General features: G+C 44.3%; 1 protein-coding gene across 1 annotated transcript; it reads right to left on the bottom strand.

Moving 5' to 3' along the window:
- Positions 1 to 2,168: 2,168 nt before the first annotated feature.
- ATAD1 (ATPase family AAA domain containing 1) lies at positions 2,169 to 44,624 on the bottom strand. The gene is made up of 10 exons (XM_082267569.1): positions 44,499 to 44,624; positions 39,679 to 39,843; positions 36,646 to 36,744; positions 31,468 to 31,588; positions 25,650 to 25,850; positions 24,958 to 25,064; positions 8,825 to 8,914; positions 5,296 to 5,346; positions 2,927 to 3,060; positions 2,169 to 2,567 (listed from the first exon to the last, which is right to left on the bottom strand). The coding sequence occupies exons 2-10, from the start codon at positions 39,838 to 39,840 to the stop codon at positions 2,450 to 2,452; spliced, it is 1,083 nt and encodes a 360-aa protein (XP_082123695.1). The 5' UTR covers positions 39,841 to 39,843; positions 44,499 to 44,624; the 3' UTR covers positions 2,169 to 2,449.
- Positions 44,625 to 62,911: the final 18,287 nt, after the last annotated feature.

Here is a 62,911-nt window from a genome sequence, read left to right as displayed (position 1 = left end):
TGGAGACCCCTGGGTTAGATGAACAGTTACTTCATCAGATTTATTTATGCATTATAGGTCACTGCACTGAAAATTTGGCTGTGGACTTTTAAAGAGTCATGGTCATCCTACATATGCAGGTCAAATTGACAATGTGTCTGCAAAGAGCCCCTCAGACACCCTATACTGAACTTATTAGCGATCCCTCACCACTTCTCCACAGCCCAACAATAAATGATTGATGATGGCAATGACCCTGCCCTGGACATGTGATATTGCTTAGATTTAGTGACTTGCTGTTAGACCCAAGTACTGTCACACTAGATATGGATATATACTGGGAAGGAGGAAGGAGCAGTGAGGAAGTTCAGGTAAGGTGATTATACAGGGTTGAAGAGGCCATTTTCAAAGACACTGTCACTTTGTTCTGCATTGGCAAGGCGACATCAGCACTTGAAGCTGGCTACATAAGCAATTTTTGGAGACTGAAAAATGTATTAATTTTCCATGCACTTTTTAAGGTCTGAACTATTTAGGCCTCATGCACACTGGGCCTTTACCCAGCTAAAGCCAAACACTCCCGAAAGTTGGAATGGAGCCATAAGAAGTACAGCTGCGCATTTCTACTGTTTTGTTAGAACAGTTTGTAGATAAGTACCCACTTCAGCTTCGGCAAGTTTTAGAAATGTCCCCCAGAACATTCAGATCACATCACTTTCCTTATGACCAATTAAACCTGAATATCGAATATAAAGGAGATACCATGATGATAATAGGGCGCCCTAACCAAACAATTACCAAGACGGTTATCTCCTAAAGTCCCAATTGGAGACAATACAATCAAATCAGAAATTCAGTGCAACTTTCCTTTTATTTCAGATATGGATTTCAGATGTGCCTACAGAGGAACCTAAAAAGGGAATGCAATCCATCAGAAACATCTGTTACATACAAAGACTTCACTAGGTGGTTTTCTATTTCCTAATCTTACCAGAGTCTGGCCTACATGATAGTCATTATTCCAACAAGCAAGGTCCCATTTACATGTGGCCATTGGGAATTGCTACGTTTCTGCCCGCGACTTCAAAATTGCCTGCCAATCAGTGTAAAACATGCAATGCGCATTTGGGTGCCAAAAGAATCGTGCTGCAATCACATCAAAACGAGATTTTAAAGAGCGTGTGAAGCTTTTCACCCAAAAAGAAGCAGGAGCTTCTTTTGGGAAACAAACACGCATAGGGCAGCATTTAAGTTAATGGGATACCCTTTGTGTGACACCCAGAATTGCGTGAAAATCGCCCATACAAAATTGCGATTGGGAACAGAAGTTCCCACCATGCGAAGTGTGAATTAAGCCTAAGTTATCTCCAATGCTGGAGCTTTAGGCAACCCTTATTTTGTACTGAACAAAACATGAAATTAAATATTCTCACTTTATGTATGTTCCCACAAACTTTGTTTTTTTTGCACTGCTGTTATAAAAATATTTTCTCAGATTAGACCGTCCCAATTAGACCGTCCCTTATTCTGTCATTTGACTAAAATCTGGTAACCATTTCAACGGTTTCCAAAAAATCTGGTCCAGGGATCTGAACCCAAACACTGCTAGCACAATCAATAGGAGTGAAATACCTATAAAAACAGCAACCAATTCTTCCATATTGGTTTAAAATTGTATACAAGTGAACCTCCCAGGTCCACCTATATAAACGAACAGTACAGGTTTTTATCTTCAAATTGGTTCCTTAGTACATGGCTGGACTCTAGGCTTTACACAGGGCCTTGATTTCTCTCAAATCATAGTTAAGATCCACCACAGTCTATACTGGCCGGGTGCCTATACATTAACAGTAATAATAACCTACACATCTTTCACATTTTGGTGGACGTGACCGGATTACAATAAACCTTACTTTTACATTTAAATCCACCTGAGTGTAGTTGGGAAAAAAAAAAAAAAAGAAATACTGCCTGGCTTACATCTTTTACAATAGACCAAATCATGGACTACAGACACTGCATAACAAATTATCATTTAGTATTGAAATATACCAGGGATCCTCAAACTATGGCCCTCCAGATGTTGTGGAACTACAGGTCATAGTTTGAAGATCCCTGAAATATACATTAGGTGCAGATCCCCAAGGCATGCCAAAGTATACAGCAGCCGGGTGTGTTTTTTTTGTCCCTTTGTTGGAATGCCACTAGTCAGTTTGCAGACAGACATGGTAATTTTACAAGGTAAACATGACATACTCATTCAACGCATTTCAGTCGTTAGCCGCTAAACATGACAACCAGAGAGGCACAGTTGCCTCTCTGCAAGGCTCTTTATTTTATAGTGAATAGTTGCTGGAGTCCAGCAGTGGAGGCTGAAGTCCATAAGGATGTTGCTGCTCCCTCCGAGTGCATCATCCATTACATGTACCCTTTCTAGCGAACAGCTTGGGTAATGTCAGGTGACAGGAGTTCAGTCCAAACTAACGTGCATTAAACCTCCGTGGTTCGTTGCAGTCTTTGATTTCTTCATTTTGTCAATAGCTTTCATTAGATCTTGCTGCTGAATAGGCCGAATCTCCTCATTGGGACTGCAGAGGAATGGAGAAACAGATTTCACTAACTGATTTAATGCCTAATGGAGCTAAAATGGATATTGAAAACAGTCAACATGCTATATTTTCATAAATGAACTAATACAGTACAACTGCCAATGTTGAAACAAGACTTCTATTCTGAGCAAATTTAGGTCAGTTAGGTAAAAAAAAAAAATTGAAGAATCCTGCTGGTGAATAAAAACAAAAAAAGTTTATTTGTGTGAGTTAGCTACTCTTGGAAAGAAAAAATGGCTACAAGTCAGATTCCATTTCCAGAGAGCCTTTCTGGGCTCAGCTCACATAAAGTCTAAATAGTCCAGGAGGTGAGCAGTGTACATTCGTATATCACAAACCTTTCCTCTGTGCTGCTGGCGATACACTCCCTGACACACAGCAGAGCAGCATCCCGACACATTTCCTTCAGGTCACTTCCAGAAAAGCCATCGGTACCTCTCGCAACCTGCGTCAAATCCACATTCATGTCCACCTATTAAAGAAAGGCCAGCCGTACAATGAATTCTATCATAAATCTATCAAAAGTATTAAAACATTAATGCGTTATTTAGATGACATTTAATCCAGCATACTCAACTGTACCTTCCCAAAAACGTTTTACTGAGGCTAGTTCACATTGCTCCATGTGAATGTAGCGCAACTGGTAAGGTACATGCATAGGTGTAAATAGACATATACAGTGCATTCAGAAAATATTTACAGAGCTTCACTTTTTTCACATTTTGTTATGTTACAGCCTTATTTCAAAATTGATTACATTTCTTTTTTTTTCTCAAAATTCTACAAACTATTTAATACCTAAGAATGACAACATGAAAGAAGTTTGTTTGAAATCTTTGAAAATGTATTAAAAAATAAAAAAAAATGAAAAAAATTACATGTACTTAAGTATTCACAGCCTTTGCCATGACACCCAAAATTGAGCTCAGGTGCATCCTGTTTCCTCTGATCATCCCCAAGATGTTTCTGCAACCTAGAGTCCACCTGTGATAAATTCAGTTGATTTGACATGATCTGGTAAGGCACACACCTGTCTCTATATAAAGGTCCAACAGTTAAAAGTGCATGTCAGAGCACAAACCAAGCCATAAAGTCCAAGGAATTGTCTGTAGACCACTGAGACAGGATTGTGTACAGGCACAGATCTTGGGAAGGGTACAGAAAATTTTCTACAGCATTGACGGTCCCAATGAGCACAGTGGCCTCCATCATCCGTAAATCAGGGGATCGGGGGAGAAGAGCCTTAGTCAGGAAGGTGACCAAGAACCCGATGGTCACTCTGACAGAGCTCCAGCAGTTCTCTGTGGAGAGAGGAGAAACTTCCAGAAGAACAACCATCTCAACAGTACTCCACCAAACAAGGCCTGTATAGTAGAGTGGCCAGACAGAAGCCACTCCTCAGTAAAAGGCATATGACAGCCCACCGGATGTTTGCCAAAAGGCACCTGAAGGACTCCAAGACCATGAGAAAAATCTGGTCTGATGAAAAAAAAGATTGAACTCTATGGCTTGAATAGCAAGGATCATATCTGGAGAAAACCAGGCACCGCTCATCACCTGGCCAATACCATTCCTACAGTGGAGCATGGTGGTGGTAGCATCATGCTGTGGGGATGTTTTTTAGTGGCAGGAACTGGGATACTAGTCAAGATTGAAGGAAAGATGAATGCAGCAGTGTACAAAGACATCCTGGATGAAAACCTGATCCAGAGTGGACTGGACCTCAGACTAGGTAGGAAGATTCATCTTCCAACAGAAAAGAAACCCTAAGCACACAGCCAAGATAAGGGAGTGGCTATGGGGCAACTCTGTGAATTTCCTTGAGTGGCCCAGCCAGAGCTCACACTTGAACTCGATTGAACATCTCTGGAGAGATCTGAAAATGGCTATGCACTGACACTCACCATCTAACCTGATGGAGCTTGAGAGGTTCTGTAAAGAAGAATGGGAGAAAATGCCCAAAAATAGTTTTGCCAAGCTTGTAGCATCATACTCAAAAAGACTTGAGGCTGTAATTGGTGCCAAAGGTGCTTCAATAAAGTACTGAGCAAAGGCTGTGAATACTTATGTACATGGGATTTTTTTCTTTTTATAAATTTACAAATATTTCAAACAAACTCCTTTCACATTGTCATTATGGGGTAATGTTTGGAGAAAAATAATAATTTAATCCGTTATGAATAAGGCTGTAACATAACAAAATGTGAAAAAAGTTAAGCGCCTTGAATACTTTCCGAACGCACTGTGTAATGGGCCCCTACAGTTTCCCTTTTAGAACATTCTAAACTGAAGCCCACAAATGTGAACCAGCAACATAGCAAAGAATAGGGTTTCTGCTTGAAATGCTTTTTCAGTCTGCAAAATGCATGGTTTTGCTGCAGTAAAATTGACAAGTGTGAACAAACCCTACAGGGAACATGTCAGGAATAAAATATGTGAAATGTTACTGCCCAACCCATTTCTACAGGTGCTAAGTTCTGAGGCTGCCATTATAATCCTTCTTTAATACTTTGCGAGTTATTGAACTGGAACATGCAGGTCAGCAGTCCTGACTTCACTGGCTGCATACTTAGCATCAGAAATCCAACTGGGATATCCTGCTGTTTAGAGAACACAGTCTAACCAAACTGGTCATATCCCACCATTTACCATATAATTCTGCCTATAAACAGGTTTACCAAATAGAACAATTTAGGGAGCTGCTTACATTCTCATTCCTCAGTATGAGATTAAGAATTGCCTCTCGCTGTCTCAAAGCCTGAAAAGGAAAATTGACAAGTTATTAATGCATGGGAAATACAAAAGGCAGGCAGCCAAACTTAAAAATATTTAAATTCCTTAATACAGCTGCAATATGCAAATATGTGCGTGGTATTATATGTCGAAAAATATAAGCAGATCACAGGTGCAATCTCAGGCTCCGGCAGGATGTCTGCCCGTACATCGTATGGGCATGCAATTACTGAATGACAGAAGAATCAATGAGCGCTCATCAGTGCCCTGGTGATTGATTGGGAACAAAGGCTGTCGGTGCTTGTAGTTCATTCATTCACAGAACTCTGTGAATTAATAATAGGGCCGCGTGGGCGGAGCCCCGCGCAGCCGCATTCTTTTCAAATTGTGACAACAGTTGTGTGGAGAAGATCCCCGACCCTCTGTCACAATAAAAAGGGGGATCGGGGAGAGGGTGCATTCGTTGGAACATTTTACATATTCCACCCTAAAAACAAGCGAACATGTAAGATGTAACATGTCCCCAAATGTGAACGTATCCTTTAACATAAGAAACATATATTTTTATTCCAGTTGTTTTTTATGGCACTTTTGATATTATAACATGAGAAAAAAAAAAATTTAAGTTAGGAATATATTATTAGAGTTGCTTTTTTTGTAAAATCAGCCATTAAACTCATGATACAGAAAGTGTCAATACAAAAGCAATCACTGATATTGTAAATTGCATATATATTGCATGGTTGATGCGATAACCATCGATTGTGGAGAGAATTATGAGGAGGTCACATTGAAGACATTAACGGGCACCTGCTGTTTAACTCACATCTCTATTTACTATCTGTAGCATAAGTTTACTTTAAAGCTGATCTTCCCGTTTCATTTATCTTGAAATAGGTCGTTCAGACCATTCTGAGGCTACATAAAGTTTATACAGCGCACGCTGCTGCTGTTAGTGAAGTAAATAGTTTGTTTGGACCAGCTTGGTCCAAATTAACTATTTAATGTTAAATGAAACATGGAGATCAGCTTTAAAGTTGTAAAAGGTAATTTTGCACCAATCTCCCCCTGCTTCTCAGGTTTTATTCAGGAGTCTAGGTATGTCCTAGATTGGTGACCATGTCGCCAGAATGTGATGTATGATCACCACACCTCCCATGAGACATAGCTTAGAGAGAAGAGGAGACAATCCTGAATTTTACCCGACCAAAAATTTTTTTCTTTTTTTAATTTTTCAGAGAATTGACTTGTTCCTGGCACAGTGGGCAGGGGATAATGCAAAACCATTCATATACTGGAGTTAAGCTTTAAGTGCTGGGGTAACATATTCATTTAGGGTCAGGTTAAGATCTAGGGCTTGGGGTGCGGTGAGGACGTGGTAGGTTTGAGAAGTCGTGGGGTTGGGTAATAATTAGGAGGGGGTGTGAGGCACTTTATTTTTTTTAGACTTGTTTTTGGCAATTTAACCCCAATCAATCAGAGAACTACCTGAGAAAAAAACCTGTACTTCTATAAACTTAGTCTTGTCTCCAAACAATTAACTAAACAGTAAGCAGACACTTTAAAGGTCCTGCACATATATTCCTAAGCAACCCTGAAACTCAAGGTGCCTAATTATGCAAATCTAGCATCAATTTGGGAACTCAAACTTTGGTTACTTCAATGTATATGTGGCCTCCTGACCAATGACAAAGTCAACTAAGATTTGCGTAACTGAGCTACCCGGCTTGTGAGGCACAAATCATTGTGAGCAATCAGCTGGCAAAATGGGATTTTGACTTGCTATAAAATCCATTTCTCTGAGTTCAATGATGGACACAGCTCTTCATTATTCAGAACCATAGGGTTATATAGCCCCCCTACAGGAGTAGGATACTAGGCACAAAAAAGACTTGGCTACACCTATGGGCAGTTCTAGGTGGTATACTCCCCCGCTCTGCTATAGGTCTTCAGTTTACTAACAAGCAGTGTCAGTATTACAGCTCCAAAGAGGGGTGGGTGCCCCAGTCCGTTAATGAAATCCCATTTTCTCTTTCGTTCATTAACAGACACAGCTCTTCATTATTCAGAGCCATAGGGACATCCCCAAGCAGTGCCAAACATGAGGGGTGGGACAACAAAAAAAATCCCAAAATTAAAAACACAATAGCCAAGTAGGTAAAAAGGAGCTCAACAAACAACAACTGGATCCCAACCTGAACAATACAATAGGACCCTCTCACCAGCACCCCGCAAAACATTGTGGCCAAAGAAAGCATCCGCAGATGTCAACAATCCTTTTTGTAGAATTTAGTGAAAGTGTGCACCGACAACCAAGTGGTCGCCTAAAATTCTGCACCACTGACGCCTGATCACAGAAGGCCCAAGAAGCACTAAGCACCAGAGTAGAGTGCGTGAGCGAGTTACCGACCGTCTGATCAGTCTGGAAATGGTCGCAGAAAAAGCGGACAGCCCCTTTCTTGGCCCTTCCACGAACACAAACAGTGAGTCTGACCTCCGAAAAGACTCTGTGGCTGCTAAATACACCCGAATCACCCTAACCACATTCAAAGAATGCAAGACAAACTCCCTAGGATGATTGGGTCTGGGACACAGGGAGACAACACAATGTCTTCATGCAAATGAAAATCAGAGACTACCTTAGGAAGGAATGATGGACATGGACGAAGACCCACCCTATCTGTGGACCACCGTAGGGGGCACAAGATAATGCTGCCAGCTCAGACACCCTGTAAACAGAAGTGATAGCCACCAAAAAGGCCACCTTCTGGGACAGTGTAAGCCAGGGAATCTCCCAAATATTTTCAAACGGAGGCTTCTGGCAAGCTGAAAGTACCAGATGACCCACAGGCACAGGGAGCACCAACATTCAGGGGGGAAAGAGGGGGAGGAGGGTAACCCATAGGTACGACCGACCTAGGGAGGGGCCCGTGTCCACCCTAAAACCCTCTAGGAGAGAGGGGTGGGATATCTACTCACAATACCAGGAACTATCGAAATGCGTGGGCTGTCGGCCAGGAGGAACACTGCGACTCATTTAACTCGCAGGCCAGCCCCCGTCCAGTGGAGCTGTTGTCTGCGCGCGCTGGCTGGCAAGACTGGGCTGACCACTGGATCCCGATTACCCAGCCCGTCCCCCGTTCCGGCAGTTGATTGTAGATCTCGCAGGAAAAACCCAGGAGAAAAAAAGCCATTTAAAAAGGAAAAAATTGCCAGGACCAAAGATCCCGGCAGGGATTTAGGTCCTTACTCCTGATTAGGCAGAAAAAGTTGAAGACCTATAGCAGAGAGAGAGGGAGTATACTACCTGTGACTGCCCATAGGTGTAGCCAAGTCTTTTTTCTGCCTAGTGTCCTACTCTTGTAGGGGGCAATATAACCCTATGGTTCTGAATAATGAAGTGCTGTGTCAGTCAATGAACAAAGGGGAAACATATTTTGCCATTTAACATTTCATTTAATAATAAGGAAAGCTGCTTTCATTCATGATGATAATCAACATACTGGCTGATTGATATGAAATCTGGTGGGCATTCTTCTCATAATTGCTGTGTCCAGATCCTGAGGACGATTTGTGGCTCCCATTACAATCACCTGTAAAAATAAAGAAAGAAATATATATAAGTATAAGACGTTCTGTGTCTCAAAGGGCTTTTCTATGCACATTTTCTAAATAAATAAAATACTTACACATGCAAACATGTATACATGGATCTAAAATGACTCCAGGCACAAATAAACAATGACTTATTAAACACTACTCAAGGACCAATGAGTTCTGTCACAAGATTACTGGGAACGTACATCCTTAAAGTGGTTGTAAACCTCATATGCATCATTTCTCCAATACAGTATATACACAATTTTATAGTTTGTTTTGTAAAAATCCAAACCGCTGTATTATTGCCTCTGTATTTTCATCTCTAAGCCTGTCACAGCTCTCTGAAAATCTCTGGCCCATGAGCATGTCTATGAACCAGAGCTCAGGGGGTGGAGTCAAGACATCACTGGCAGAAATCCCCGTTGTGCACTCACACATTAATGCTGGCTTAGCGGCATGCACGGTGCTGGAGGTGTGCACGCACCTCCCTCCCTGCTGGGAGGTGGGGTGTACAGCTGGGAGGTGGGGCCAGTGGTGTCATGACTCCACAGACCAGAGAGCTGTGATAGGCTTAGAGATGAGAATACAGAGGTAATAATACAGTGGTTTGGATTTTTACATAAACTATAAAATGGTGCATGTATTCAAGAAATTATGCATACAAGGTTTACAACCACTTAAAATTAAACGCTCTTTACTCTTTAGGCTGGGGCAGCAGGAGACACGCACCCTTCCCTCATGTTTGTGCATGAGTCTCCACTGCATGTCAGTCAGTCAAAGGAGAGGGGGCATGATGGCACATTTCTTCTTAATGTGTCAGATTTTTTTCCAGTAGCTGAGCAGGGAGGATTACAGAGGACAGGCTGCTCGCATCCCGGTTAGAGAGCTGTGCTGATTTGCTGATCTAGCTAAAATTTTCAGTCTAATTTTTGATATCTGGGTTTACAACCACTTTAAAGCCCAAATTTAACTTCGCCATCTGTATACACAGCTGAAATTCCAGTAAAAGTCTAGCAACAATCACCTATGCCAAAAAAAAGCCTGACCATTAAATTATTGTCAATATAAGGGTCAATTCTGTGTCATATGAAATACATCTAAATCTGAATTTCTAAGGACAAAGCAGTCTGACATATTTGGCACTGGGTTTTTCCAGCCATTATTGACTGCTGATAAAATATTGGTGGGGCTGGTGCTGTGTTCACACAGATCAGTACAAACTTTAATATATATGCACAATTCAAACACTGTCTAACTAAACTTTGTAATAAAAAATTTCCCAACTCTTTTCTAGAGCAAAATAATAAGTAAGGCAGCCATACCTGGCCAATCCAACCAATCCCTGTGGAAGCTGGAACTCCCTGTACACAGGCAGGCACAGCTACTTGGACTGGGCGAGGTGGAGATTGTAATGTCACCACCACCCTTCTCCACCTTGTCTAATCATAGAACACTTTGCATTTATAAAGAAAGTGCAATGTGTTCTCTAAATGGTGCCGGTGCCAAGTGAGTACCTGTGTTCACCAAGCAAGCAGGCATCCACTCCGTACGGGACCTGGAAGATAGTGGCCACTGCCACTACAGTGATTTCCAGCTTCCATAGGAATCAGCCTGATATGGCACATGTATACTTACACTGATGCAAGCAGAATTACAGCTTTAATTACCGTATTTATCGGCGTATAACATGCACTTTTTCCTCCTAAATATGGAGGAAAAAGCAGCTGTGCGTGTTATATGCCGATATGAAAAAAGAAAAAGTCCAGAAAGCAGCGGCGAGAGGTAGAAGGGGGCGGGCGGGGCCGAGGAGAAGGAAGGACGCGCTGTCATCGGAAGTCCCGCCTCCTATGCCGACGTCTATCATAGGCGCCGGGACTTCCGATGACAGCGCGTGCGTCCTTCCTTCTCCTCGGCCCCGCCTGCCCCCTTCTACCTCGGCGCTGCTTCCTGGACGTTTTCAAAAAGTGATCCTAATAGTGCCAATGGCACTGGCGTGGCTGCAACTACTGTCACTGCGCTGGCGAGGCTGAAATTACTGTTACTGCGCTGGCGAGGCTGCAATTACTGTCACTGCGCTGGCGAGGCTGCAACTATGGGCACTGCGCTGGCGAAGCTGCAATCATGGGCACTGCGGTGGCGAAGCTGCAATTATGGGTACTGCGCTGGCGAGGCTGCATGTTTGGGCACTGCGCTGGTGAGGCTACAATGATGGACACTGCGCTGATGAGGAGGCTGCATTCGTGGGCACTGGTGAGACTGCATTTGATTTTAAAAAAATGTTCTGAGCTCAAAACTGTTTATTTTCAATTTCAGCTTTTTTCCTGAAATGTCTCTCCTAAAATTTAGGTGCGTGTTATACGCTGATAAATACGGTAATTTCAGCAAGTCTCGGTTTCTGATGTTTTTTTTATTTCGTATGGTAACTTTCATGGAGGCCTGCTCTCATGACATACTGTTGTATATCACATAAATTAGAGCAAGGCCAAACAATACAGAGATGTGCATTTTACACCCATACTTGTAGGCAACAGAGATATCATTTTTTTTTTTTAAATCTCAGCAAGTTGCATGGGTCACTTTTACTGTCTAGTGTGGATTGCTGAAGACTTTTCAAACCATACCATAAGAAAACCATAGAAGGTCAGGAACTACCAAAAAGGAACTAACGAACACTGCTGTCAAAATCCTTTAGACCCACCATAATGTCTGAAGCAGATAGATGATTGATTTTTGTTTTTTTACTTTGTCTACAAGCAGTCATGTGGCCGCTATTCCTAACAGTTTAACAGGCTTAAGGAGATGGGAGTGGACACTCCATGGATCATATTGCAGCCGCTGTCAGTCAATTCGTGCAGGGTATAGCAGCAGCAGTCCAACTGGAGTACAGGCACACTGTGCCTGTTTAAAAGGCATATGCTGGAAAGGCTTCTGCACACTAGCCCTTCCTTGTGACGAGCTGGGCACTGGGGTGTGGCAGTAGAAGACTTACCACTTGAGAACAAGCATGCTGTGAGTATGCATGATGTCCTGTAGTTCCCAAGTAGAAGGCACGGATGCAAGCTGACCAGACTAGGATGGATGTCCTTCCATGCCCAGTGTGGTCAGATTAAAACAGAAAAGATGGTCACTATATAACATATCAAACTCTATTGATCATTGGGAACTCTCCAAAAAATAGCTACACGCTGGTATTACACACCTTACAAATAGTGTTGAGCGAACACGGACTGTATTATTCGTGTTCGTACCGAATAATTGGATTTTTTGTACCCGAACACGGACACGGACACTTTACTGTATGTTCGGGTAAAAATCCGTGTTCGGTCGTTTTATTTCCGGGTTTTGCATGCTTTGGCGCTCTTTTCATGGCGGGCTTTCAACAGCCAATCAACAATCGTTTAACTGGTGTGCCTTAAGCCATCCCAGCCATGCCTGCAAATGTCTCAGTAGCTGTGATTGGCCGTCTGAAGCATGTGACCAAGTCTTTATAAGTTCGAGGCAGCCGCAGCGGCGTCATTATGCTGCTTAGATTCAGGGACAGAGCACACATCAACGTGCTGGCTGCTGATTAGGGAAAGATAGGCAGGAAAAAACCATTTGTGTCCAGATAGAATTGAGGGACAGGTCGGAGTGTTTAGGCAGGGCGAGTTGTAGGCATTTTAGGGATAGAGTCTGCTGAATTATATAGGGTCAGTGTCTTCTACAAACTACAATCGATATTGCTGTGTGGGGGGTGGGGTCTGCACTCAATCCTGATCTACGATCTCTTCTCAATCCTGTTAGGGACAGAGTCTGCTGAATTTTAGGGAAACTGTGTTCTACAAACTACAATCGATATTGCTGTGTGGTGTGGGATTGGAGATAGGCAGGTGTCAGTGATCCACATCCATTTTTCTGTGTGTGAGCTGCAGTGAACACAATCTTTTTGGGCTGCAGTGAACACAATCTTTTTGGGCTGCAGTGAACACAATCTTTTTGGGCTGCAGTGAACACAATCTTTTTGGGGTGCAGTGAACAAAATCTTTTTGGGGTGCAGTGAACACAATCCTTTTTGGTGTGCAGTGAACACAATCTTTGTGGGGTGCAGTGAACAAAATCCTTTGTGGGGTGCAGTGAACACAATCTTTTTGGGGTGCAGTGAACAAAATCCTTTTTGGGGTGCAGTGAACAACATCCTTTTTGGGGTGCAGTGAACACAATCTTTTTGGGGTGCAGTGAACAAAATCCTTTGTGGGGTGCAGTGAACACAATCTTTTTGGGGTGCAGTGAACACAATCTTTTTGGGGTGGAGTGAACAACATCCTTTTTGGGGTGCAGTGAACAAAATCCTTTTTGGGGTGCAGTGAACAAAATCATTTTTGGGGTGCAGTGAACACAATCTTTTTGGGGTGCAGTGAACACAATCTTTGTGGGGTGCAGTGAACACAATCTTTTTGGGGTGGAGTGAACAACATCCTTTTTGGGGTGCAGTGAACAACATCCTTTTTGGGGTGCAGTGAACACAATCTTTTTGGGGTGCAGTGAACACAATCTTTGTGGGGTACAGTGAACAGAATCTTTGTGGGGTGCAGTGAACACAATCTTTGGGGGGTACAGTGAACACAATCTTTGTGAGGTGCAGTGAACACAATCTTTGTGGGGTGCAGTGAACACAATCATTGTGGGGTGCAGTGAACTCAATCTTTGTGGGGTACAGTGAACACAATCTCATACTGAAGGTTTGAGGGTGCTGCCTGTTCCATACTCCCCCTACTCCTCATCTAGCCTTTTAGGGGTACAAACAATAGTAATTGGGGCCTAGTGTGGTTGTGTACGTGTGATATACATACACTTTTTTGGGATCATATTTTCTATTCCGCTATTTAATCAAAAACCTTTGGGGATCAGTTAAATTGGGGGATAGTCTGTGTTGGTACGTGTGAGAGAGATCCACCTTTCCAAGTTGTTGGGGTTCATCTCATACTTCTGAAGGTTTGAGGGTGCTGCCTGTTCCATACTCCCCCTACTCCTAGCCTTTTAGGGGTACAAACAATAGTAATTGGGGCCTAGTGTGGTTGTGTACGTGTGATATACATACACTTTTTTGGGATCATATTTTCTATTCCGCTATTTAATCAAAAACCTCTGGGGATCAGTTAAATTGGGGGATAGTCTGTGTTGGTACGTGTGAGAGAGATCCACCTTTCCAAGTTGTTGGGGTTCATCTCATACTTCTGAAGGTTTGAGGGTGCTGCCTGTTCCATACTCCCCCTACTCCTAGCCTTTTAGGGGTACAAACAATAGTAATTGGGGCCTAGTGTGGTTGTGTACGTGTGATATACATACACTTTTTTGGGATCATATTTTCTATTCCGCTATTTAATCAAAAACCTCTGGGGATCAGTTAAATTGGGGGATAGTCTGTGTTGGTACGTGTGAGAGAGATCCACCTTTCCAAGTTGTTGGGGTTCATCTCATACTTCTGAAGGTTTGAGGGTGCTGCCTGTTCCATACTCCCCCCTACTCCTAGCCTTTTAGGGGTACAAACAATAGTAATTGGGGCCTAGTGTGGTTGTGTACGTGTGATATACATACACTTTTTTGGGATCATATTTTCTATTCCGCTATTTAATCAAAAACCTTTGGGGATCAGTTAAATTGGGGGATAGTCTGTGTTGGTACGTGTGAGAGAGATCCACCTTTCCAAGTTGTTGAGGTTCATCTCATACTTCTGAAGGTTTGAGGGTGCTGCCTGTTCCATACTCCCCCTACTCCTAGCCTTTTAGGGGTACAAACAATAGTAATTGGGGCCTAGTGTGGTTGTGTACGTGTGATATACATACACTTTTTTGGGATCATATTTTCTATTCCGCTATTTAATCAAAAACCTCTGGGGATCAGTTAAATTGGGGGATAGTCTGTGTTGGTACGTGTGAGAGAGATCCACCTTTCCAAGTTGTTGGGGTTCATCTCATACTTCTGAAGGTTTGAGGGTGCTGCCTGTTCCATACTCCCCCTACTCCTAGCCTTTTAGGGGTACAAACAATAGTAATTGGGGCCTAGTGTGGTTGTGTACGTGTGATATACATACACTTTTTTGGGATCATATTTTCTATTCCGCTATTTAATCAAAAACCTTTGGGGATCAGTTAAATTGGGGGATAGTCTGTGTTGGTACGTGTGAGAGAGATCCACCTTTCCAAGTTGTTGAGGTTCATCTCATACTTCTGAAGGTTTGAGGGTGCTGCCTGTTCCATACTCCCCCTACTCCTAGCCTTTTAGGGGTACAAACAATAGTAATTGGGGCCTAGTGTGGTTGTGTACGTGTGATATACATACACTTTTTTGGGATCATATTTTCTATTCCGCTATTTAATCAAAAACCTTTGGGGATCAGTTAAATTGGGGGATAGTCTGTGTTGGTACGTGTGAGAGAGATCCACCTTTCCAAGTTGTTGGGGTTCATCTCATACTTCTGAAGGTTTGAGGGTGCTGCCTGTTCCATACTCCCCCTACTCCTAGCCTTTTAGGGGTACAAACAATAGTAATTGGGGCCTAGTGTGGTTGTGTACGTGTGATATACATACACTTTTTTGGGATCATATTTTCTATTCCGCTATTTAATCAAAAACCTCTGGGGATCAGTTAAATTGGGGGATAGTCTGTGTTGGTACGTGTGAGAGAGATCCACCTTTCCAAGTTGTTGGGGTTCATCTCATACTTCTGAAGGTTTGAGGGTGCTGCCTGTTCCATACCCCCCCTACTCCTCATCTAGCCTTTTAGGGGTACAAACAATAGTAATTGGGGCCTAGTGTGGTTGTGTACGTGCGAGATACATACACTTTTTTTGATCATATTTCCTATTCCGCTATTCAATAAAAACCTTTGAGGATCAATTGAATTGCGGGATAGTCTGTGTCGGTACGTGTGAGAGAGATCCACCTTTCCAAGTTGTTGGGGTTCATCTCATACTTCTGAAGGTTTGAGGGTGCTGCCTGTTCCATACCCCCCCTACTCCTCATCTAGCCTTTTAGGGGTACAAACAATAGTAATTGGGGCCTAGTGTGGTTGTGTACGTGCGAGATACATACACTTTTTTTGATCATATTTCCTATTCCGCTATTCAATAAAAACCTTTGAGGATCAATTGAATTGCGGGATAGTCTGTGTCGGTACGTGTGAGAGAGATCCACCTTTCCAAGTTGTTGGGGTTCATCTCATACTTCTGAAGGTTTGAGGGTGCTGCCTGTTCCATACCCCCCCTACTCCTCATCTAGCCTTTTAGGGGTACAAACAATAGTAATTGGGGCCTAGTGTGGTTGTGTACGTGCGAGATACATACACTTTTTTTGATCATATTTCCTATTCCGCTATTCAATAAAAACCTTTGAGGATCAATTGAATTGCGGGATAGTCTGTGTCGGTACGTGTGAGAGAGATCCACCTTTCCAAGTTGTTGGGGTTCATCTCATACTTCTGAAGGTTTGAGGGTGCTGCCTGTTCCATACCCCCCCTACTCCTCATCTAGCCTTTTAGGGGTACAAACAATAGTAATTGGGGCCTAGTGTGGTTGTGTACGTGCGAGATACATACACTTTTTTTGATCATATTTCCTATTCCGCTATTCAATAAAAACCTTTGAGGATCAATTGAATTGCGGGATAGTCTGTGTCGGTACGTGTGAGAGAGATCCACCTTTCCAAGTTGTTGGGGTTCATCTCATACTTCTGAAGGTTTGAGGGTGCTGCCTGTTCCATACCCCCCCTACTCCTCATCTAGCCTTTTAGGGGTACAAACAATAGTAATTGGGGCCTAGTGTGGTTGTGTACGTGCGAGATACATACACTTTTTTTGATCATATTTCCTATTCCGCTATTCAATAAAAACCTTTGAGGATCAATTGAATTGCGGGATAGTCTGTGTCGGTACGTGTGAGAGAGATCCACCTTTCCAAGTTGTTGGGGTTCATCTCATACTTCTGAAGGTTTGAGGGTGCTGCCTGTTCCATACCCCCCCTACTCCTCATCTAGCCTTTTAGGGGTACAAACAATAGTAATTGGGGCCTAGTGTGGTTGTGTACGTGCGAGATACATACACTTTTTTTGATCATATTTCCTATTCCGCTATTCAATAAAAACCTTTGAGGATCAATTGAATTGCGGGATAGTCTGTGTCGGTACGTGTGAGAGAGATCCACCTTTCCAAGTTGTTGGGGTTCATCTCATACTTCTGAAGGTTTGAGGGTGCTGCCTGTTCCATACCCCCCCTACTCCTCATCTAGCCTTTTAGGGGTACAAACAATAGTAATTGGGGCCTAGTGTGGTTGTGTACGTGCGAGATACATACACTTTTTTTGATCATATTTCCTATTCCGCTATTCAATAAAAACCTTTGAGGATCAATTGAATTGCGGGATAGTCTGTGTCGGTACGTGTGAGAGAGATCCACCTTTCCAAGTTGTTGGGGTTCATCTCATACTTCTGAAGGTTTGAGGGTGCTGCCTGTTCCATACCCCCCCTACTCCTCATCTAGCCTTTTAGGGGTACAAACAATAGTAATTGGGGCCTAGTGTGGTTGTGTACGTGCGAGATACATACACTTTTTTTGATCATATTTCCTATTCCGCTATTCAATAAAAACCTTTGAGGATCAATTGAATTGCGGGATAGTCTGTGTCGGTACGTGTGAGAGAGATCCACCTTTCCAAGTTGTTGGGGTTCATCTCATACTTCTGAAGGTTTGAGGGTGCTGCCTGTTCCATACTCCCCCTACTCCTCATCTAGCCTTTTAGGGGTACAAACAATAGTAATTGGGGCCTAGTGTGGTTGTGTACGTGTGATATACATACACTTTTTTTGGATCATATTTTCTATTCCGCTATTTAATTTAACTGGGCCTCCATGCGAGACCTGTGTGCCTTGTTGCGCTGTTTTGAGTACTCCACCAACATGGCCAGTGGCAATGACGCCGTTCTCAGCTTAACTATCCCACTTCTATGCCTCCTTGAAAAAACAATTCGGGCGATGATGGAAGAGGATGTGGCACAGGATGAGGAGGAGGAGGAGGATGAAGAGGTAACATTTCCAAGGCTTTCAGGGCAGTCATTCGCAAGGGGCTCCGAGGGTGGGTTCCTGCACACGGAAACGCCAGGGACGCAATTGTCCAGCAGGGGCACAGTTCTGGAGGATGAGGAGGATGAGGAGGAGGAGGAGCTGGAGGAGGAGATGGAACCATGTTCACAGCAGGGTGGCACCCAGGCCAGCTCATGGCCATCACTGGTGCGTGGCTGGGGGGATACAGAGGACACGGACCATACACCTCCCACAGAGGACAGCCTTTCGTTGCCTCTGGGCAGCCTGGCACACATGAGCGATTACATGCTGCAGTGTCTCCACAACGACCGCCGAGTTGCCCACATTCTAACTTGTGCTGATTACTGGGTGGCCACGCTGCTGGATCCCCGTTACAAGGACAACGTACCGTCCTTAATTCACTCACTGGAGCGCGATCGCAAGATGCGCGAGTACAAGCGCACGCTGGTAGACGCCATGCTGCTGGCATTCCCATCTGACAGCGGGGCCACAGTGGAAGCACAAGGCAGAGGAGGAGGAGGAGGAGGTCGCCAACGCAACCAGGGCACCGCCAGCACCTCAGAAGGCAGGGTTAGCATGGCCGAAATGTGGAAAAGCTTTGTCAGCACGCCACAACAAACAGCAGCACCAGCAGCTCAGATGGAACGTCTTAGCAGGAGGCAGCATTTTACCAACATGGTGGAGCAGTATGTGTGCACACGCCTACATGTAGTGAATGACGGGTCTGCCCCCTTCAACTTCTGGGTCTCCAAATTGGGCACATGGCCTGAGCTTGCCCTTTACGCCTTGGAGGTGCTGGCGTGCCCTGCAGCCAGTGTATTATCTGAACGGGTATTTAGCACGGCTGGGGGCGTTATAACAGACAAGCGCAGCCGCCTGTCCAGAGACAATGTGGACAAGCTCACGTTCATTAAAATGAACCAGGCATGGATCCCACGGGACTTTTCCGTACCTTATGCAGAATAGCAATGGATACCGACCTTACCCACCCATTGTTCCATTTTTGCTCTTTCTCACTCTTTTGGGGTGTACCCTCATTTAAAATTTGTGAAAAGAAGCAGTGTTGGCTACCTCGTCCTCCTCCTCAGGGCCAGATTAATGTAGGGGCTATTGGAGCTGCAGCTCCAGGCCCCTACCTTTTATATAGGCCCCGGGTTGGCCATATTCACTGTTACCGCTCTTCTGTCACTTGTAAACACAGAAGTCTGGCTTCTATGCTCGCTTCCCCAGGCAGCACCCTCAGAACCTCCCCACACAGCGTGAAGGCCGGACAAGGAGGGACAGTTGGCGATGCATGGATGTGTTTATGGGCTTCAGAGACAGCATCCCATGTTGAATTAGGCATGCATGGCTGCACCCTTCCTCCTCTGGGTGCATGGCAAGGCACGGCCCTAAGGCCCTTCAAAATCCTCAGCACCAAGCCCATGATGCTGTTAATCCGGCCCTGGTCCTCCTCCACCGCCGCTTCCACCTACACCGCCCATAGGTGTGCGCAGCCTATTGCATTAAGGTGTGCACCCCAAAGTTGAAATACACATGCATGTGTTTGCCAGCAGGGAGAGTAATGTATCGGGGCCATGTACCTGTAGGCAAGGAGAAATAGAGCAGAGCAGGTCCCAGGGAGATCTTTCCCATCTCCTCACTGGCAATGCTATGTGCCCTAGGTGATTAGGGTGTGCCCAGGCACACCCAGCACACCCTGTGCGCACGCCTATGTCACCGCCACATCCACCACCACCTTAACCTCCCTCCTACTCCATATGGGCCTCGTCCTTCAGAGATGAAGAAGAACATTGTTTTATTTTTCTGTTTTTTTTTGTTGTTTTAAGTTATTTCCCTATCCACATTTGTTTGCAGAGCACTTGCCATGCTCTTAATTACGTTTTGCTGCCATTTGCAGCACTCTAGCCCTTTCCTTTGGTGTTTTAGAGCCATTTTAGTGCCTTAAAGTTCGGGTCCCCATTGACTTCAATGGGGTTCGGTGTCCGGGAAAAGTTCGGTAAAAGTCCGGGACACGGACCCGGACTTTTTTTTAAAGTTCGGCCGAACCCGTCGAACACGGACATCTAGGTGTTCGCTCAACCCTACTTACAAACTATCTAAATTTGTCTCTCTTCTTTCCCCACTTTGTTGGAGGAACTGTGGCTCTGTAGGTCATCTAACAAACATGCTTTGGTATTGCAGGAATCTCTCCAGCTTCTGGAAGAGAATCTTCAAACTACACCTACTACTGCCTTAGATTTACCTTAATTGGGAATAGAAAATCTACCCCACCAGTTTCATGTAGTAATCTCACACATACTCTTAGCAGCCAGGGCTACCATCACTAGAGGCTGGAAGAAATCACAGGCACCCAATCCTTCAGAAACTATAGAGATTCTTAAAACTTTTTTTGTAAATTAACGCTTACTGGCTTTGAGAAATTATACATTTCCTAGATTACTCAAATAGTGAAATCCCTGGAAAAGTTGGTATGACAACACTTGAGGATACCTGACTGTTTGATTACTACTTTGTATGTTTCAACATGGACTGCTCATTGTCCTTGTCATTGGACTGCCTGTGCTTAGAAGCTATTTGTTACTGGTGTCTCGGTTTTGTTCTTTCACCACTTAATTATTATTATTATACAGGATTTATATAGCGCCAACAGTTTGCGCAGCGCTTTACAATGTGAAGGAAGACAATACAGTTACAATACAGTTCAAAACAGGAGGAACTAGAGGGCCCTGCTCGTTAGAGCTTACAATCTAGAAGGGAGGGTCAAGTGAAACAAAAGGCAATAACTGTGGGGGAGGGGTTGATGGAGAAAAAGGAGGTACATTTGTTAGGGGTTGGTAGGATAGGCTTCTCTGAAGAGGAGGGTTTTCAGAGATCGCCTAAAAGCTAATAGAGTGGGGGATAATCGGACAGATAAGGGTAAGGAGTTCCATAGGATTGGAGAGGCTCTGGAAAAGTCCTGGAGGCGAGCGTGGGAGGAGGTGATGAGTGAGCTAGAGAGCAGGAGGTTTTGAGAAGAACGAAGAGAGCGATTAGGTTGGTATTTTGAAATGAGGCTGGTGATGTAGCTGGGGGCTAGGCTGTGGATTGCTTTGTAAGATGTTGTAAGTATTTTGAATTTAATTCGTTGGGTGAGTGGAAGCCAGTGGAGGGCTTGACAGAGAGGAGCGGCAGACACTGAGCGATTGGTGAGGTGGATGAGTCTGGCGGCAGCATTCATGATGGATTGAAGGGGGGATAGCCTGTGTAGAGGTAAGCCAATGAGAAGGGAATTGCAGTAGTCGAGGCGCGAGATGACCAGGGAGTGAACTAGGAGTTTTGTTGTGTCTTTGGTTAGAAAGGGGCGCATTTTGGAGATGTTGCGGAGGCTGAGGCGGCAAGATTTGGACAGCGATTGGATGTGGGGTTTGAAGGAGAGTTCAGAGTCCAGGACAACACCTAAGACCTTGGCATGTGGGGATGAGCTGATGGTAATGCCGTTGATATTGACAGAGAAATCAGGGGAAGGGGCACGCGGTGGAGGAAAAATTATAAGCTCGGTTTTGGATGGATTTAGTTTGAGGAAGTGGTGAGACATCCAGACCGATATATCTGATAGTAAATTAGTGATATGTGAGGAGACTGAGGGAGAGAGCTGAGGAGTGGATAGGTAGATTTGGGTATCGTCAGCGTAGAGGTGGTATTGGAAGCCGTGGGAGGCTATCAACTGACCTAGAGAGGAGGTGTAGATTGAAAATAGGAGGGGTCCAAGAACAGAGCCTTGGGGGACTCCAACAGAGAAGGGAAGAGGAGAGGAGGAAGTAGAATTGTAGGTAACGCTGAAGGTGCGGTTGGATAAGTAAGAAGATAACCAGTGAAGAGTACAGTCACAGAGACCAAAGGCATGGAGTTTTTTGAGGAGGAGGGGATGGTCAACCATATCAAAGGCAGCAGAAAGGTCCAGAAGTAGGAGTACAGAATAGTGCCCATTGGTTTTGGCCGTTAGCAGATCGTTTGTCAGCTTTAGGAGTGCAGTTTCAGTGGAGTGTTGAGGCCGAAATCCAGACTGAAGAGGATCAAGGAGGCTATTCTCGGCAAGGTGGTCGCACAGTCGGTTGTAGACTAGACGTTCGAGGAGTTTGGATGAAAAGGGGAGCAAGGAAATAGGGGGTAGGTTGTTCAGATCGGTTGGGTCCAGTGAGGGCTTTTTAAGTATGGGGCTGACTAGTGCATGTTTTAGAGAGTTGGGGAAGATGCCAGAAGAGAGGGAGAGATTGAAGATGTGGGTTAGAGAGTGTAGAATAGGGCCAGAAGGTGAACGTAGCATTTGCGAGGGAACAGGATCCAGAGGGCAGGTTGTTAAGTGGACGTTAGCAAGTAGTTTAGCAACCTCGTCTGTAGTGGCGGGGTTGAATGAGGGAAGTAATGATCGCACTTGTGGGCATGAAGCATAAGGCATGGAAGAAGGTATCTGAACAGCAACGATCTCCTTACGAATTGTGTCAATCTTCTGTTTGAAGTTGTTGGCAATCTCCTGGGCAGTGAGTGAGTCAGTGGGAGGGGGTAGTGGAGGACGGAGTAGAGAGTTAAAGGTAGCGAAGAGTTGCCGGGGGTGTGATTACAGGCTGTTAATGAGAGTGATAAAATAGGTCTGTTTGGCAGTGTGGAGACTGGAATTGTATTTTTGGAGGGCGGATTTATATTGGTTGAAATCCTTCTGAGACCGGAGTCTTACGCCATAGGCGCTCAAAAGCACGGCTATGCTTTTTCAGACTTCTAGTGTTATCGGTTTGCCAAGGTTGAAGGGGTCGGGGCCTGATTTGGTGTGTGGTGAGGGGGGCCAATGTGTCCAGGGAGGCTAAGAGTGAAGTGTTGTAGACAGAAGTGGCTAGATTGGTTCAGGACAGGGGTGCAATATTGTCATAGAGGTGGCCGGTAGCAGAGTAGAGAAGAGAAGGGTTGAGATGGCGTAGGTTTCTGCGGGTAACTGTACGGTAGCTGGAGGGAGAGGAGGTGGAGTAGAGGGAGAGAGTGAAACTAATAAGGTAGTGATCAGAGAGTGGGAAAGGATTGTTGGAAAGGTTGTGCAGAGAAAACAAGGTCAAGGATATTGCCTTCAGAGTGAGTAGAAGCGTGTATCCATTGCTTCAGGTCAAAGGAGGAGGTTAGATTGAGAAGTTTGGAAGTGGTAGGAGTGTTAGTATTAACAGGGATGTTGAAGTCGCCGAGAATGATTGTGGGGATTTCAGAAGAGAGAAAGTAGGGTAGCCAGGCGGAGAAGTCATCAAGAAAGGTTGATACTGGTCCAGGGGGGCGGTAGATCACAGCTATCCTTAGAGAGACAGGGGAGAAAAGACGAATGCAGTGTACCTCAAATGAGGAGAGTGACACAGAGGGAGGCGGCTGAAGTACCTGAAAGGAGCTATGTGGGGCTAGAAGGATCCCGACACCCCCTCCCTTGCGTCCGTTGGGTCTAGGGGAGTGAGTCCATAGAAGACCACCTTGGGATAGGGCAGCAGAAGACGCAGTGTCGGATTCGTGCAGCCAGGTTTCGGTGATGGCGAGTAGAGTAAATGAGTTAGTGATGAAAAGGTCATGGAGAGAGGTGAGTTTATTACAGACAGAGCGGGCGTTCCAAAGGGCGCAAGAGAAAGGGAGTCCGGTTTTGGGAAGAAGAGAGATTGGAACTAGATTGTGCTGACTGCGACTGCAGCCAGAGGGTGTAGGGTAGGTGGTGTATTGAGCATGGGTAGATGGAGGCCCAGGGTTTGGGGATATGTCTCCAGAGGCAAGGAGAAGCAGAAAGGTGAGGGTGGTAATATGAGAGTGTGATTTATATGAGGGGACATGCCCCAGTTTCCTGGAGGATTTGTGTGCATGTGGATTTAGAAGTAGCAGGAGATGGCGAGTGCAGTAATAAGGTGAGGACAGAAGTGAGGGTGATATATATAAGCTGTGGGGTGGAGAAGAGGGGTGAAGTAGAGAGAATTTAAGGATGGAGGATAGGGCAATCAGAAGAAGTGCCAGCCAGAGAGTGCATTTTACCAGGATAGAGCTGAAGAGGTTTAAAAAAAAAAAAAGGAGATCACCTGCAGTATATGTGGTGTATATCTCAGCCTTTCCTGTGTTCCCTCACTTTGTGCATTCTCTGAAGTGCAGATTCAGAAGTGTGTCCCACTTAGCGAAATTGCCCCCCACTTCGAGAAGAGAGCCCCCCGAGAGCAAACGTGCCCCCCCTGCACACGTGCCTTCCCCAAGTGATGTGCTGATTTTATACTATTAGACCTGGGGTGGGGGCTTATCCAATTAGTAATCAGGAATTGATAAATTAGGGCTGGACATATACTGCAGTTTCACTTCACAAAGATTTAAAGATAACTGGCAGATACCCCTAAAGGTTAAAGGCTATAATGGTTGTAAATTTAAGGTAAGAAAACATAGGAAGGATAGGCTACGAATGGATAAACAAGTAAGCATACCACATAAACTGTATAGAAAACGCAGGGTACAGGAATATTCAGTTTGGGTTGCAATCATAGATGGACATACCACATAAACTGTATAGAAAAACGCAGGGTACAGGAATATTCAGTTTGGGTTGCAATCACTTAATGCTTATATTCTGCAGAATTGACCACACAAATTCAGTGGACCTTAAAAATACTGTTGAGCCAAAAAAAAAAAAAATGCAGTTGTTGTTGTCGTTGTTATATGTTATTCTATACCTGGTCTAGAGTGATACAGTTTTCCTGATCTGTAAAACCCTACTAAAAATCTATTAAAGAAAAAAAAAAAAAAAAAAAACAACAGAAAAGCTGGGGGACGATCAGGATCAACAGTTTTTTCAGAGCCAAGTAAACAATACAAAGAGAAAAGGCTACTTTTTAATGCAATTACATATTAACACAGACACATACCTGAAATTTGACATTTTGGGCTAAATAACTTTAATAAAAAAAAAATAATTGTTAGCTGTGGATAAATACCTGACAGCTATAATCTGTATCCAGTCCATCCCACAGACTCATGAACTGTGCTTTCATCATTGCTGTTGCCTCATGGTCAGTACTTGAACGACTTCGAAGGAAAGAATCTTTATGAAAACAGAAGGTAAAAATGAGAAAATATGTTCTACGGAAATGTGCAGCCCAACTACCTCCAGAAACGAAGTCGAGTAAAACTCTATTACCATACACTCACTGCTCATGTACTGTGGTAGAAGAATACAGCCTTATACCCCATACCTTTGCACTTTCAATATAAGAGTCTATTATATAAAGATATGTATTAATTGCCATAAAGCACTCTATTCCTCGGTCCACCTTTATTTCCCCTACTCCATCCCAGCATCCAAGAGCTGGTATAGTAAAGCTCTTGTTAGTAGTGAAACTGCAATTCTACAAAGATCTGCTCCCTTTATATTTCATGGAGTGTGCTAAAGGCTTCCATGCATATCAGAGAGATGGTGCATGATGACTGCATCTGTCAATGTGTACAGTAACTGTCTAACCCATATGATCCCAAAAAAAAATGTTCAACCTGAATGAAGAAATTTTAAATTAGGGGTAGTTTTCTTCTGTTTCAGATCAGACTGTCCAATATTCAGATCAAGTGACAGAATGTGCTGATGCATGAGCAGAATGCAAATTAACTTTATATCCACAAAAGAGAAATTTACCAATTTCATCAATGAAGATAATAGATGGCTGAAGTTTCACCGCCAGAGAAAACACTGCAGCAGCCAATTTCTGAGACTCCCCATACCACTTGTCTGTCAACGTGGATGGCTGCAGATTAATAAAGCGACATCCGGCTTCCTTGGCTGTTGCTTTGGCGATCATAGTTTTACCACATCCTGGAGGTCCATAGAGAAGCACACCTATAATATAACAGCACACGATAATTGATTGGGGCTGATTTCAGAGTGTGAATAATGCATACTTAACGAGAGAAAGCCAACCAGAAATCACAATACTTTCTCATCTATTAAGGGTCACAGAAATTCAGTCAGGTTGTTATGCTGCTGCTTACAGAAGAATTGGACGCAAACAAAAATTGTAAGCCAGCCCCCAGTAAAACCCCTCTTTTACCCAGCATGCCTCTTTTTTTTTGCTTTTACTAGTGTCACCTAATAGGATGGAAGTCTTTTCTGCAGTTCCAACCAGTTTTTGTGCTAGCCTTTTTTTTTCTTAATTCCTTTTCTACTAACCTTAAAAGGACATCAGAAGTTTTTTTTTTATCCTAATGCATTCTATGCACTAGGATAAAAAGCCTTCTGTGTGAAGCAGCCTCCTCAGTACCCCCTAATAATTACCCGAGCCCCATCTCTGTCCACAAGTCCCTCGGCCGTCCAGGACTCTTCTGATTCTCCTGATTCAATCTCCTGATTCAATTGGCTGAGACACAGCAGTGGCGTCATTGGCTAAGTCAGTTAGCCAATCAGGAGAGAGAGCGGGTGGCGCTGAACCCCAGCTCTGTGTTTGAATGGACACACAGAGCTGCAGCTCGGCTCGGGTGCATTCATAGCAAGCTGCTTGCTGTGGGGGCACACGTCAGTAGGGAGGGTCTAGGAGCAATGAAGAGGGACCCGAGAAGAGGAGGATCCGGCTGCCCCGTGCAAAACCAACTGCACAGAAGAAGTAAGTATAACATGTTTGTTATTTAAAAAATAAAAAAAAAATAAAACACACACAAGACTTTACAATCACTAATCAAGATTCCTTTCTACATCACTGTATGAGTTGGTCTCTACATAACAGCTATCCAGAACAGCATTTTCTCAGCCTGGCCTTGAAGGTCATAACAGGAAAGAGATTGACTAGCTATGCAGGGCCAGCCTGAAATGCAACCTTCCGGCACTGGGCTCTATATTCTGGTACTTTAAAGATTTGAGTGTACTGGTAAAAGATAACCACGAAGATAACACAGCCCCAGAGCATGACCCTTTCTATAAAGACCTACTTTCTGAACAAGGCTAGTCAGGCTACAACTGGAGCTAAATCCCAATCCACATGGTTGGATGTCCTTCATGTCCCACCATGTGGTAGAGTTAACACAGAGATTGGGTGCTAATCTCATCCGCTGGGCAAAGATTCCCATGTGCACTACTTTTCCTGCTGTTCACTGTAAAGTAAACATCAATCATCCATCTGCTGCACCAGCTTGCAAGCGCATCGTAGAACTCTGATCACCAGTCTGTTGTCACTGCCCACCTATTGTGATTTGGTCATCTTTGGCCACCCAATTCTCATACAAAAGAGAACTCACTGCTCTAGGTGATTCCTGAAGCCTGATGACACATCGGTGCACGCCTCGGCTCGCCTCCGTGGATAATTAATCATAGAAGAAATGGCTGCACTCCAGGTGTGATCAAAATTCAGGTTTATTGGGTGAACATCCCAATGTGACAAATGTGGCAAGGTATAGCTTGCCACATTTGTCACATTGGGATGTTCAGCCAATAAACATGAATTTTGATCACACCTGGAGTGCAGCCATTTCTTCTATGATTAATCACCCAACTCTCATCAGCTGCCTGGGTTTGCAAATGAGGCCTTGCCTTACCCTTTGGACCTAGCTGCATTAGGGCTCTTTCACACACTATGTCCGTCAAATGGACTCCGCTTTTCGAGCAGAAGATGACAGCTGTGTCTCCGCGCTGTGTGCGGAGACACAGCTGTCAGTTCCCCATGCATCTCTATGGGGGAAATCGGATGGGAACGGACCGTCATCCGATCCGATCGACGGATGGAAAATAGGGTTTCCATCCGTCCAGATTTGACGGATCGGATCGGATGTCAGCAGACATGTCTCCGCTGACATCCGATGCCCCATAGGAATACATGGGGGGGACCGTTCAGATCTGCCAAAAAAACGAACAGGCAGGTCTGAACGGTCCGCCTGTGTGAAAGGGGCCTCACCAATACACGGGATAATGCAACTAGGGCCAAAGGGCAAGGCAAAATGTGTTGACATAGAGGGGACACTCCCACTGCTAAGGGTGACCCCAGCTCATATTCCACTAGTTGTTACAAGGGTATCTACTCAGGGTCCCCTGAATGAACCAGTGCCTGTAAGCTGGAACTCATTACCTCTAGAGGTAAAGGGTCTTCTTTTGAGCCTTCCAGAGCTCCATGGGAAGAGACCATGTCCCCTGTCCTGTCCTCAGGAACCACAATGTCCATGGTGGACTTTTGGACCTTATCAGCTCATCTCTGTGCACACATTGACCACAGAGGCTCTAAACATACTGAAGCACCATTCCCTGCAGTCTTTATTTGATGCTCTAGAGCCCTCAGAACAGGCAGGACCACCGGTTCCTGTGACCATTTCTGACTAAGATTCAGGGTTCCAACAGTTTGTTTCTGAAGAGGCTGTTTTTGGCACCACAACCTCCTGCCGTCACATTAGAATTACAGGGGGTTATGTCAGACCTTATTCATGTGGTGCATGCTCTGAGTTTGGAGGATCAGTATGTCTCCTGCCTTGGGTCTTTTAGAGTTCTTACAGCTAGCTGCAAAGTCCTTTCCCTGACAACCGCTTTTCGACTTGTTCAGTCCATACTGGAAGCATGCTGAGGGGTCCTGGGCTCCACCTAAGAGTGTGCTGGTAATTCTTCTTTGAGTTTGTTAAACGGTAACCTGTTCCTACTCTCGTTTGACCAGTGTACCACCTTAACAGGAACACCATTATTCAGGTGGAAGGTGTGCCTACATTTAAAAGATTCTACTGACAAGCAGCAATAATCCCTCAATGTATCACAGTGCAGTTTTGTTGGTTCTGCCCTCCACTCTGTGTTGGTGGTGACCCTAATCTGTCAGGCTGGGTTGGTTCTCTCCAAAGGGATTATTGCTGCAGTAGGTGCGCCTAGGCCCTCTGAGCCTGACTTGCACTCAGCACCTAGGGCTCAAATCAAGGCCAGATAACCCCACTGAAATGCCTTCTGAAGGAAGTTGTGCCCTACTTCTATGTGTGTGGGTGTCTGTTTGTGTGTTGATTGTGCATCCTGGTGATTGAGTAGCATTCCGTACAGAGAACCCCCCCTTTAGCCTACAGGCTAATTTATTGCCTCTAGAGCACCCTTCATTTGTTCCTTATTATATCCTCAGTTCTACTACACTGGACCCTGCAATTAACTAGTCTGTCTGGGTTCCTCCCATCTTAGGACCCTGCTCTCCAGTTCTTATGTTAACTCAAGATTCTGGAAGAATGTCCTATCAGGCCCCATTCCCTCCCTGGAACATGAACAAATCTTCATAGTACAGGTTAACCCCCCGCAAAAAGGTCCTTTCTCTCCAGAGGCACTCTCTGATCTATATGGGCGGCTGGGCACCAACTCTAAATGTTCCCTACTTGGACAAGGGCCTGGATCTTCATTGTCACTTGGGCTCTACTAATGCTTTTTGGAGCATTGGCTGTGTGCAGTCAGTTACCCTTCCCTGGCATGCCCAATGTAGTATTATCAGGCAACCTGCTATTAAGGGAGTCGGCTTTTTGGATCCTTGTGGTCAGCTCCATCCAGACTCCTGTAAGATCCAGCCAACTTAGGCCTCAGGGTGTTCCAGAGTTGGCATCTACCTGTATACCTGGCTTAAGCCATCCCTAAAAAGGCCCACAATTGGTGTACCATTAGCTCCTTTGTCATCAGGAAGGGAACTCCCTGTTGAGGGTTTGTGTTCTGAGCAGACCTGGAGTCCTGTCTCTGCGGATCAGGTAGTCGGTGTAATTCTTTAGTCTCATTAGACAACTGGGGGTAGTCTCTTCCTCCTGTTCCTATGGCATTTCACTAGCTGGAGTACCTCTATCTCGGGACTACCTTTTAATCCCTCTTAATAGTTCCCTCCACATCAAGGGCTTCTGCCTTGGCTAAGTTTCCTGTTTCAGACACTGTTCTATTCCATCTAGGTGTTGCACTGCTTTCACAGCTGGGGAAAAGTGGAAGTCCCAAAGAGACAGAAAAAGTTGCCTGACTCTGCACTTGACAATACTGAAAGTAATAGCCTCGCTCAAATCGTTCTCCAAAAAGACATTGCCTTAGCTGGCTCACCTGAACCAGCAGCATCTGCACCAAGGAGGTGCACCTCAGATCCTACGTGGTGAGTGAAGGTTATTGCTGAAGGGCTCTGTGCCTCCATGAAGGTTATGAAGAGTAAGGCCTAGATTACATTTTTTTGGCAGCCCTTTTTGCCCCTTGGGTAGTTGACAGGAGGCTGGGAGGCGATATGTCACCTCTTTAATGCCCTTGTTAATCCTTAAAAGCCCACAGTACAGCATTGCAACTGGCGTGGCTCCATTCTCTCGAATGGGTCACCATTTGGTGGCGGTATTGCCTGCCTAACGTGACAGGGTATAATTTCTGCTGCAGCCATGTCATGCGTACAATCCTGTTCAGCTGCCTTTACAGCTTATGGGGGGGGGGGGGGGTGGAAAAACCATAGCTTAACCACCTATTTTTTTTTTTGCCTCCTCCACTGCAAGTGTAAATGAGTCCCAAGACTGTTGCTGGATGGAAAGCCCGAGTTAGTTCAAACCAACTAGTTAAACACTTCAAGTAAGCTGCAACTGACACGAAAGCCAGTACAGCAGATCACTGAGATATCAGAGTGCAGTCGTTTTAGAAGAAAAATTTGTGGTTACACTTTAAGAATTTATGCGAGGAATGAACGAAAGGTATGGTATTCAATCACATCCTGTTGTATAATATAATTGGCAGGTAATGTATACACTGGTCAATAGAATAAGTGAACGCAGAATTTTTTTCTAGGATCTATGTACAGCAATAAAATGTCATTTCCAGCAAGGCATGATTGGCCGTTTTAATAAGGGAGAATGTCCAGGGGTCAAAATGTGCTCTTTATTGGATCTGTGGCTGTTTGAACAAGTGGATGTCTGGAACCCAGATATGCCTTGTAAGTCTTTTTGTAAGCAAATTTTGCCAAGACAGCCTTTCATTTCACAACTACTTTTACCAGTAAGGACATCAGCATAAGGCCTTCTTCCATACACACTAGGCAGGGTGAGTTATGACCCAAGAGGTTGATTTCACAGCGCAAATAAAAACAAAAACTGCACATATACCAATAAAAAAAAAAAAAAAAGACCGCATCTACCGAGTTTTACATGTTGGTTGATAATTACATTTTAATGGCAGCTGCAAGACAATTACTAACAAACTTTCTATGTTATTACAATGCCAAATGAGTTTGTCACTTTTCTCTAATTCATTTTTCTAGAAAATTGAAAAAAGAAAACGAATACTGAGCAACCAAAGAGTGGCAACTTGGTTTTGCTATGAAGGAGATGTTATGAGACACTCCCTACTGTGGGAAAATGTTTCCAATGAACTCTCCAGCAGAAAGAAGATGGCAAGTAAATCATCCACCAAAAACTGAACTAGTAATTTTGTGGACCTGGTTTTGAATACAGATTTGCATACCTTGATGAAAATATGAGAAATTTATAAACTGAAGTATGTATGTAAGCAAAGTGCACAACACCTTTGGGAGGCTGCAGCAGTCTTGAGTTCTCAAACAAATGCTTCTTTCTTATTGGGAGAATAACAGTATCTTTCAGATCTGTTATCACATCATCCAGGCCAGCAATGTCGCTCCATGTCACCTGGTGGGAAGAAAAAAAAAAAGGCTAAAGTCACATGATAATGTGGGCAACGCTCTACCCAACATTCATTATGGATTATTACTGACCATAATCAGATTACTAATCTGGCACTTCCTGTCATGTTATCCTATCAAGACAACGGAATGTTACCAGGATGCCATTTACAATTCTCCATTCTGTATGGAGGACCAGTTTTGTTCATATTTGCTGAATGGGGATGCTGTCAAAACTCCATTATGTTTCATGTGGACTGCTCCATCCTAAAAACTGACAATTAATGGATTTTATAGGGCAGCTGCCAATATTCCTTGCAGAGAACTAGCTGTCACTACTTTACAGTGATAGTTTCTTTATTGTAGGACTGTCAGACTTTACCACAGAGGCTGTGATAGCAGAGCAGGTAAGCATGCAAAACAAAATGCTTATGTACCATTAGGGAAGGTTAGGGTGAAGGTTAAGGTGAGCACTAGCGATAGAGGGCACAGCAGGTTAAGGTTCCTCACACTGAAACCAAACAGTGATGGACTCATGGGCACTAAAAACGAATGTGCTGGGGGAATCACAGTAACAAGCACTACATGGAGATCTCAACAAAAGGAGTAAAGAGAGCCAATAAAGCAAGTATTCACTTTTAGGACATTTTTAGAAGTGTTGAGGGGCTAAGGTAAAAATCTACACACTTCTCAATTATTCTTAGAGCCAACATCTGTGCAGGAGACTACCACACCAGGTCATGTGCCAGTCATAGTGCAACTCTCCTTGTTAAAATTCTTAATATTGCAGAATAAACAATTAATTAGGAGTCAAGCTGTGGGGAAAAGTGACACCACAGCTTTGGAAGAAGGCAGAGTCACAGACAAGGACACCTTTCCACTGGACTCCCAGTAAGACAATCCAACAGGTAACAGTTCATCAAGTTGGGAAAAAAAAAAACAAAAAACAAAAACACAACACAGAAGTTCATTAAGTCCAACCAATAACATGACAAATAAAAAAAACTTGCATATACAGAACCCTATACCCAGCATACAAACCCTTAGTATGTGGCGGCTTCATTCCTTTTTCCTGGTTATCTGACCAGCGACACACTTCATGTCTAAAGGCTCATTCACATGCGTGTTGATTATGAAGAACGAAGCAATGCTCACCAAATGCTCCTATAGCATTTATGATACTTATGACATGCTTTTGTTGCGTTTATGATGTGTTGAAAATGCTTCAAGAATACTAGAATAAATGCCCATGGAGGTGTTGCTTTTCTAGTGTGAAGTGCTTAAAGGGGAAGTGATGTAGAGAAAATGATCCACTTTGAGGCGTGGTTAGGTTGTGGTGCTATGGTAGACATGTGATTTCTCTGCAAGATGGATTAGTATATTTTGATCTCTTGGACACTTGCCTTGGTCCAGCTCAGCTTACTGAAACAAAAAGCTCTGCCACAGAAAATAATGCTCAATGCCTCTGCTCCTGCCTGGCACTGTCAGTATTGTTGGCTGGTTGATGCTTTCGCCTGCACGCAGAAGCAAATGGTGTTACCACAGGGGTGCTCTGTATGAACAGGAAGTGACTGGAGCTGCTCTGTCCTAAATCTCTATTACTTCCCAGTGAATTCTGGCATACAGGAACCTCCACTGCCTCTCCTCCAAAGCCTAGCTAACACTTTATAAATGGTTCACTAACACACGATAAAACGCTCTAGGTGCTGTAAGGGGCGGTTATTGAGCATTACCATTGAAATCAATGAAGGTGGCTGACACTGGATTTTGCACTTATTTCAAGATATCACTTTCATATGATTGTTTTTTTTTCCCGAAGATTTATTTTGCTCATAATTTATTCACTGCATGTTTAGTTGTTTTCATGCTACAATATTTACCATATAAACAAGCAAAAAATTGGGGGAGCAAACCCTGAACATGTATATCTAAAGCCAGTGCAGCTATGGACCAAGCAACATGTATATTAAAAAAGAAAAGCGCACACATGCAAAATAAATGACTATCAAATATGGAGACAATCCATGAATAAAAATGGGGATTTAGTCCCACCATATATTTATGGATAGTGTAGGACCCACTGATAATGGGGTACTTTGACGCAGTGGTGGGCTTGAGCACGATATGGCCATATGGCGGGACTAAATCCCCATTTTTATTTATGGATTGTCTCCATATTTGATAGTCATTTGTTTTGCATGTGTGCGCTATTCTTTTTTAATATACATGTTGCTTGGTCCATAGCTGCACTGGCTTTAGATATACATGTTCAGGGTTTGCTCCCCCAATTTTTTGCTTGTTTATTATGTATTCGGTCTGACCAGACTTCTGAGGTTGAGCATCCCATCCCCCACACACACCTGTACTCTATTGGTGTCCACTATCAAGTAGATATAGGAGAAGTCCCCTGTAGTGCATTAGCACATCTTTCCCAGCAAGGAGTGTTGTCTCCAAGGGTAAGAGAGGTTGGATTCACCCCTTTTTTAGGGATAGTGTAGGACCCACTGATAATGGGGTACTTTGACGCAGTGGTGGGCTTGAGCACGATATGGCCATATGGTGGGACTAAATCCCCATTTGTATTTATGGATTGTCTCCATATTTGATAGTCATTTCTTTTGCATGTGTGCGCTATTCTTTTTTAATATTTACCATATGACTATTCATGATTGCACTATTAGGATTTAGCGCCGCTTCCTATTTTTATAAAGCCTGAATACAACTAATACTTTCCAAGCAGTTACAGCAGTGTTTTTTTCTATATTTTGGGATAAAGGTTTCAAATAAATGAATAACAGCTGTTTATTTATATCAGAGTAAAAATATCTAAAATCACTCCAGCAGTGCTTAACCTAATTTAGAAGTTGAAAGGAGCCTCTACCTCCCAGTGATAGAAGTATAAACACATGAAAATCAATGTCCATCCAATATTCATAAAAGTCCATCAATAATTACATGCAGTTCACTTCAAATCGCCACTTAGTGCAACAAGTGTGATTCACTCCCAGCCATCACTGTTCGGCAAAACACGCTTAGGGCTCCAGTCACAATGTAGATTCTGGGTCGGCTCTTTACCATCCAATAATCATCTTCAAGTTAGACTAAAAATGTAAACAAAGAGTACACAAGCGATCCTCATAGTGTAATCCCATTCAAATGGCTCTTTATTAAAATAGTTTAACCAGTTGCTGACCGCCCCCACCCGCTGATTTACTGCGTGCCGGGGCGGCTTGGCTGCACAAAATCACATAGATCACGTAGACACAGTGGGAGGCGGGCCGTGGGAGGAGCAGCGGCGATCGCCACCGCCCTCCTATGATCCTCACAGAAACCAACAGATGATCCGCATGCTTATGTAAACATAGCAGGTGAGTCTTCTGTCACACAGGCAGAGAGAGATTAGGAGTTTCAGCTAAGCTGAAACCCCGATCTCTCTGTCCCTGTCGCAGAGCCCATCCCCCCCACAGTCAGTAAGCATTGTTAGGCATACATTAACCCCTTTGATCACCCCCAGTGTCAACCCCTTCCCTGCCAGTGTCATTTATGAAGTAGAAGTGCATATTATTTAGCACTGATTACTGTATCATGTCACTGGTTCCCAAAAAGTGTCAAAAATGTCAGTTCGGGGTCCGATCTGTCCACCGCAATGTCGTAGTCCTGCTACAAATTGCTTATTGCGGCCATTACTAATTAAAAAAAAAGTCCAAAAATCTATCCCGTAGTTTGTAAACGCTATAACTTCTGCGTAAACCAATTAAAATACGCTTTTTGGGATTTTTTTTACCAAAAATATGTAGCAGAATACAAATGGACCTAAACTGATAAAATAAAATTAGATTTTTTAATTTTTTTTTTATTGGGAATGTTTTATAGCAGATAGTAAAAAATATTGTGTTTTTTTCAAAAGTGTCGCTATTTTTTTATAGCGCAAAATCAAACCCGCAGAGGTGATCAAATACCACCAAAAGAAAGCTCTATTTGTGGGAAAAAAAGGACATCAACTGTATTTGGGTACAGCGTCGCATGACCGTGCAATTTTTTGCTAAAGTAACACAATGCCGAATTGCAAAAAATGGCCTGGTCATTAAGGGGGTAAAACCTTCCAGTGTTGAAGTGGTTAAAATTCGCACTCACAAACATATGTAAACAAATGCGTTTTCCAAGTGTAAGTCAGGCTGTGCCAAGCATTACATCACGTCTCGCCTCTCTCCCAGATCGATGTCACATCCACTCATTACTGACATCACTTCCTGACATTTTATACTTCCAACTTCCTCTGAGAGCCTTCAGGGTGTGACGTTGATCCGGGAGAGCAGTGAGACATGATGTTATGCTTGGCACAGCTTGTCACAGACTGACTTACACTTGGAAAACGCATTTGTTTACATAGGTTTGTGAGTGTGAATTTTAAACAATTTTAATAAAAAGCCATTTAAATGGGGGTTAGGCTATGAGGATCCCTTGTGTCCACTTTTTTTAAATTTTGAATCTAACTAAATGGTGATTATTGGAGGGTAAATAGCCGATCAGAAGTCTACATTGTGACTGGACTTAGCATGTTTTGCCGATCAGTGATCAGAGGCAATTACTGGCAGTGAGTGAGGTGCCACGAGGGAAGTGAATCACACCTGTTGCACTAAGTGGTGATTTATCTACCACTGGGTGGTGGAGGCTCCTTTCAACTTCTAGATTAGGTTAAGCGCTGCTGGAGTGAATTTAGATATTTTTACTCTAATATATTACATTGGTTTAAATAAAGCAGCAGCTACCTAGAATTGTATGTGATTTTAGTGTTTATCTACTTCCAAGAGCACAAAGTTCTGTGTAGGAGATATGAAACAGCTTTCTATTGTAAACAACTGTCAGTGTTAAATTGTTCATCTCAACTCAGGGAGTTGAAACATAACAGACTTACTGGCTGGTAAGTGTTACGTAACAAACAGCATCATAATGTCCCTTTTTGTTTTGCCCATAGTTCTGTTTAAGAAAGACATGGTACCCTACTTTCAAAATAAAAAAAGCTTTCAGAAAACAAGTGAGGTTACTGTGCCATTTACAACATACCAGCATGCTGAGTGGGTCGACAAGATGGGCTGCAATGCTCATTTCATATTCAGTGAGCTTAACGTTCTTTACACCAATCTGTCTCATTAGTTTCTCAGCCTGAAAAGCAGAACAGACACACAAAACAACTTCATTATTAAGCAAACAAAAGACATTTTAGCAGTTTACCTAATAAGCACCAGCACACATTGGTGTTCATACTGTGTTTGCTTCATATTTATATTGTGTCTGGGTGAGTTTGCTCTGGGTCAGTTCAAAGATTTTTTTTTTGTTTTAGTGAATGCTTGTACACACTGATTTACCTAAAAAGTGTAACTGTAGTGATTTAAAGCTTCCAGGTGTCATCTGCAAGTAGTGTCAGTTTTCTTCTAAAACACCGCAGTAGACCCTAACTATATGCACATACCAAACTTCTGCCAGGAAAGGGATTGGCAGCCACTGGAGCCAACCTGGAGGAGTGGTGGAGAAAACACAAATTGTTCAAAACAGGTTAAGAAAAAGCCTGATTGGCTGGGTCTATGTCACCTGGCTTAGCGTCAGTCAGTAGTGGTTAGGTTATGGTAAACCTTAGCCATGAAATATGAACAAAGCATTTTCCTCTATAGTGTGTACTTGTCTTAATTAAGAGCACTAAGCGTCATATCAGTCTGCTGCTTCGTTCCTCTATCAGCATGAATCACTTCTGACAAGTTTTCCTGACAACAAGAGAAAAAAGGTGACAGGGGAGGGATCTCCAGCTGATCAACAGTCTAAGCTCTGTTCCTGTAGGCTATGTGAAGGAGTTTGTGTCTCTTTCTTCTAGTCAGCGCTCAGAGCTCACAGATTTTCAGGATGTAATTTCAGTTCTCGGCCCCCTTTTTTCTGACAGTTCAGACAAGCTTATAAATTCTGCATTTTGAAGGGATGCATAAAACAGAAGACTGCAGATAAACAGGTACATCTTACGTGGGATGAGTTGTTTCATCTCTGTATATCACCTAAGGTCATTCACTTCACGGGGTATATGTGAGGGTTTACAACCCCTTCAAAGTCTTTTAAACAAAACAAGGTTAGAGGAGTGTTAAAATATGTTTATGTAAAATGTAAGCTTTAAAAGGATAAGTTCACCTGTTGGAACATGTAACATGTTCCAACAGTAGCAGCCATTCCCATGATGCCCCTCCTCCCTAGTGACAGCGGGCAGGCATCTTCTCAGGGCACCCGCCGTCACTGTTTGAAAATACAGTGAAAGCGCAGGGCTCCGCCTGACATCCTTTGCGGCTCCTGGTTTGTAGTTTAAATGAACTACCATGGCACGGTTGAGTGCTCTGTTTGTTCACTCATTCTTGCTGTCAGTGTGTATCTGCTTGCCCATACGAGGTACGAGCAGACAGATACACTGACAGGTCTGCAGAAGTCCTGCATGGCCCCTGCAATCTGCTGATCATGGGTGCAATGCTTTTAAAGGCTTCAAGTAAAAGAAATAATATATGCACATTTTTTACCTGCAAAAAGATGTGCATTTATTTTTTTAAAAAGGTTAAACTTATCCTTTAAGCCTGCTTTAACTTGCATTAAAGTGGTAGTAAACCCACTTTTTCATCTTTTACCTACAGGTAAGCCTGTAATAAGGCTTACCTGTAGGTACTGTGAATATCTCCTAAACTTGCACCGTTTATGACATATTCAGAGTTCATGTGCTGTGAAGGTCCACCTTACTGCAAAGGACCTTCAGAGATTGTGCCATAAACAGCAGCTCCCACATTATGTGAAGGAGTGATGTAATTGCCCTCCCCCGGCCACTCATGTAGTCGGAGACGCAAACCTGTAAGGAAGACCATGTGAACATAGAAGCCCTCTCAGCGGTAACAGGGCGGCGCCTTAGGGCTTCCTTTTAAGGGGATTCTCATGTGTTAGTATGCATCGCAATATGACATTGCCCTGCAGGGGAATTTTTTTTTTCCACCTTCAACTGCGAACTGCGGCTAACTACTCCTTTAAAAGCATCCGAATAAAAAATAAAGTACTGATGTCTGATGAAAACCCAGTTAAAGCTAAACTCATTAGTTGTGCATGTGCCTTAAGGTATTTGGAGGCATATATTGGTTATCATCTACTTTGGCCAGTGTATACTAAGCATCAATTCCATGTCACTGGGCACCAACAGCTCCTTATGTATGTGCCCAGCAGAAAATTCTAGTTCTCAGCCAAGATAAGTAACAGAAGTGCCCTTCTGCACCCTGCTTTCTCTAATCATAAACATAACTTTTTGGAAAGATTTCTAACGAAAACAAATTTGTTGGCAATAAGAGTGTCTGTATATCCAAACACCATCTGAATGCATGAAGAATTAAAGTAGCACTGCAAACAAACAGCTGATCGCTGAAAAAGTTTAAATATGTGTGTAGATGTGGACAGTTTTGCCTGTCAAAAGATTTCAGTTCTGCTTAATATTGCGATTCATAATTCCCTCCTATACCGCACAGCCAGGCAGAATAGTCTACTCCTTCCTGCCTGTGCAGTGCAGCAGCAATATGTGAATCAGGGGACTGGCTGAACAGAATTAAACCTCATTACCAAAGTCTATATAGGTTCTTTTTAGTGTCATTTATTGTAGGATATGCTGTTGGTTTCATAGGATTATCACAATTCATGTTGTTTGAATAAGTGCAAAATCAACTAAAAAATACACACATCTTTTAGCAGGTAAAAGAGTAAACATACGATATGTACTTCAATTGTGAGCTGCCTGGAGTTCCTTCTTAAGAAACATTACCAGACAGTACAACATTGTTGATTTATCTATATTATTTTCATGTACCCTTTTTTATCTGGAGCATAGCTGATTCTGGACAATGTTTAATATTTGGTATCTGATATCTATCACATAATGAAGCTAAACTATATAAAAAGCAACAGAAAGACTATAGCTGTGTAGCCCATAGCAAAGTAATATTGGCTATTTTTTCCCCCCAAAATATTCAAAGGAAAAAAATTTAGTGGGTCTCCTGATGTAATTTATTTTGATGATCTTTATTCATGATACTACTTTACCTGCTTCTGAGCTTCGATTTTCTGTTTTCTGGTAGGATCTATGGCATCAACCATCCATTTAATTGTGAAGTAGGTAACTGCACCAAATATTGTTAGTCTGAAGATCAAGCCAACAACTTCATTCCGGCTAAGAGGGCGAGAAAAGGCTTCTGTGTGGACCATTTTCTACAATACAAGGCAAAGTTAAAGTTTTTAAAACTACATCCCCACCTGGTGGCTACCAGTGGTAATGAAAAAATAGCAACATTTGAGGAAAAAAGGACTGACACAAATATAGGTTATTCATTTCCATATATATGATGTGTATATATATATATATATATATATATATATATATATATATACATACACACACACACACACACACACACACACACACACACACACACACGAGGGTCCTTACCACATTTTTTTTAACTCTTTTTATTCAGAAATTAAAAAACAAATTACATTAATTATACTAAACTGAAAGATTAGCCAGTTTGCCAGACAGACTAGTCACATGACACTCTCGGACACAACCAATTACTACTCCTCCCGCCCTCACCATTTCAAGTGAAAATATATAAAAGTGCAGAAACTTTTTGAAGCCCCCTTTGTATATATGTCAAACTAAACGTTATTCACATGCAGGCACAGACTGACCACCACAGTCATGACTCCCAGAGGCATAATGGGATTTATAGTCTCACTAAAGCTGGAGTGCCACAGTTGCCTACCCCTGTCCTAGGGTATGTGCCCGACCTGCAGCCTTGTAAAGTTCCAGTCACACTGCAGTTAAGCAGTGGATACTTTGCTGTGTGTTCATAACAGGCTTAACGCCACCTCTGGATGCAATAACACTGTGCTATGGCTGCATACAAATTGAGTGATTATCTGTGGCCAGTTTGTGTCCCCCCTGGATGCACACGGTCTGCGACCTGAATCGGGTAGGGGCTTTACTCACATGTAACTGCTTAGATAAGCGGGTTACATGCAAACAGCGCCAGTGCCAGCCATGGGGCTCGTTTAGGTTTGCGATTGGAGGGAGGTAAAACTCTGCAGTTGAACTTAGTTTTCACCACCCCTCAACCACTCCCTCTTTTGCTGCAGGGGCAATTGCCGGGGTGTTCCCATGCTGCGGGTGCAATGCTCTGTGGCCAAAATTGTCCCAGTGGGCAGTACTGCCTGCTGGGCACAACTATTTCAAGTGAAGGGGGCCATGCTGCAATGGCACACAATGCAAATGTTTGTCCAGCATTTATAGGGTGGAACCAGGAGGTGAGGAGGCAATACAACACCTCCTTTCTGCATGTCAAATGCTCTCTGAAGAGAAACCTGTATGTGGGCAACTCTTCGGAGAGCAAAGGAGGTGTAAACAAGCCCAAAGATTTGTATAGATTATAAATCTGACACAGTACCTTGGACTCAGAGCTCAAGAACTTTGTACCACAGGCAGCCATCACCCACTTTGGTGTGCTGAATGGACTATTCTGTGGGACTTTTGCTCAGGACGACATTGATGGCACCTGGCCGGTGATGTGTTGCTTTAAAGAGGTTATAAACCCATCAAATTTTTTTTTTTTTCAACAGGAAAGAGAAACACATAATGAGCTAGTATGCATCGCATACTAGCTCATTATGAAATACTTACCTTAGAACGAGCCCCCGCCGTTTACCTGTATGACGGGGACATGTTCAGTCGCCTGTCTTCCGAGCCAACGCTCACGACACGGGACTCAGAAGGAACGGCACCAGCGGAGTTCCTTCAGAGCGCATGCGCCAGTGACGTCACTGGCTGCATGTAAGGTAAATATCTCCTAAACTGTACATGTTTAGGAGATATTTACAGTACCTATAGGTAAGCCTTATCATAGTCTTACCTATAGGTAAAAGTTGCAGAGGAGGGTTTACTTCCTCTTTAAGGATGCTTTATGGTGCTCCAGAAAGTGCCTCATTCACCAACGGGAGAGCATGTCCATTGAGAACTGTCACAGACTGGTCCATGATCAGCTCAAGAGACTATAACCTGATGGACTTCAAGGAGGAAGAGGACATTTGAAGATTTCCCCTTCCTCCATTCTCCCTTTTGTGTCTTTGTCCTTTCAATAAAGCCTCTGCCTGTGAAATATTTTCCCCAACCCTTAAGCCTCGTTACACACAATCAGATTATCGGATACATTTTAGTTTTTTGTTGCATGCTAGTCTCATATGGAAAGTGAAGAGGTTACTTTCATACGAAAATTGTCGTACGACAGAATTCTACTCCAGAAGTGATGTCATGTGCTGAATTGTTTTGTATGTATTCTTTAGTTTCTGAGCATGCCTAGTCTTGCTCTTATGATTTTTTTCGGACGAAAACTGTGCTAATTAAACGAAAATCGGACGTTGTGTTCACATACGATAAAAATTTTATAGCCTGCAAATCCAGTTTTTGTCGTCCGAAAATTCGTAATCGGCTGTCGAAAGCACTATACTAACAATCCAAAAATCGGCAAATCGTTCGTCGGACTAAATTTTACTTCAGACTTTCTTACTTGTGTACGGCCTTTAGGCCCGGTTCACACTGGTGCGACATACGCTCTGACTTTGAGAGCACATGCCGCATGACAAGTATAAATCAATGGTTCCCTACGAGAGCTGTATTAACAGGTCTGACTTTGATATGACTTCAGTGTCATAGAGCAGTGATGGCGAACTTTGACACCCCAGATCTTTTGGAACTACATGTCCCATGATGCTCATGCACACTGCAGTGTAGTTGAGCATCATGGGAAATGTAGTTCCAAAACATGTGGGGTGCCAAGGTTCACCATCACTGCCATAGAGTGTAAAAAGTCACACTAAGTTGGACTTAAAGCGGAGTTCCACCCAAAAGTGGAACTTCCGCTTTAGGTAGTTCTAACCCCCTGACATGCCATATTTGGCATGTCATTTTTTTGGGGGGGGGAGCGGGTACCTAGTTTTGACAGGTACCCGCTCCCACTTCCGCTCGGAGCGCCGCGGCACCCTAAGCGGAAGTTCTCCTTTCCCCCTCCCTGCAATCTTCTGGGACATGTCAGAGGTCCCAGAAGATTGCCAGCCAATCACGACGCGTAGCGCAACTCGCGCGTGCGCAGTGCGTACCCAGCTGTGAAGCCGCAAACTGTCACAGCCGGGTGCCCACAGCAGTGATGCCGGTGCCGCAGAGCAGAGAGGGAGAAGAGCGAGGCTTTGGGCGGCCGCATCGCTGGACCGTTGGACAGGTGAGTGTGTGTTTAGGCTTGAACTCCGCTTTAAGTTGCAGGGAAAAATCAGATCTGTAGTCATACTACATTTGTGTCGGAGCAGTGTGAACATAGCCTTATCCCTCTTCCCTCTCTCCCATCACACCTGCTGCCTATTGAATTGCTTTTGAAATGTTTGTAATGTTGCACACCTTGTTTTAGTTGCGGTCCTATGTAGGATGTGCGGGGGAGGGGTTCAAAGGATAAGTTCACCCATATTCAGGTTGTAGCATGTTATGAACGGATCGGCCCCCGCACCTCCCCAATCCCCGCATGTGACAGCTAGCGGGGTTCTTCTCCCTCCCCACTGTCACAGTTTTTAAAAAAACATGGCCAAACGAGGCTCCGCCCACCCGTGTCACTGAATAACAGGACTCTGCACACTGAATAATACAAGGTCTGGCAGCCTTTGCGGCTGTGGGCTTGTAGATTTTGACATGAACTGCCATGGCACTGTGGAGCGCCAGGGTAGTTCATTCATGGTTCCTGTCAGTTTGTATCTGCTTACCCATATAGGATGTCTAGGGAAGTAGATACACTGGCAGATCTCATGGTGACCTGCATGGCACCAGCGATCTATTGATTGCTGGTACAAAGCTTTACAGGCTCCAAAAAAAATGCTTTTTTTTTTTACCTGCAAAAAAATTAGCATTTAGTATTTTCTTTGAAAAAGTGAACTTATCCTTTAACTCAGGTTCTGCACGTCAGATATTGTGCCGCTAGTTCGGTAATACATCTCGGTAGATGCTTTTTGGGGGTAAGCAGCGTCAACTATGACATAATGGTTTACATAAAGGGTGAATGTATTTCTTGTGTGAATTGGAGAGTATTGTAATGTAGTGTATCTGTGCTGCATTGCAGTACAGAGTGGAATGTACCCAAATTATTTTGGTTTTTTTATATCAGCAAAAAATGTAATCTGACAGGCATGAGCGGGCAGGGTTTATAATCGCAGCAAGAATCCACTGATCTGCTGATACTTTCAGGTGTCCAGCCCTGCCTGCTGCTAGACTGCCATGTGAATGTAGCCTTACAGACTGTGGGAGCACTCCGCACACAGGGGGGCCCTCATCAAAGGAGGAGCCCATCTATATCTGCTGTGCATGGCGTGCCCACTGAGGGCCCCGTCATGGTAGGTCCCGTCATCTATAAAAGGTGACATGTTTACTGACATTTTATTGTAATCTGTGGAAAGCTGACATTACTGAGGGAAGAAATCTCAACAAAAGGAAATCAATGACAATATATATATTATAAACCTATAAAGTATTATGGGGTCTCCCTCTGTAGTGAATGCATGGAGCCAGCCTGCCTACTCTATCTATACACACAGGACAGGCAGACAGGAGAGCTCCGGGGACAGAACAGAAGAGGCACCTCAGTGCACACAATGGCCTCTGACACACAGCTGAGCACCCACAAAACTGACAGTACCGTGTCCCCTGGTGACCTTCCCCCCGGCTGCCTGTCCCCTAAACCCGGTCTGCTCCTCCATACACCCGGAACCAAGCGAGCACAGACAGCCGGGTCACCCCACACAGGACCTCATGTTAAAGCCAAGGTGAAACCACTCACCGGCTTGATGACACCGCTGGTCCAGGAAGTGAAAACCAAAAGCAGCAGTAACAGGAAGAGTGCACTCACAATACCTTCCCCGGGAAGCTGCGACACTTCAGTTCCGCTATACCAGTCATAGGACCCGTCAGTGTGTATGCTGCGCATGTGCGCAATTCTGCTGGTTACCTGAAATGTAATGTATATGAATGTGAATACATAGTTGCCAACATTAAAAAAAAAAAAATTCCAGGGACACTTTGCAGCACAACTATTAATTACTTGCCACACCCACTTACATGAAGCTCCGCCCACTCTGCATAATTAATCTTGCCTATTTATCAGATTATAGACTGAGTCTACTCAATAAAGAGAGAATTACAGGAAACTAAAAAGGGAATTTCAAACTTAAGGCCACAGTAGCAGAGTTGGAAAAATGATCCCATTCAGCTGCACTACTTCTGCGTAACATTTACGGGCAGCCCGATTAACCACTTAAGCCCCGGGAGATTTTACCCCCTTCCTGACCAGGGGGTATTTTGCAATTCTGCACTGCGTGACTTTAACGGACAATTGCGCGGTCGTGCGACGCTGTACCCAAACGAATTTGACGTCCTTTTTTTCCCACAAACAGAGCTTTCTTTTGGTGGTATTTGATCACCTGTGCGATTTTTTGATCATGCGCTATAAACAAAAAAGGAGCTTAAGTTTTGCAAAAATAACAATATTTTTCACATTTTTTTATATGAAATTCCCCCCCCAAAAAAATTGAAAAATCAAAATTATTTTAAATTTTTGGCCAATTTGTTTTCTGCTACATATGTTTGGTAAAAAAAATCACAATAAGCGTATTTTGATTGGTTTGCGCAAAAGTTATTGCGTTTACTAACTAAGGGAAAGATTTTTGTCATTTTTGTTGTTTTTTTTAACGCGTAATGGCGGCGATCTGCGATTTTTTTTTGCGGTACTGCGACATTGCGGTGGACAGATCGGACCCTTGACTGACATTTTTGACACTTTTGGGGGTACCAGTGACATTACTACAGTAATCAGTGCTATACATATGCACTGTTACTGCAAAAATGGCACTGCGAGGGAAGGGGTTAACTTTATTGGAGAGGGAGGGGTTAAGTGTGTCCCTAGGGGCGTGTTTCTAACTGTCATTGGATGTGGCTAGTGGTGTAATAGCACAGATCAACGGTCCTACATAGCAGGACCGAGTGATCTGTGTTTTTACACAGGGGAGAATGACAGGCGGCGTTGTTTACATTAGCCGCCTGCCTTTCTCCCTCTCTGCCCGACGATCGCGAGTGACTGGAGGACATCGGGTCCGCCGGTCACACGCACCGGCTTCGTCGGGTACGAGCGGGGGCGGGAGCGTGCCTCCGGCGGCGCGCGCTCGCCTCCTATTCGCTCCCAGGCTAGTGACGTACCGGTACGTCACTTTGCCCGGGAGGGGCTGACCGCCGCCGTATATAGTTGGGCGGCGGTTGGCAAGTGGTTAACAGGCGCTTCCAGGGACAATATAAATTACCTGGGACAGGCTCCTATTTGCAGGGACTGTCCCATCAAAAAAGGGACAGTTGGCAAGTATGTGAATATGAAATATAATGTAATGACAATGAAAAACAGATCTGTCCCCCGGCCAACAAAATTGAGGGATTATTACCAGTGTTCTGTCAAAAAAACTCCAATTGGCCAAGAACTCCAAACACGTTACTTCCAGTGAGTGTACACCAGGAATAATGGGAGATTTCGACCAGTTGGTGTTTTCACAGAACTGGCAGCAGCCTATACCCTCTGGTACACGCTATAATGAGTGGACATTGTTAGGCCGTCGGCTAGTTGTCGCCGCCTTGGAGGCGGCCATGTTTTGGTTACTAGCGGGCGGACTAAAAATGTCCACTCATTATAGCATGTACTGGAGTGTATAGGCTCCTGTCCTGTGAAAACACCAAATGGTCGAAATCTCCAATTATTCCTGGTGTACACCCACCGGAAGTAATGTGATTGGAGTTTGCGGCAAGTTAAAGTTTTCGGCAGAACACCGGTGCTGTCCTGTGAAAACACCAACTGGTCGAAATCTCCAATTATTCCTTGTGTACACTCACCGGGAGTAACGTGATTGGAGTTCTCGGCAAGTTGAAGTTTTTGGCAGAACACCGGTGCTGTTCAGTGAAAACACCTACTGGTTGAAATCTGCATTCATTGCTGTTGGAGAGTCACTGGAAGTGACGTGTTGGAGATTTTGGCGAGTTGAAGTTTTCAGCAGAACACCTGTGTTCTGTCAGAATAGCAAACCCGGTGGATTAAGTAATGGAAGTGACGGTCCATTAGCTGCGCACGTGTTACACTGCTACCAGGTTTGATAATCTGACAGAACACCTGAAGTCAGAAGGCAGCAGTGGACATCTTACTACACCCAGCTACGTCTTGAATTTCAGAGTAATTTTAGCAATAGAGTGAGCGTATATAAATACATAAAATACATTGACATCTGTGATGCTGTTTTGATGTTACATCAAAACTTTGCTGTTTGAAAGAAGCTGGACACCAGCAGTAGGAAGTAGTGATGTCGCGAACCTAAAATTCGCGAACGGCGAACGCGAACATCGGCAAATGTTCGCGAACCGGGCGAACCGCCATAGACTTCAATAGGCAGGCGAATTTTAAAACACACAGGGACTCTTTCTGGCCACAATAGTGATGGAAAAGTTGTTTCAAGGGGACTAACACCTGGACTGTGGCATGCCGGAGAGGGATCACGCAAAAAAAAAGTTCTTAAAAATTATAATTTTTTGATAGAGAGCCAATTATTTGAAAAATTAAAAAAAAATAAAAATAAAAAATTTCTTTGGATTTAGCATCTGGGGGGTCTAAAAAGTGTACCTGTCAAGTTTCAGCTCTGTAGCATGTCCAGAACCCCTAAAAAACAGCATTTTTCTTATATTTTCAGGAATACGGCTTCTCTGCGGCTGGCTTTTTCTCTTGCAGGCATTTAGCGGGCATTTTTTTAGGCAGGCATGTCATTTTTTGTATTTAGTGTCTGGAGGGTCTAAAAAGTGTACCTGTCAAGTTTCAGCTCTGTAGCATGTCCAGAACCCCTAAAAAACAGCATTTTTCTTATATTTTCAGGAATATGGCTTCTCTGCGGCTGGCTTTTTTTCTTGCAGGCATTTAGCGGGCATTTTTTTTAGGCAGGCATGTCATTTTTTGTATTCAGTGTCTGGGGGGTCTAAAAAGTGTACCTGTCAAGTTTCAGCTCTGTAGCATGTCCAGAACCCCTAAAAAACAGCATTTTTCTTATATTTTCAGGAATACGGCTTCTCTGCGGCTGGCTTTTTCTCTTGCAGGCATTTAGCGGGCATTTTTTTAGGCAGGCATGTCATTTTTTGTATTTAGTGTCTGGGGGGTCTAAAAAGTGTACCTGTCAAGTTTCAGCTCTGTAGCATGTCCAGAACCCCTAAAAAACAGCATTTTTCTTATATTTTCAGGAATACGGCTTCTCTGCGGCTGGCTTTTTCTCTTGCAGGCATTTAGCGGGCATTTTTTTAGGCAGGCATGTCATTTTTTGTATTTAGTGTCTGGGGGGTCTAAAAAGTGTACCTGTCAAGTTTCAGCTCTGTAGCATGTCCAGAACCCCTAAAAAACAGCATTTTTCTTATATTTTCAGGAATACGGCTTCTCTGCGGCTGGCTTTTTCTCTTGCAGGCATTTAGCGGGCATTTTTTTAGGCAGGCATGTCATTTTTTGTATTTAGTGTCTGGGGGGTCTAAAAAGTGTACCTGTCAAGTTTCAGCTCTGTAGCATGTCCAGAACCCCTAAAAAACAGCATTTTTCTTATATTTTCAGGAATACGGCTTCTCTGCGGCTGGCTTTTTCTCTTGCAGGCATTTAGTGGGCATTTTTTTAGGCAGGCATGTAATTTTTTTGTATTCAGTGTCTGGGGGGTCTAAAAAGTGTACCTGTCAAGTTTCAGCTCTGTAGCATGTCCAGAACCCCTAAAAAACAGCATTTTTCTTATATTTTCAGGAATATGGCTTCTCTGCGGCTGGCTTTTTTTCTTGCAGGCATTTATCGGGCATTTTTTTAGGCAGGCATGTCATTTTTTGTATTTAGTGTCTGGGGGGTCTAAAAAGTGTACCTGTCAAGTTTCAGCTCTGTAGCATGTCCAGAACCCCTAAAAAACAGCATTTTTCTTATATTTTCAGGAATATGGCTTCTCTGCGGCTGGCTTTTTCTCTTGCAGGCATTTAGCGGGCATTTTTTTAGGCAGGCATGTCATTTTTTGTATTTAGTGTCTGGGGGGTCTAAAAAGTGTACCTGTCAAGTTTCAGCTCTGTAGCATGTCCAGAACCCCTAAAAAACAGCATTTTTCTTATATTTTCAGGAATACGGCTTCTCTGCGGCTGGCTTTTTCTCTTGCAGGCATTTAGCGGGCATTTTTTTAGGCAGGCATGTCATTTTTTGTATTTAGTGTCTGGGGGGTCTAAAAAGTGTACCTGTCAAGTTTCAGCTCTGTAGCATGTCCAGAACCCCTAAAAAACAGCATTTTTCTTATATTTTTAGGAATACGGCTTCTCTGCGGCTGGCTTTTTCTCTTGCAGGCATTTAGCGGGCATTTTTTTAGGCAGGCATGTCATTTTTTGTATTTAGTGTCTGGGGGGTCTAAAAAGTGTACCTGTCAAGTTTCAGCTCTGTAGCATGTCCAGAACCCCTAAAAAACAGCATTTTTCTTATATTTTCAGGAATACGGCTTCTCTGCGGCTGGCTTTTTCTCTTGCAGGCATTTAGTGGGCATTTTTTTAGGCAGGCATGTAATTTTTTTGTATTCAGTGTCTGGGGGGTCTAAAAAGTGTACCTGTCAAGTTTCAGCTCTGTAGCATGTCCAGAACCCCTAAAAAACAGCATTTTTCTTATATTTTCAGGAATATGGCTTCTCTGCGGCTGGCTTTTTTTCTTGCAGGCATTTATCAGGCATTTTTTTAGGCAGGCATGTCATTTTTTGTATTTAGTGTCTGGGGGGGTCTAAAAAGTGTACCTGTCAAGTTTCAGCTCTGTAGCATGTCCAGAACCCCTAAAAAACAGCATTTTTCTTATATTTTCAGGAATATGGCTTCTCTGCGGCTGGCTTTTTTTCTTGCAGGCATTTATCGGGCATTTTTTTAGGCAGGCATGTCATTTTTTGTATTTAGTGTCTGGGGGGTCTAAAAAGTGTACCTGTCAAGTTTCAGCTCTGTAGTATGTCCAGAACCCCAAAAAACCAGCATTTTTCTTATAATTTTTAGTAGAAAACTAATGCAGTGTCTTTCCAGCTGTCTTTTTTTCTTTCTGGCAAGCTGAAATATGATATGCCAAGGCAAACATGCCTATCAGTTGAGCTATGACACAGACAACACTGCACACATGAGGAAATATGTAAAACAAAAAACAGGAAAAGGAAATTAGGTGACGGTCACAAAACATGATATTGTGATTGGCCAAATAAAAAGTCGCCTCGCGATGAGGTCGCGCCAAAGTCGCGCTAAGTCGCGCCAAAGTCGCACTGGAAGCGACGCTACTTTAGTGGTAGCGGCAGTGTAAACCAGCACTAAAACATCCAGTGTGTGAATACGATCAGGTATGATGTTTTATCGGTCAAGTAGTGTAAGGGTTACGCCCGTCGCCCGCTTCACAGTGACAGACCAAACTCTGACAGACCAAACTCCCCGTTTAACAGTCAGTCAGTCCATTTGCACAACCGCAAACTCCCCATTTGCACAAGGTTGGATACCAGCTAGCCATGTCCCGTTCCTTGTCCTCACTGACATCATTGAAGGTCTCTTCCTCCACCCAGCCACGTACAACACCAAGGGTCCCCGAAAGGTGACAACAAGCCCCCTGGGACGCCTGCTGTGGCTGGTATTCCACCTCCTCAAAGCCAACATCCTCCTCTGACTTCTCTTCTTCAGACTCCTCTCTCTGCGTTGCCACAGGTCCAGCAATTGACAACGACAAGGCTGCTTCTGGTGGTGATGGGGACCACAACTCTTCCTCTTCATGCTCATCTACAGCCTGATCCAGTACTCTTCGCAGGGCACGCTCCAGAAAAAACGCATATGGGATGAGGTCGATGATGTTGCCTTGGGTTCGACTGACCACCAGGGTTGTCACCTCCGCAAAAGGACGCATGAGCCTACAGCCATTGTTCATGAGCATTCAGTAACGCGGCCAAAAAATACCCAGCTCCGCAGAAAGAATGAAAGAAAATGAATGTTTTTTCTATGAAAAATTATCCTGCGGATCGCTTTTGGTCTGTTCACAATGAAGCAACGACCTTATCATCTGGGGTGTGCCAACACAATCCTAGAGGTGATCGCTTCATTGTGATGCGCAAGCCCCTTCACCACGACAAGGTAACGATCACGAAGGGGAATTGACACATGTATGTGCCTTTTTTTTTGTTTTTTGTTTTTTTGCAGCCACAGTGTAGCACCAGAGGCCAGAAAAATTAGGCATGTACACATGCATGAAAAAGCAGGTATTGTTGCAGCCGCTGCTGTAGCAGCGGCCTGAAAAATTGAGGTTTTAAGGCAGAAAGTGCACTAAAAAATTGCGGCTTGAACCGTAGTTGGTGGCGGAGACGTCACGTAAGTCATCCGGCATGCAGAGAATGATTATATACAGCAGCGTGTGGACCATTTTTAGGCCAAGGCATCTCAGTCATCACCAGGCCTTTTTTAGTCAAATGCATCCCCCACTGTCAGTCCCTTCGGGATCCATGCCTCATTCATCTTAATAAACGTGAGGTAATCAAGACTTTTTTGACCTAGGCGACTTCTCTTCTCAGTGACAATACCTCCTGCTGCGCTGAAGGTCCTTTCTGACAGCACACTTGAAGCGGGGCAGGCCAGAAGTTCAATGGCAAATTGGGATAGCTCAGGCCACAGGTCAAGCCTGCACACCCAGTAGTCAAGGGGTTCATCGCTCCTCAGAGTGTCGATATCTGCAGTTAAGGCAAGGTAGTCTGCTACCTGTCGGTCGAGTCGTTCTCTGAGGGTGGACCCCGAAGGGCTGTGGCGATGCATAGGACTAAAAAAGCTCCGCATGTCCTCCATCAACAAGACGTCTGTAAAGCGTCCTGTCCTTGCCGGCGTGGTTGTGGTGGTAGGAGGAGGATTACTTTCACCTCTTCCCCTGTTGGATTCCCGTTGTGCTGTGACATCACCCTTATATGCTGTGTAAAGCATACTTTTTAACTTATTTTGTAGCTGCTGCATCCTTTGCGACTGCCGGTAATTGGGTAACATATCACAGACTTTCTGCTTATACCGGGGGTCTAGTAGTGTGGCCACCCAGTACAGGTCATTCTCCTTCAGCCTTTTTATACGAGGGTCCCTCAACAGGCATGACAGCATGAAAGACCCCATTTGCACAAGGTTGGATGCCGAGCTACTCATGTCCAATTCCTCGTCCTCACTGATGTCATTGAAGGTGTGTTCTTCCCCCCAGCCACGTACAACACCACGGGTACCAGATAGGTGACAACGAGCACCCTGGGATGCCTGCTGTGGTTGGTGTTCCTCCTCCTCAAAGCCACATTCCTCCTCTGACTCCTCTTCCTCACACTCCTCTTCCAGTGTTGCCGCAGGTCCAGCAATCGATGGTAAGGCTGTTTCTGGTGGTGGTGATGGTGACCACAACTCTTCCTCTTCCTCTTCACGCTCATCTACGGCCTGATCCAGCACTCTTCGCAGGGCACGCTCCAGGAAAAAAACATATGGGATGATGTCGCTGATGGTGCCTTCGGTGCGACTCACTAGGTTTGTCACCTCCTCAAAAGGACGCATGAGCCTACAGGCATTGCGCATGAGCGTCCAGTAACGTGGCAAAAAAATACCCAGCTCCGCAGAGGCTGTCCTAGCACCCCGGTCATACAAATACTCGTTGACCGCTTTTTCTTGTTGGAGCAGGCGGTCGAACATTAGCAGTGTTGAATTCCAACGTGTCGGGCTGTCGCAAATCAATCGCCTCACTGGCATGTTGTTTCGCCGCTGAATATCTGCAAAGTGCGCCATGGCCGTGTAGGAACGCCTGAAATGGCCACACACCTTCCTGGCCTGCTTGAGGACGTCCTGTAAGCCTGGGTACTTCTGCACAAAACGTTGCACAATCAGATTCAACACATGTGCCATGCACAGCACATGTGTCAACTTGCCCAAATTCAATGCCGCCAACAAATTGCTGCCGTTGTCGCACACCACTTTGCCGATCTCCAGTTGGTGCGGGGTCAGCCACTGATCCACCTGTGCGTTCAGGGCGGACAGTAGTGCTGGTCCGGTGTGACTCTCTGCTTTCAGGCAAGTCAACCCCAAGACAGCGTGACACTGTCGTATCCGGCATGTGGAATAGCCCCTGGGGAGCTGGGGGGGTGCAGTTGGTGTGGAGCAAGACGCAACAGCAGAAGAGGACTCAGCCGAGGAGGTTAGCAAAGAGGATGGAGTAGGAGGAGTAGAGGAGGTGGCAGCAGGCCTGCCTGCAAGTCGTGGCGGTGTCACCAACTCCTCTGCAGCAGAGCCACGCATTCCATGCTTGGCAGCCGCCAGCAGGTTTACCCAATGCGCAGTGTAAGTTATATACCTGCCCTGACCGTGCTTTGCAGACCAGCTATCAGTGGTCAGATGGACCCTTGCCCCAACACTGTGTGCCAGACGGGACATGATTTCCTTTTCCACAATAGAGTACAGGTTGGGGATTGCCTTTTGTGAAAAATAATTTCGGCCGGGTACCTTCCACTGCGGTGTCCCAATAGCGACAAATTTTTTGAAGGCCTCAGACTCCACCAGCTTGTATGGTAAAAGCTGGCGGGCTAAGAGTTCCGACAAGCCAGCTGTCAGACGCCGGGCAAGGGGGTGACTCTGTGAGATTGGCTTCTTACGCTCAAACATTTCCTTCACAGACACCTGACTGTGGGCAGGTGACGAGCAGGAACTGCTGAAGGTGAGAGGCGGAGGGGCGGGTTGTTGATAGGGGGCATGGAGGACAGCAGTGGTTGACGTGGCTGAAGATGCTGGACCAGGAGGGGGATGGTGGCTTTCAGTTTGTGTGCTGCTTTTACTCATGTGTTGATCCCATAGGCGTTTGTGATGTGAGATCATGTGCCTTCGCAAAGCAGTTGTACCTAGGTGGGTGTTGGACTTCCCACGACTCAGTTTCTTTTGGCACAGGTTACAAATGGCATCGCTGATATCAGAGGCAGACACACAAAAAAAATGCCACACTGCTGAGCTTTGCAAGGACGGCATTCTGGTGGTGGCAACAGCTTGCGTTGATTGGCGTGCTGTCTGGCTGACCCCGGGTGCCGAATCTACATGCTGTCTGACTGCGCCACTAGCTCCTTGCGATGACCTCCTCCCCCTGCTTCCAACTCGTCTCCTCCTCCTCTCTGTCTCCCCATCTGAACTTTCCCCCTCTTCTTCTGCTCTTCGAGCAGGCACCCAGGTGACATCCACAGACACATCGTCATCATCAGCCGCTTCACTTGACAACTCAGCAAAGGCAGCAGCAGCAGGTACAACATCATCATCATCATCATCATCATCACAATGTACGTCCATGTGTATAATGCTGCCTGACTGAGACATATCCCCGTTATCTACATTCTCTGGCACTAATAGTTGCGCATCACTTATTTCTTCCAACTGATGTGAAAATAACTCCTCTGATGGATCAAGTGAAGCGGCTGTGGTGCTAGTGTTGGTGGTGGTGCCGGCGGGCTGGCGAGTGGTAAATTGAGAGGTGCCCGAAGCTGAACCGGAGGAGGATGGTACATTAAGGTTCCGAGCGGAAGCTGTAGATGATTGGGTGTCCTGTGTAAGCCAGTCAACTATGGCCTCAGAATTTTTTGAGTTCAGGGTCTGTGGTGGCCTCTGAACACTGGGCATTATTCTAGGGCCTAAGGAAATCACAGCACCACGACCACGACGGCCCTTGCGGGGTGGCCTGCCTCTGCCTGTCATTTTTTTTAATGTGTTGTTACTGTTGTACTATGAGTGCAAGCTGCTGTGCCACCTTATATATCAGTGGTGGGTGGGCAGTGGCACAGTACACTCTCTGTGGACCTGACAGCAGTCACTGGCACCCAGGCAACTGCAATTTAAAAAATATATATATATTTTTTTTACTTTGCAAGCTGCTGTGCCACCTTATATATCAGTGGTGGGTGGGCAGTGGCACAGTACACTCTCTGTGGACCTGACAGCAGTCACTGGCACCCAGGCAACTGCAATTTAAAAAATATATATATATATATTTTTTTACTTTGCAAGCTGCTGTGCCACCTTATATATCAGTGGTGGGTGGGCAGTGGCACAGTACACTCTCTGTGGACCTGACAGCAGTCACTGGCACCCAGGCAACTGCAATTTAAAAAAATATATATATTTTTTTACTTTGCAAGCTGCTGTGCCACCTTATATATCAGTGGTGGGTGGGCAGTGGCACAGTACACTCTCTGTGGACCTGACAGCAGTCACTGGCACCCAGGCAACTGCAATTTAAAAAAATATATATTTTTTTTTACTTTGCAAGCTGCTGTGCCACCTTATATATCAGTGGTGGGTGGGCAGTGGCACAGTACACTCTCTGTGGACCTGACAGCAGTCACTGGCACCCAGGCAACTGCAATTTAAAAAAAATATATATTTTTTTTTACTTTGCAAGCTGCTGTGCCACCTTATATATCAGTGGTGGGTGGGCACACAGTGGCACTGCAGTGGGCACAGTACACTCTGTGGACCAGACAGTCACTGGCAGCCCAGGCAACTGCAATAATAAAAAATATTTTTTTTTTTCAATTTATTGCAACAAGATGCTGTGCCACCGTATATATATCAGTGGTGGGCAGTGCACTGCAGTGGGTACAGTGCACTCTGTGGACCTGACACAGCACTCACTGCAATTATGACAGAGGAAAAAAAAAAATATTTTTTAAAATGCCAGGTACTGTGCCTGTGCCACCCGAAATGAGTGTGGTGTGCACACAGTACAGTCTGTGGTAGGTCTTTGGCCTCTCACACACAGCGGGCAGGCAACTGCAGTGTACAATAGATTATGTATATATATATATATATATATATATATATAGGAAAAACTCTATTACCAGTTACCAGGGCTTTTGGGGACGCTAAATATATATATATGTATATATATAAATAAATAAAAAAAAACTCAATTACCAGCCCTTAAAAGGGCTTTTGGGGACACTAGATAGATAGATATATATATATATAAGAAGAAACAACTCAATTACCAGCCCTTAAAAGGGCTTTTGGGGACGCTAGAAATATATATATATATATATATATATATATATATATATATATATATATATATAAAAAAAAAATTACACAAATACCAGCCCTTAGAAGGGCTTTTTGGGGTGCTGTCCTTACAGCAGTAGTGGACCAAGAACACTGCAAGACCAGGAACACTGACTAACTGTCCCTAGCTTAACAGCAGCAGCAGCAGCAGCAGCAGCAGCTCTCTCCCTACTCTCACTACACACACTGCTTCAGAATGATCTAAGATGGATGCTGCCCTTGCTTATTTATAGGAGGTGGGAGGGTGTGGGAGGGAGGTATGCTGATTGGCTGGAAATGTGTCTGCTGACTGTGAGGTTCAGGGTCAAAGTTTGCCTCAATGATGTATTATGGGGGGCGGACCGAACATCGCATATGTTCGCCCGCAGCGGCGAACGCGAACATGCGAAGTTCGCCGGGAACTGTTCACTGGCGAACAGTTCTATACATCTCTAGTAGGAAGGTGATGGAGGCCATGTTAGTACACCCTGCACTGCTCAGCGCTAAACCTTTAGGCTTTCAAAATTAAACACCAAAGTTAACTATAACTTAATAAGCGGAAACTAACTAATAAAACAATCTCAAGCAAACAGTTTATGAATCCAAGTGAATATAATCCAGTTGCTGCTTATCACTAAAAAGTGTTCTCGCTCACTTCAACTCAAATAAACCATATACTGTAAATAGTGCAGCGCAACTAGCCACAATTTGACAAAATCATAAGGGAATAAATGTAACTAAAAATACAACAATCATGTATCAAAAACAATGAATGCTATTAAAAATAAATAAACTGTAAAAGTGATCCAATAAAACACACAGTACACAACCGGGAATAAATCAACAGTTTATTTTGCTTCAAAGTAAAGTGACACAATGCTGTGATCTTCCACCTCCGTGTTTGAATAATAATAACTGTGCTCGTGAATTGTTCCTCCACCAGTGATTAAATCGCAGCTCACCTAATACTTAGACCCCTGTTTCACCAGTGGGTCCAAGTAAGCAGCCCCCAAATGGGGGTACAACTATCTGTGTGCTCCGCATCGCTTTCAATCTTCAACACCTTTCAATGATGTAGGCTCTCGTTCAGTGGTATATGCAATTGAATTAAAGCTATCTAGTGCTCTCTGTAAACACTTTATTACCAGATAAAATTAGAGATAAAACACTCACATAAAAGGCACTCAGCCGTGCAGGCATATCAGACGAATCCCCAGCGTGCTTCAACGAGGGTGGTGGTGACCAATGTTCCCTTTAAGCTGCGCGCATGCGCGGCAGCGCAGTCTAAATGACGGTCCCGCGCAGCACAAAGTCAGACGGCGCAGCTGCAGAGCCGCAGACGTCGTAAAGACGGTGAAGGTAGTGCTGAGCAGTGCTCCCCGAGAGCCCGCCCATTGTTTGACAATAACGAATGAAAATTCGCTATTGTCACACGGATCCTCCTCCTGGCCAATCAGGGAGCGGGCCTCCCGCTTCCTGATTGGCCGAAAGGCATACCACCCCATGCCATTGGCCGAGGTCCGAGGAGGAGGCGGGGGGACTGGGGAGACACGGGGACACGGGAGGCGGGGACTAAAGAGAAGCTGTTGTGACTCGTCGACTCGTGAGGTAAGTGCACGGGTCTCGGGGGGGGGGGGAAGCGCTGGCATCTCTGCATTGATTGGGGGCAATGCTGTGGCACTCTGCAATTTATTGGGTGCATTGCTGTGGCACTCTGCAGTTTATTGGGGGCATTGCTGTGGCACTCTGCAGTTTATTGGGGGCATTGCTGTGGCACTCTGCAATTTATTGGGGGCATTGCTGTGGCACTCTGCAATTGATTGGGGGCAATGTTGTGGGCACTGTGCAATTTATTGGGGGCATTGCTGTGGCACCCTGCAATTTATTGGGGGCATTGCTGTGGCACTCTGCAATTTATTGGGGGCATTGCTGTGGCACTCTGCAATTGATTGGGGGCAATGTTGTGGGCACTGTGCAATTTATTGGGGGCATTGCTGTGGCACCCTGCAATTTATTGGGGGCATGCTGGTCACTCTGCATTGACGTCCCCCCCCCCCCATTGCTCAGTCTAAAGGTTTGCGCTCAGAAATTTTTTTATTTGCTTAGCACAGTAAAAATTTAGAGGGAACATTGGCGGTGACCGTAGTATAACATCCGAGGATCTGGCTCCTGTTCCCAGATACGTATCATCCTGGGTATGGACTTCATTAGTGGGTCAAGTGGGTTTCAAAATTAAACATCCAAACACCATCACAGATTTCAATATAATATATTTATATACGCTCACTTTATTGCTAAAATTACCCTGAAATTCAAGGCCTAGCTGAGTGTAGTAAGATGTCAGCTTCTGACTGCAGGTGTTCTGTCAGATTAGAAAACTTGGCAGCAGTGGAACGCATGTGCAGCTGACGGAACGTCACTTCCGTTACCTAATCTGACAGGTTCGCTATTCTGACAGAACACCTGTTTAGGTTTCAGAGCTCAGAAACTCTCTGGTTTTTATTCAGTGTGCTGACAAAATCATATTAATAACAACTGTACATGATACTAACAGCTTAGTTGTCAACATTTGAAATAATTAAAGCGATCGTAAGGCCTGCTTGGTGTTTTTTACCTACAAGTAAGCCTATAATAAGGCTTACCTGTAGGTAAAATGAATATCTCTTAAATGTGCACCGTTTAGGAGAAATTCACCCTGGATGCAGCTAGTGACGTCACCTGCGCATGCACTCTAAAGGCCCAGCCGAATGATTCATCCCAAGGTATTTCATAATGTACGATGCATCCTAGCACATTATACAATTGCCTTACAGGTGTTTTTTTTTTGTTTGTTTTTTTTTAACCAGTTGCTTTAAAGTTCAACTAAAGGCAAATTTTTTTTTATTTTTTATTTTTTGATAGAGTGGAGATGGATTAAAACACCTGTCAGGTTTTTATTGCTGTTAGTGCCCCATTCGGGAGATTCACCCTCTCTAATTGTCTTGTTTACCATTGTCGCGGAAAGTAAAAGAAAATCTTCCAATGGGGACACTAGTTCTGGTGACCTGGAGGTCCCCAAGAGATTCCCTTAATTTGCAGGGATTTCCTATTACTTCCTGTTTTGGCTATGGGACAAGAAATGAAGGGAAATCCCTCCCATGGGACACAGATGGCAAAAAACAGAAAAATATATCAAATACTTACCATCATTTTCCTTTCCTGACACCAATTTATGGCACCATAGGTATGATATAGCTCTGCCCCTTTCTCCACCCACAGGACCTTTTTTTTTTAAAAGGAAGGCTCTAGCAACCTGCCCCATTCCTGTAAGAATTACAAGATAAAAAAAAGGGAGGCTTTGTATGCTACCATGGATTAGTGTTAGGAAAGAAAAATTACCATAAGTATTTAATACAATTTTCCATTTTCTTGACTCCAACATGGCAGCATACAAGTGATAAATAACGAGCTAAACAGAGAGGGCTAAAATGTATAATCAAACTTTATTACAATTTACTTGGAAGCCTGAACCGTCATTCCATCAAAGTCCAGTGACGCACAAGCCCTTGGATCTTCTCTGTAGCACCTGAGGCAAGTGCACTGGGGCAAGCAGCCTGCTGCTTTGTAGATGTTTCAATAGACATTTTGCATGCACTTGCCCGAGCTTAACCGCTTGCCGACTGCTCACAGTATATTTACTGCGGCAGTCGGCCCCTCACAGGCAGAGTGACGTAGGTCTACGTCGCTCGCCTGTGAGGCTCTGGGGAGCGAGCGCGCGCCCGCGGAGGCGCGCTCCTGCTCCCGCTCCCGCGCGGTCACGGACCCCCCCGCGCGTGTGACCAGCGGACCCGATGTCCGCCGGTCACTCGGCGATCGGCGGGGGAGAAGGAGAATGTCAGGCAGCTTGTGTAAACAAGCCACCTGTCATTCTCCTCGCTGTAAAAACACTGATCACTCGGATCTAGTATGTAGATCCGTTGATCAGTGTCCTTACAGCTAGAGCCACAGCCAATCACAGTAAGAATCACGCCCCTAGGGACACACACAGCCCCTCCCTCCCAAATAAAGTTAACCCCTTCACTACCAGTGTATTTTTACAGTAACAGTGCATATATATAGCACTGATTACTGTAGAAATGTCACTGGTAACCCCAAAAGTGTCAAAAATGTCAGTCAAGGGTCCGATCTGTCCGCCCCAATGTCGCAGTACCGCAAAAAAAAATCGCAGATCGCCGCCATTACACGTTAAAAAAAAAAACACCAAAAATGACAGAAATCTTTCCCTTTGTTAGTAAACGCGATAACTTTTGCGCAAACCAATCAAAATACGCTTTTTGCGATTTTTTTTACCAAACATAGGTAGCATAAAACAAATTGGCCGAAAATTTTAAAAAATTTTGATTTTTACATTTTTTTTTGGGGAATTTCATATAAAAAAATGTGAAAAATATTGTTATTTTTGCAAAATGTACGCTCTTTTTTTGTTTATTGCGCAAAAAGTAAAAATCGCACGGGTGATCAAATACCACCAAAAGAAAGCTCTGTTTGTGGGAAAAAAAAGGACGCCAAATTTGTTTAGATACAGCGTCGCACGGCCGCGCAATTGTCTGGTAAAGTCACGCAGTGCCGAATCGCAAAATACCCCCTGGTCGTTTAGCAGGAAAATCCTCCGGGGCTTAAGTGGTTAAAGACAAAGAGATGGATCTAACTGAATAAGCCTCTACTGCTTCTGGAGGCTCTTGCCTGGGTGCACTGTTTGTTTTCTGGACAACCTTGACATTCGTAGATGACAAGGTTTTGCTATAGCTTCCTCCTCCAAATATGCCTGATGGAAACATGAACAACCTCTCAGAGGATCTAAAATAGGGAGCAGCTTGAAGGTAGGCATTTTAGGCACTTGGTACATCCAGCTTGTGTAGGATAGGTACTCTCTCTGCCAGAAAGGATGGAAGTGCCAATTCGTTTGTAAGATGAAAACAGAAGCCACTTTGGGGACAAAGATGCCCAAGGGGCATAGGACCCAACTTATCAGGAAGGAATAAGATGTAGGACTCTGTAGCTTGCAGATCTGATACTCAGCCCATGAAGTTATTGCCTAAAGTGATCAAGGGACACTGCCTCTTGAGTGATGCCCCACTGAGGACTGCTTTCTGTTGGTGCAAACAGAGTCCTGGCAAGGAAATCCAGGACCAGAATAAAATCGTTCTGGGGAATGGTATTTCTCCTCAGGGCAAAGTCTCAGGATTGACCTCCTGAAGCATTCACCTGGCAGCGCACATGCCCATTTTTCCTGGTGAAAGCTGAAAAGGCTGAAATTTGAGCCCTTACGGAACTAGGCTGAGCCTTAAATCCTGATGTGCCTAGAGTATCATAGGGATACAAGACACCATCATTTCCAGGAGACCCCTGCATTGGGAAGCTGACACCACTGACAGAAATACCACATTCTGAAGACTCTCCTTGCTGCTTGGCCCATTCTGAGAAGGAGGAGAAAACTGGGTTTCCATATCTATGCCTACTAAGGTCTGCACCAACTGTCTTGACACTTCCTATCCAGCCAAAACTTCTCAGGCTGACCAGAAGAATCCCCTTTTGAACTAGTAGGGGATCTGGGATTTTTCAGAAGGGCAATACAGAGGTTAGGACCCCGGTAAAGTTCATGGGTGAGGGGGAGAGCCCCGAAGGGAAGGCACACAAACTGAAAATGTCCATCTCCCACCAAGGCTCAGTTTATTTAAACTCAACACTGGTCTCTTAATTCTCCGGTCTTATTCGTATGGGACACCGAGGAGTAAAAAAGCATGTAAATCTCTCTGAGGGGGGCCTTTGCAATCATATAATATTTACCAAAAGTAACAGAGTTTTACCATAGAAAGAACCTGTGGATACCAAAATGGGCTTTATATCTGTGTGCATAATTGACCACTCAGGCCCCCATCAGACTAGCCTTGGGGGGGGGGGGGGGAATCTCCCGTCAAAAAGACTCCTGGGGGGACGAAGGGACCAAAAAGGATCATGGCTGTGCAGTCTTCAGAAAAGTGCCCTTACACACCCTTCTATCCGCAGTTGAAGTTTTCTATTTTGGCAAGAGGATGAGTCCTGGAATATAGATTGGGCAAAACTAGCAGAGAGCACTCGCCGGAGCCTCAATCTCCTGTGAGGAGGAAGGCCAGACTAACCACTGATTGCTCTTGGATTAGGGCTTAGCTTTGGGATGTACGTGTAACTTTTAATCTTGACCAAAAAAGAGTGTTTGAGATTCCAAGGATATGTGCCACTCTATGAAACCTAAAGTATAACTAAAGGCAAAACTTTTTTTTTTAGTTCTGGGGAGAGGAGTGATGGATTAAAACACCTGTCAGTTTTTATTTCTGCTTGTGTCCCCATTAGAGAGATCCACTCTCTCTATTTGTTCTGTTTAAATACCACATTTTGATTGTCCCCAGAAAAGTAATAGAGGGGAAAGCTTTCACTGGGAACACTAGTTCTGGTGACCTGGGGGGTCCCCAAGAGATTCCCTTAATTTGGAGGGATTTCCTCTCTCTTCCTGTTTTTGGACAGGAAGTGAAGTTAAATCCCCCAATGGGACAAAAAAATGTGCCTATAGTTATATTTTAAACACTGTTATAGAGCAATTTGGAGCCGACTGCAAGCCCCATCCATCTACACAGCAAACTGAGGACATCTAGGGTTGAGGAGCGGTGAGTCTCTTGGAATAGTCACATCCAGGGCTTTTTTTCTCAAAGAATAGGAGCAGGAACTCACCCTTCTGCTCAGCTCCCTGCCCCAATGATGCTCAAACCCCACCCCCCAGCCACACCTTCCTTAGAGTAGAGAAGTACAGTGGTGTCAAATAATTGTCATATTAATATCATACTAGTGCTAATACCAAAGCTAATACCAAAGAAAGTGCCGATACCAATGCGAATACCAACGCCTCGTACCAACGTATCATTCTGTGTGTTGTGTAATAAGAAACCCTATAAAAGGGGAATTTGAAATGTATCAGACCAAAGAACACAGGGCAGTTTTATAGGGGTGTACTCTCACATAGCTACATTTTCTGTTTTAATAAACCTTTTTCATTCGGAACACTCTCCGTCTAAGAGGTTTTCT

Source organism: Pelophylax lessonae, assembly GCF_965119305.1.
Source record: "Pelophylax lessonae genome assembly, chromosome: 9".
NCBI lineage: Eukaryota > Metazoa > Chordata > Amphibia > Anura > Ranidae > Pelophylax > Pelophylax lessonae.
The sequence above is the reverse complement of the archived record's forward strand: the minus strand, read 5'-3'. Positions and strand labels throughout refer to the sequence as shown.

Coding starts and splice junctions, on each gene's coding strand:
- ATAD1 (XM_082267569.1), bottom strand. CDS start 39,840: ATGGTCCACACAGAAGCCTTTTCTCGCCCTCTTAGCCGGAATGAAGTT. Junction 31,589..36,645: donor TCGACCCACTCAGCATGCTG/GTATGTTGTAAA, acceptor TCTTCCCACCAG/GTGACATGGAGCGACATTGC. Junction 5,347..8,824: donor GATTTCATATCAATCAGCCA/GTATGTTGATTA, acceptor TTTCCTTTTCAG/GCTTTGAGACAGCGAGAGGC.